This window comes from Rhopalosiphum padi, chromosome 2 (genome assembly GCF_020882245.1).
Source record: "Rhopalosiphum padi isolate XX-2018 chromosome 2, ASM2088224v1, whole genome shotgun sequence".
NCBI lineage: Eukaryota > Metazoa > Arthropoda > Insecta > Hemiptera > Aphididae > Rhopalosiphum > Rhopalosiphum padi.
In genome coordinates, this window is record NC_083598.1 from 428,012 (window position 1) to 485,000 (window position 56,989).

The 56,989-nt window shown below is 43.7% G+C and overlaps 1 long non-coding RNA gene across 1 annotated transcript; it reads right to left on the bottom strand.

The window, feature by feature from the left end:
- Nucleotides 1-15,068: 15,068 nt before the first annotated feature.
- On the bottom strand, nt 15,069-18,831 carry LOC132920727 (uncharacterized). The gene is made up of 3 exons (XR_009660774.1): nt 18,802-18,831; nt 18,147-18,185; nt 15,069-15,162 (listed from the first exon to the last, which is right to left on the bottom strand). It is a non-coding gene; the product is annotated as an uncharacterized LOC132920727 (long non-coding RNA).
- Between the last annotated feature and the right edge of the window lie 38,158 nt (nt 18,832-56,989).

A 56,989-nucleotide genomic window follows, 5' to 3' on the forward strand; every position in this document is an offset into this window, starting at 1 on the left:
ATGAGCCACCAATCGGCAGAACAAATCGCAGAAACATAGTGTGCAGTAGTATGTAGATAATAGAAATAGAACAGCAGAGAGTCGTGCACAAGAACCTCGAGAACTGCATTAGGAACGTCTGTGAAAACTAATGTCAAGAACAAGGGTAACCCGTGAACAGATGGATACATTTAGAGCACAAGAACGAGAGAGATTGCAATCGCACTACGAATTATCACGTGCGTCATTACTCATTTGTTCGTCTTGCGCTCGAATATGTAAAAGATATTGATTTAATAGTTTGAGGCATGTGAGTTAATAATCAATAAGCGATAAAAGAGTAAGAAACTGAATTTCTTCTTCTCCATTTTTTAGTAATTCTGCTGCTACGTTATTGTTTTCTCTGGGTGACTTTTTTATTTTTCGTATTTTGAATTTTATTATGATTTTATTAACTTATATGACGAGATAATGAGATACCAAAATATAAATCAATACATTCAAAAGGAGTTTCTAAATCCAATTCACTTCAAAACTGTTATTAAACGTTTTTAATAACTTATTAAAAAAAAAACAGCATTTAATTTTTTAAATAGTGTTACGAGCCATGGCTCTAACGTAGAAATTCTTATATAAAATACTGTAATAATTGGTGACACATATACCGTTTAACAAATTAATAATACAAACATGTGAAGGCCAGAACGCTATCGATTTCATTACTTAAACCTAGAGCTTGAAATTTTTTTCCACCAACTCTGGCCTAAATGGAATCAGCATCCTTTTAATTCGACAGATGGCCAAACAAATAATGCGGCCGAGTGAATTGCTTTTTCTAAATCAGCAAATAACATTTTCGGTAAAAAATTAATATTATTTTTTATACATTCTGAATTTAGATGAAGAAATGCTTTCTTGTAAGTTTCTACATTTTTGTCAATTAATAAAACAAAAACTAATAGTATGTAATTTCCATTTGATAAACCGTGAATTGTGAATAATTGTGTAAACAACTTAGGACAACTTTTAAAAGTTCCATCAACAAATATTGTGTCAATTTGACCTAAGAACTTCAAATTAGTTATTGTTGAAAAACTAGTATATTATTTTCATAGTCGTTAACTAATAGAAACTTTTCATCTTGGTTACTTTTAATGTTTTCTTCTTTCAATGAATTATGTAAATCTAATATATTATTTGGCAACTTGGGAATTACAGATGCTTGTGCGTGATGCATATTTTTGCGAATTAAAGTTAAATCATAACTGGTCAATGTCGATACGTCATTTGACAATTCCCTATGAATGAGTTTTGAGGGCTTATCATAGAGATCGTCGATTGCCTTTCTTTTAAATTATTGCTTAATTTTTGTCTGTTTAATATTTCTACAGAATCGTTTTCATGATTATGTTCAGTAGGACGTTCCAATATTTCATTTTTATCGTTTAATTTAGCATATATGACTTACATGTTTTTTGAAACATTTCCAACATTGTATATCATTTTTCAATAGTTTATGAAAACAAAATTTAAATTCGTTTATAAAAATCAATGTTTTACTTTTTTCACTAATCATAATGTCACTCACAATTAAACTCATATTTTTAAATATAAATAGAACAGCGCACAATTGTCAACGAAACGGAATCGAAAGACATACTAACCGATTACATTTATTTCAGAAATACTCATATAGTCGTATCGATTATTGATTTAGATTATAAAAGGTATATTCTGATATCAGATAATCGGGACGCAATTAGTATAGTCGTATAGAAAGCCCGAGACGCAATTAGTATGATACAAATCGCAATTTTTATATCAGGGACGCAATTCGTATGCAGCCGAATAAGAAGGTAAAGCAACCTATGCTCATCACATCAACAAGTTCCAAACCATTTGAAAAAATATTTTTAGACATTGTTGGCCCTTTGGTCACTACATTAACGGGAAATACATATATATTAACCCTACAAGACGATTTGACAAAATATTCTATGGGGGTACTTATACCAAATCATCAAGCGAATACAATTTCCGAAGCTTTTGTAATAAATTTTGTATGTACGCACGGTATACCACAAACTATATTAACTGATCAAGGAACCGATTTCTTAAGTAAAATATTCACAGAAGTGTGCAAACTATTACAGATAAATAAAATAATTACTAGCCCATTTCACCCACAAACAAACGGTAGCCTAGAAAGATCGCATAGGATTTTAACAGAATACCTAAGTCACTATGTAGACAAAAAATTAAACAATTGGGATGAATATATACCTTACGCATTTTTCGTTTATAATTCAACCGAACATACGTCGACAGGTTATCAACCATACGCACTATTATTCGGGAAACCATTAGAAATACCAGTAAATTTATCCCACGAACCCGAACCAAGGTATAATTACGATAATTATTATTATGACTTAAAACAAAAGATGCAGGAGGCACACAAAATAGCGAAGGAAAATTTAGTAAAAAGTAAAATAAAATCTAAAAGGATTTATGACAGTAATGAAAATCCAATTGAAATACATGTGAAAGATCAAATCTTATTGAGAGACAAAACACAGAAAAATAAATTAAATCCGTTATGGATAGGTCCATTCGAAGTAACAGACGTATTAGATAAAGAAAATATAGTAATATTAAGAGGCCGAAGGCATGTCACGGTCCATAAAAATAATGTTAAAAAAATATAATGAAAAATTAACTTAAAATATAAAATAGCATAAATAATGTAGAATAATTTTGATTAAATTATCAATTAATATAATAAAATAAGAGGAAAATTATAATTAGAGATGTTAAAAAAAGAGAAAAAATATAAAGTATAAAAAAACCAATAGATCATTGACAAGACTAAAAATTTATGTCAGCAAAAATAAAAATAATGTAAACTTAATTATATCATAATGTATTGTAATCAATAAATTGTTTGATGATTCATTTTCAAATTACTAACACTAGACAATAAGATAAAACAAAGATATTGTAAAACAAAAGGTTAATTAACGATGTAATTACTAACATAGCATAATAAAATTTAATTTTAAGATTTCTGTTTAAATGAAAACATAAATCTTTTTTTTGGAAAGGAGGTGTTATGAGCCATGGCTCTAACGTAGAAATTATTATATAAAATACTGTAATAATTGGTGACACATATACCGTTTAACAAATTAATAATACAAATATGTGAAGGCCAGAACGTCATCGACAGAACAATGTGTACTATTTAATTTAGACATTAAAGGATGATCACACGTCGCTCAAATTCGTAGAGTCGAAACTCATAAGACGGATATCAAAATCAGCGACGTGAATATTAAAATTAATACTAGGCTCTTGTGTAAACGGAGTGTCCACCACCATAACCACCACTCTATTGGGAACCGTCTGTATATAAGGGTGATCAAGACGAGGGGAGATGGTAAACTGCGGCAAAATTTACCTTTTTCTAAAAGTCGATATGTAAACTGCGATAAAAAAAAAATTAAGATTATACAATCTGCGGCAAAACCGATAATATACATTATACAAACTGCGGCAATTTATTTTATATACCTTCTATTATAATATACTATATACACATTTATTGTTTAAGTAGAGTATATAGTCTATTAGAGTATTAGGCGTAAAAATTAAGAAAAACCAATTTTTAAAATTGAAAAATATTATTATTATCAACAATTATTTTAAGAGATCGTAATGATAGTAATGATAGTATAATCAAAAAACCAATATTAAAATTGAAAAATATTATTATTATTAAAAATTATTTTAAAAGATTGTTATAGAGATCTTATAATCCAAAAAAAATTTTAGTTTAAAAAATAAAACAATAATACAATAGGTACCTAATTAACACTTTGTCGTTTATTTTTAAAACATACTTTTTTCAAAAATTCATATCTTGAAATTCGTCCTTCTTCTTTCATTTGTCGCTGTTCGTTTATAAATTTGTATTTTTGCGTTGTCGCTTTATTTCTTTTTTGTATTACCGCTTTTTCTGCACTTCTAATTTTTATATATGTGTCAACTTGAATATCCTGTATAGCATCTATAAATTTATATAGTGATGGGTATGATGATGATACAAATATGCGTTAAATTTTGAATGGAAAGATTCACATACATTATTTGTTATAACTTCTGATTTCGATGCCCACAAAGAAGAAGAGAATACGTCTTGCATATAAGTTTCTGTTAAATAATCACAAAATTGTACTATTTTATTATTAGATGGCATATCTGCTATTAAATCAAAAACAACGAATCTTCGACTTCATCAGGTTCAAGGAACGGGAGACCAAAAATATAATTTAAAAATTTTCTTTCATCTATGTCTCCTTCAATATAAAGTTTAGATAGACCCAAATTTTGTAATTTTCTAAACCACGCAAGACAAATTACGTACATGGTACCTACATATTAGGTACACATAGACAGGTATATATGATATAGTATATAATAGAAGGTACCTATATAAAATAAATTGCCGCAGTTTACATACAGCCAAGACGAGAACTCCGCAGACGGTTAAGGATATCCAAGACGCTCAGAGGCAGGTCGTAACACCGCTCATTGTTTTTTATATCAGTATTAGGCATAGGCGTGCGCACAGGGGGTTCCGGGTGTGCCTGGGCACCCCCCGACATGTAATTGGGGCCCTAAAATTTAAGTCCTATAGCATATATATGGGTCCGTATTTTAACTAATGTTACTAGAATAAAAATGTTATTTTTTCTAAAATATGTGGTAAAAAAAATTATGTTTCGGGATAAAAAAAATAATACAACGTAAAATATTTTAAATTTGCGTGGTAAAACTTATTATGATTATAACAGCTAAATGTTATTGACTACAAAAGTAAAAATAATAAATAAATAATGCAATTATCTTGAAAATTTTGTATTAGTAATACCACTGATAAATATGTGATATAATTATGTAAGTAATGTTTATTCGTACATAATAATTTATTAAAATATATGTACATGTATTGTTAAGAGAGGGCCTGAATTGAGAAAAGGGCCCGAAAAAATTACAGGCACCAGGCACCCCCTGAAATTCAGGTCTGCGCACGCCTATGGTATTAGGAGTCAGGTCGTAACACCGCTCACCAACACTTTTATATTTACTTACATTGTAATTGTGCGCCGCTCCGCTCCTACTTTAACTCTCGCGGTTAGCGGTAACGACTCGCGTAATGTTGTGAGCGGGAGGAGGATCACCTATGATATTAAATATTAGAACAATATATTATAATAGAACAAAGGGACGCTGGGCGCCAGATATAATATAATATTAACCACAGAAACAACGTGTACAAAACATTAATAATAATAATAAAAATAATAATAGTAACTATGCGGGCCCGTATTATTCCTAACAATAATAATAATTAATAATAAATAAAAAGATTTTTGTTTACATACAAATCATACAATATAAATATAATAACACAATAATGAAATAAACGATCACCTGTGCTGCTAATCGGCAAGACCACAAATCCAGGCTGGTAAGGCGACAGCCTTTTGACGTATGACACGTAGCCACGTAGGTATATGTATAATAATATAATTATAATGTCGCACGGAATTATAATATAAGCGACGAAGTGTGACGCACACGTCAAGCCCCGACTGTCCCTGAGCTTACGACAAAATTGCGCACACAAGGTAAAAGGTAAGTCAATTTTAACGGACTCCAACTCAAGTCGGTTGACCACGTGGTCAAAAGAACAAAAAAAACTAAGCGGAACGAACGGGCCGGCACTCGGACACGCCAGGTTCGGCCGTTGGCGAAAGACAGACGCGCGATGACCGTGCAAAAGTTGCAGTGGACATCGGACGGCCGAGATTACGTAGAGGGGGGATGACTGTCGCGGACATTCCGCACCGATCGCCTGAGACTTGTAAAGCCTTTGGCGATGACGTCAGGTAGACAATTCGGCGGGAAGTCAGCCGCGTTCGAACAGTAATTGTGTATCAAGTTTAAAACGTATAATAAAGATATATTTGTACACTTATACATCAGTATTTCCATTCCTACGTTGATGTATGAATCGACGTCAGTCGAGACGTAACAATAGTTATAAACGTCTTTATTAACCTACTGTGAAATATAGATTTACAACATAAAATAGCAAATATGGTTTAGGTAATATTAAGGAAAAACGGCATTCGACGGCCGATCGTCCGTGCACGAAACGTCGCACACCGCGGTTACCGAAAAACATGACGGGCAGCTGCGAAACACGGTCGCCTTCGTCATGCGTCCAGTGTTGCCACAGGTAGTGTTAACACAACTGAGCACGAGTACAAAATAATTTTTGATTTGTTATCTGGCTATTCCAAAAGAGGGATACTATTGTGGTGATTCCCGGGCGAGGTACGATAAGTTTCCCCCGCGATATCTCCAACGTTGATGTAACGACTCGGTCGCGCCGTATGGAGGACAAACATGCCCGACGTCGCTCTGACCTCCAACGATCACCAACACGTGATTTTCCGTATGGAGGTAGGAACTGCCAATGAGTGTACAATATCGTAGATATACTAAACGTTTATTAGTTTAACAAAGAGGCTAATTTTATATATAGAACACAAATCGCGTGCGAGACGTGATGACGGGTGGTCACGAGGTTTTTTGGGGAGCGCGTTAAAGGGAACAAAGATGGCGGTTGGTCGCGAGTCGCTCGTGCGGTGGGTCGGTAGGTACACTCAGATTGGCTAGAACTGAAGGGAGGACAGTATTATCAACCGCTACTAAGGTACCGGACTCTCTGGCTGAAATAGGCTGACACAGCGATTCTCTCTTTAATTTACTGTCGGGTATAGAGACCCATTTATCACAGGGGACAGATACGTCTATATTCTATAATATAGCATCATCTAGACAGATTTTCATTTATTTAGCAGACAATCTGTGAAATATTTTTCAGTAGTACTAAATATAATTCATTAATTAATAGTTTACGCATTATATAAACATGTATTTGATTCATTTAAACATTTTTTCTGCGTATTAGGTTCTTATAAATACGTAATAATTATCCAAACAACACGCTAATATACATCAAGAGAAATTAAGAATTTTACGTAAAAACAGTAAAATATCACAACTAATAGGTATAAAAAATACTCACCAACACTACCTAGAAAAAATATTAAGATAATATTATCGTAATATCTATACAATTTATTATAATATTATATGATAATAAATTTACAGTAACGTTAAACGTGAAAAATGTTTTCATTTTCTCTTTCCCGGTGTATTAATTTACAGTGATTTAAGTTTTAGTTATAAATGTACAAAGACTAAGGACTCTTTAATAATACAAAAACCTAACCTATACTTTTTGAGTAATACGTTATCTAATGTTTATAAATCCCGATGTTTATTTAAAAACAAACTAAAACTGTAACAAATAGACAAAATAGTAAATGTTACAAAACAATTTAAAACCTTAAATAGAATAAAATAATATATATCAATAAAATAAAAATAATAAAAAATACGTACGAAATTTGCCTGGTGATAAAAATAAAATTTTACAATATTATATATAATATATAACTAATTAAAAAAATTGATATAGTAATATTCATATTTTAGACAAATAAATAATAGTTTTTTTTTTGAAATTCTTGTAAAAAAAAAATTAATAGCATTAAAACATAAGATATACATAACAACTTTTAATACAAGTAAATACTAGTATACAAAAATATTTAAATATTTAAGAAATTTGAAAGCAGTGATGACCACTATTTAATTTCGACTTCCAACATAATAATATGATAACATTAAAGGCAACATATTCGATTTCTTTATAATTATATAATGTCTTGTTTTTAAACAAATATAATGGCAATAATTATAATAAAAATTGATGCAATATATTATGAAAAACATATAATATAAAATAACACTGCATAATACACAATACAATTAAAAATATTAAAATTACTTACTAATTGCTGACGCTAATAAAATAAAAACATAATGTTGATACTCATATGTTCATAGCATTTATATAGTTAAAATATTTAATTGAGATAAACGTTTTGAGATTATTAGAAAAATATTTTTGAAATTTAACTTACTCTTCATTTCTATTAAAAATTAATTATAACATAATATTATAAATACTGATTTTTATATTATCTTAAAAATGTAATTATTTATTTATTCATTTGTTTATTATAACAATACAAGCTGAGCCCAATTATACATACTATTATAATACTAATTAAAATGTTTACAATGAATAACAACAATAACAATTGTTTAAACCACCACAAATTCGCACCGTTCATGGCACAACCGGTTCGGTCAATTGTGCGTTGGGTGCGAGCTTTACGCACACGTCTCCACCCCGCTGCCGACCAAGGCTATCGCGACACCGGTGTACCATGCTCGCCGACGCCGCCGTCTGTGGCGACAACACACAGAAGAGCTCGTTTAAACACGTTGTTTTCTCGGACAGCACGTTACACGACGCGCACGAATATAATATAATAATTAATTTTGGTGTATGAACACCAGCACAGCAACACAACTATGCGTGATTTTATGGCAACAACGCACAAAAAATAAAAATCTCGTCGACCACGTGGCTCGAACAAGACGTGAAAAAGGCACAACAATATAGTGGTTTATTATTATTTCATGGGCGCCCACCTTTATTAGGACTGTTAAGCCGTTTGTATTGATTATTATTATTATTTGATTATTATATTTTTAGCGCCCGACAAACGCGGGACGCATAATATTAATTCCGGCGTTTTCTGTGATTTATGTTATAAGTTTATCCAGTTAGGAATATATTTATGGTCACCTTCTCCTATCCCCTACTCGAGTGCGTGATAAAAGTGTTGTTTGGGACTGCGCTTATTACATGCTAAAACAACAATAGTGACAATTATAATTAATTAATTTAGCTATATGTCCTAATAAGGAGATTTGAAAATAGTTGGCAACATTAGACTTATCCCCTAATTTATAAATAGGTTTAACAGTGTTACGTTTTAAAATACGAGGATAAATTCCTTCATCTAAGGATTTACGAAGTAAAAGTGACAATGGGTAGGATATTACTGATTGTAGCATTTACAAAAATTCACTAGAAAGTCCATCAAGACCAATTGACTTGTCACCGCTCAATTTAGATAAACCAGATTCAATAAGAGATACATCAAAAAAGCAATTACTAGGTAAATCATAAAATAAATGTGGGATGGTTGAATTATTATTAACACTGTGTTCAATGTAAATACAACTAAACTGCTTAGCGAATAAATCAAAAACTTTTTTATCATTAGAACTAGTTATACCATTAAAATGAACTGTTTTAGGTATGCCATTGCTTGATTTATTTTTCTTTATAAATTTCTAAAATACTTTGGGATTAGCACAAATTTGAGTTTCAGTACATTCAATAGACTTTTTATAACAGTTTTTAGACATCAGTTTATACTTAGAACGAAGCAAAGAAAATTCACGATAGTCGAAAGGGTTACGTGATGACTTGAAAATTGCATGGACCAAGAAGGAAAATTAGGAAAATTAGACTTAGTATAATTAACTTGATGAAGCATCATAAGAAGTAGACATAGCTAATTTAGTATCAAGATTTATACAATTTCTCTCCAATTAAAATAGCTTAAAAATTCTTTGATACGTAAGTAATCAGCTTTATGAAAATTAAAAAAAGATTTAGATACATTTTGTGAAGGTATAGATTAGAAGTTGAAATGATGTCAATAGACAAAGATAGGTGATATTTATCTTCAGGAACCAATGGATCAGAAAATGCATTAATTTAAATATGATTACTATTAACAAAAATTAAATCTAACAAAGTACTATGTGTATTAAAAACATTATTGACCTGAAAAAAATTTAAATATGCAAAGATTTGTGGGAAACATTGCACATAAGGACCAGGACGAGAAGTTTTAGAATATACTAGACCATGAGTGTCATTGGACCAATAAATATTAGGAGAATTAAAGTCTCCACAGAGGATGAAGTTTGCATTTACAAATGAGTTAACTAAATCTTCAACTGTTCTAATATAAGTCGGCAAGTCGCATAGGATATATCAGAAGAACTGAGAGGAAAATAAATACCACCAGCAATAAAAGGTTCATTGTTGATACTAAAGCTAATAAACATATGTTCAATATTATTACTGCTAATAGGAATAATTTTTGATTGCAAAATTACAAGATACAATCTCACATTAGATTCTCACTGTTTACAAAAATGTGTGTGAGATTTATTTGGTTAATGTGGAAAACGCTATTAACACGGGATAATAGCAGGTAGTCACTAAATTACTAACAATTAGCATACAAATATCATATATTATCTAAATTTTTCAGGACCACCCGCATCACAAATGGATACATACGAGAGGTGGAGGTGGTAACTTGTAGCGGGGCATCGTCCATTTGCGCCAAATGTACCTGATATAATTATAATCTCTCTTTCTATATATATATGAAACCTAAAACTATATAAAAAACCTCTCTTTTACTCCCATAAAGGTCAAATTTTGAAAAATCCTTTCTTAGTGCACCCCTACATTGCTTAAGGAACCTCTGTACAAAATTTCAAGTCCAGGGGTGGCTAAACTTGTTGATAAAGTAATACTGAGAAATAAGAATATATATTCTCAAAAACATATGTTTTCCCTTTGTGGAGTTATAATGATACATGAAACTATTGGATAGGGTCGACTGGAATTTTTTATTAAACTAAAAAATATAATTATTATATAATAGTACATTCTAAATAATAACGTCGCTGCCGTCTGACGTATTTCACTTCCATTGCATCTTGCGACTGTTAAACACGTATTTATTCGAATACACTTTGAAAACCGTTAGATCGATGTGAGATTCACACATTATTAGCGCATCTAATACTCGGGCAACGATGTGACGGAACAGCTAGTAAAGTAATATAATTTTTTCTCAAATAATAATCAATACAATTTTATTTAAATCATAGTGAATTGAAAGAATTGTTTTAAAATAATAAATTAATAACCAATAAAACTTATTTTTTTGAAACAATAATCAGGATTGGTATAAATTGTTTTTAAAAACTATAGAATATAGGTAATAATAGTTGATAATATGTTAAGCTTTAAAATCTAATAGACTTATAAAAATAACTTTATTATACGTTACAAACACGACGTATTTTAAATATATGAATTAACCAAGTTGTTAATGTAAAATGTTTACGCAGATAAATTTGGTGCAAATAGGCTATCAGAATAAACATACCTTTTTTATTTTGGCACAAATGGGTAACCCCCTTGTAATGTCCCATAACTCTCCGTAAGGATTAGTTTAGATAAAACTAATGTGTAACATATTCTATGATTTCCCAACACGGCCAAAACTATCCAAAGAAGTGAGTTATTGACTTTTCGAACGTAGTCAATGTAATTTCAGCTCGATCTACGTAAAATTTGATCGAAACTGGCATACCTAATTCAAATCCTAATCTTGAGTTAGCATAAACCAATCGTTGACATAAATTACAGTTTGAATTTGTTGACATTATTTCAACATTTTGTTACCCAAGACGTTGGTGATGATAACCAAAAATAGCGTGAAAAAGAAAAACTTAGTCACGGAAAGAAAAACGCTGACACTTTTAAATAGTACCAAGTATCTCGAAGATTGGTCAAGGTTCAAGAAACCGATAACAATTTGAGCAAAAACACCTAAATTAACAGTGACTTGCGTTGTTAAGTTAAAATTATTAGCCAAGCGAGGACTAAAGGAGAGTCTTAACGTCAAAGTTAACTCTTGTATGTGATTTTGGTATAGAATGCTAGCTTGGAGTATGAAAACACAATAGGAAATTTTGAGTAAATACAAAATCATGATAACTAAAGAGGTAGATAAGTGGGCTTGTCAACAGCAGCTGATGCAAGGTAACTAGGCAACTGATCTGAAGACGTAAATTACTAAAGATATAAGAGCAGGCTAGGAAAGCGGTATCTGATTAGCAATAACCAGAGCGGAGGGCTAGCTTGTTAAACGGAGACAGAACTCATTGGAGCAGTTAATGAAAAACTCTTAATGAAATAAAATTATAAAACTTAAATATTTACCTGAAGTTGCTATAAAAACAAATATATAAAGTTTTTAATTAAATGAATAATTCGAGTATACTTATCTGTCTTTATAAGTAAATTTGTTATGTTTTTAAAACTAAGTCGATGTTTTGACATTCTGTTTTACAAACTAGCTTATAGTTTTACGATGGTAACCAGTATTATTTAACGACGAGTATCTCTAATAGTTTTAAATATTTGTACTTACTTAACTATAGAAATAGATTACAATTTACAAGAACACTAACTGTGAGTTATAAGTATAATTATGATATAGTTTAAAACTATAATAATGAGCGAGATGAGCGACAACTTAAAATTAATTAAACGTATTGATTCTAAAATAACCTAAAATGTATTTTAAAAAAAATCAAGTACGTAGGTTCTTAATAAATCTATGAAATATACATTTATAATTGTACAATTAAAATTCTTTGACAATGTGGGAAAAAAAATTAGCCTTTTATATTTTGTTTACATCCCAATGTTACTACTACTGACTACCGCATCTCATAATGCTAGAATTTTGGAAACACAGAGTGAGTGCTCTCCCACTTGAACAGTTTTTTTTTATATTTAGTTTCTTTTTGTTTTTCGCATATTTTTGTTAAACGTGCTTGTCTATACAACAGCTCAGTAATTATCGTCGCGGATTTGTTTATTTATTATAACGATAGTGCAGTCACCAGTCACTAGATATATCGAGACAGATATCGATATTATTGTAGCCACATATATCGTGGTCGTCTACACAGTCACTCTACTAGGCCGCTGAAGCAGTTCGTATCAGGTTATGTTAGGTTAGGTCAGTCTTCGTCAGTTATAGTTAGCCTTTTTAGTATTTCCCTTTTTATTATTCTACAGTCTACAGTCTTGAAAAGTTTAACATTTATCTATACTTATACGTAAAAACCAGATTTATATGTATTTTAGATTTTAAAATATGCATTTAAAAAACACGAAGTACCTATACAAAATAATTTTCAATTATTATAGCTATATATTTATTGTAAAGTTATAAAATCAAAACATAAATGATGAAAAAAAATAAACTTCATTGTTATATGTAATATACAGTGTGATCACGATTTAAGGTACCACTAAATATCTCAGGTGGATGACCTTGTATTGAAGTAAAAATTTTAGAGGGCCTAGGGGGTACCTAAATACACATTTATTTATGATTTTCAAATTTTTTACACGTTTGGTGTGCGCATGCGCAATACAACTTACATTTTTTCAAATGGAAACACCATTTTTTTTTTACATATTCGGATAGATTATTTTTTTTAAACGTTTTTTGTATAAAAAGTTTTTTCCTATTTACAAAATTGACCAAGTTAGAGAAGTCACCATTTCAGATAATGCATAGTTCGTGTTTAACGAAATTTTCACTTATAACTACTGGAAATAATAAAATAATTGAGGTGGGTGGTATCGTTCGGCATATGTCCTAGCAGCTAGGCGTACATTACGTTGGCATTCGCCATAAATTAAAATCAATTCAACTTTTTCAGAGTTATTCATATTTAAAAAGTTATAGGAACACTTAATAACGCACAAACTTTGATACGGGTCTAGTTAAAGAATAAAAGCAAAGTGATCTTTTCATCAAACTAAATACCTTAATAGTTACATTATCTGATTATCTTATCGTTATTAAAACTATTGAAAAATATAATAGAATTCCACTATAATAATAGTTAAAATTGTAATTGTATTAAAGCAGTCAACGAAACAAAAATTATCACATACTAAAGATATCTATCTGGACAACATATGATATTATTAAATTATTATTTGTAAACAGATAAAGTAAATTTAACAATTATTTTATTATTTCCAGTAGTTATAAGTGAAAATTTCGTTAAACACGAACTATGCATTATCTGAAATGACTTCTCTAACTTGGTCAATTTTGTAAATAGAAAAAAACTTTTAATACAAAAAACGTTAAAAAAAAAATAATCTACCCGAATATGTAAAAAAAAAATGGTGTTTCCATTTGAAAAAATGTAAGTTGTATTGCGCATGCGCAGCACACCAAACGTGTAAAAAATTTGAAAATCATAAATAAATGTGTATTTAGGTACCCCCTAGGCCCTCTAAAATTTTTACTTCAATACAAGGTCATCCACCTGAGATATTTAGTGGTACCTTAAATCGTGATCACACTGTATATTTTATGATCGTGATGAAAAAATATACAATTTATTCGTTATTGGAAAAGCAATTAGTATTAAGTAACAATAATAATATGTTCCATATTAATCTCAGTTAAATTATGATGGTAGTTTGTAAAATTATGTTTGTAAGCAGTAGAACTTTGTTCTACATCAACATTTGTTATGGGTGCATATTTAAAGAATTTGTAACTTGTATAAAAATGTCTAAAGCATCTATGAGTAGACCCGAAGTATCAAGCTATTTAACACTAAACAATAATCGAAAAATTTGTTTTAATGTAAGTTAAATTGTTAATTATATTTGATTAATTATTTATGTATAATAATTGTATATAAAATTATAAAATTAAATTAAAACGTTTAAATTTATATGTTATATGCAAAAACACGCAAAATAAAAATTTGTAATATTATTATTCATTTAAGTATGATTGATGAAAATACATTTATTTCATGAAATTGCTTATAAAAATATGAACTTGCATTAAACATAAAGTCCTAGCTGCCTTTATTTTTATGTATGCATTGTTATTGACGTTAGTGTTATTTATTTGTATTAAAAAATTATTACTACACGATAGGACTGGCTACCTACTGGTAAGTTTCTAATATGTATAACTATTATAATGTAATAAATATTTAATGGTAAATATTATTAATTATAGCTATTATCCACTGTCGATGGGAGTTAAGATATGAAACCAATTTTATTGATAAATATTATAATTTTAATCTGTAATCCGTTATAAAACTATATTAATCTTATAGTGTGTGTTAATCAATATAACTTTTTTTTTTTAAATCACAAAAAATACATACCATCTTTTATGTTTTCTAAATTTATAGTTGAACAATTATTTAATATAATAAGTAACTATATACATTTTGTTTTCATATTATTTTTTAATATGCATATTTAAAACAGGTTTTTGGTAAATAATGTAATGAATGATTTAGCAATACTGGAAAGTCCATATACCGGCGCTATCCAAAGTCGAAGTCTTAAGACAAGACAATTCAAACAGAATACCGGCATTGTACTGATCTGTGACACAAAGTCTCCTTGATTCCAAAATGTTTTCTACGTACTAATTTTCGGGAAAAAACCAAACAAACCCACTACTTTCCTTAAAGAACCAGAGCCACTTTATAACTACGAAAATTACGTGCTAGACCTTAAACGGGTTATGCAGGAATCTGAATCCATATGCATATGTTAACATTACAATTTATGAACAACGATTTGGGAAAATTGACCAATTTATAAACGAAATGGAAGTGATGTGCGCCTCCGTTAAAAATAATATCGATAACCATTGTTGGATACGCTATTATCAGCGTCGGACAGATGTCACGGTGAACTTGTGATTCCGTAACGCAATGTTTTTTCTCCACAAACCGGACGCGTTTACGTCGTACCGCAAGTTGATCATTACCGTGCGCCCGACGTTGCCTCAGTGGTGATAATTGGTGTCGCCACACCTCCTTTAACTATTCTTATTTTTTTTTGAGATATCAGCGTTTCATTTTTTGTTTTTTTATTCGCATTCGTTGTTGCAAAAATATGAGTCATCTATCATTGTTGAGGGCTTCTATACTATTACGTTGTTTGTTTGTTTTTTTCCGTTATTTTTAAGTACGTCATCCCCGCCATCGTCATCGCGGTTCCGTCGCCGTTTTTGTTAAAAACGTCACGGCAATATCCCGCGCCACTTACGTGTCATCAGGGAAAGCCGCTGCCGCTCGACCATTATGGGGACTTTTTATCATTTACTTTAAAACTATTTAATGACATTAAGCGTAAGAAGGGTCTAGTCTTTTCATCTATAGGCTTTAGACTAGAGATAGGCGTGGTATTGTTGATAAAATAAGCAAAACAGCGCGACTATTATTCAGATTATGCAACCTGGAATTTATGAGTAAATTTAACGTGATTATTAATCGTTTTTCGGGAAATTATGACAGTATATTTAAGTTTACTGATGAGTAAATGAAAATTATTAGATTAAATAAAGATCAAGAGAATTTTCAAAAGAGTAGACTAACAGTGGCAGATCTATCTCCCTGCTTCAATCAACCAAACGGTGTTCCTCAAAGTTCTACAATATCAGTTACACTATTTCTCATCGCTATAAACTTTTAATATACAGTAAGAATATTAAATTCCCAGTCTAATCCACACTCTTCGTAGATGATTTAAATATCCTCTGCAGATGAAAAAACCTTAATTCCATCCAACAAGCACTACAAGATACAATTAACTCATTAATGGAATTGTCCTCTAAAACTGGTTTCACCTTCTCTGCTTCAAAATGTCGATGTACCGTCTTTACTAGGTTAAGAAATTACAAAAAGTTAGAAATACATATTTAAACAACTTTCCAATACCACATACTAAAAGGATAAAAATTCTCAGAGTTATCTTCAATAACAATAACATACTGGGAAGGCCCACCAAATGAAATGAAAAAAGGAACTTGAATACATTTTTTACATGCTTAGCTAATTACATTGTAATATCTTAAAATTCTATAGTGTATCATAATGTAATATTAATTTTGTAAATATTGTAAAACAATAACCTTAATAGTTTATGCTTTAATTAATAATAATAAAAAAAAAATTGAAGGCCACTCGATACTACTTAACATAGGGGACTCGGACAACTGCAAGATAATGACCGACAAGCTTCGAAACGTGAGAGAAATTAGAATAAACGCGTAGATGTCGTAAATTTTCAACATGGATAATAGAAAGATGTTCTCAATTGATTTTTAAATATTTACAAGAGTGCCGTTAAATCTTGAAGAGATTCCCGAGACGATGATGGAGCATTGAGTAATTTGCCGATTAACGCCGTAGCGACCAAGCGAAATCGGTAGAATCGCGCCGGTGATAGGTATGCTAACTTGTAACTATTTCCGGAGATAGGTATAACGTGGATTACATCTGATGCAGCACCCTCGAGGCAACCAGTTAAATAATACAATTTATTATCATTTGAGAGACTTTTTCAAACATCGACCTAACCTAAGGATTGCTCTACCTAATTGACGTTTCAGGCGCTCGATTTCTTCCTATCTCTGTGGTCGACCATCTTGAATTATTACGAAAAATAAATTAAAACTTCCACATGACACTTGGCAGGAATCCCTTTAGGTAACCAACCACGCTCTGCTAGAAAACAATTTTGAAGTATCGTCATGAAGCTAATATAATTATATTTCTAAATCGCCCATACGACGTGCAGGCTACCGTATACATGAGTCAATGTAGAGATAAATGATAAAATACAGATAACGATTATAACAAAGGAAAATTATGTTTTTATCTGATGCGGTAACGGCTGATACCCAGACTTCCGCAATGACATACACGAGAGGACAGCGAAGAAAAGAGACTCGCACGGACTCGTAAACGGAGATATTCGTGCAAAAAACGTGTAACCCACGTGGGCGTGGTAAAAAAACACGTAACGGTGATACATCGCAAAACAAACGATTGGCCCTTTTAAACGACGGAACCATGAACCAGGTCTAGAACCTAACCTCGGTCGCAAGAAAAACAATGTGCGTGACAACGGCCAGATACCCGTCATAATGGCAGCGTTTTGGCGAGTGGTGAGGGGGTCAAACGTTTTAACACCCACATAGACAATACAAACTCGTGCACAAATAAATTTAAAATCAATAGTTTCAAAATTGTTTCTCTTTATTGCAATTTATTTAGTGATATAAATCAACTAAAGAAATATATACTATACAAATATATAGGTAGCATTATAAATTGTATTTAGTTACTATAAAATAATTACTTACTTAAATGTAAATTGTATTTCTTATCCTCAAAATAGTTATCTGAAAATTAATTATAATAGTATATAAATATATAATACAAAGAATTAGTCGCATTAGTCATTTTAACTTAATTTACGTAAATTTTCCATAATACTATTTAAGACTAGAATTATATACACTTGGTATATATATATTATATATATGCACTATTGATAGAGGTAATTACAATTTATATTTACAAATTTAAATAATAATAAACTACTATAAGGAACATAATCACTCATATTATAAAGTAATTAGGGACTTTAACTACATCTGTTTGAAGAATAAAAAACAATAAAACATTACCTAATGGGTTTTTAGCTTGTTATATTTTAGCTTGCCGAACTTTTTAATTTTTATAGGTTATTTAGGTGCGTGGATTTATAGAATTAGATTTTATTTACAATTTAAATTGTTTTAATTATTTTAAAAATTAAAATGTACCTACAATAAATCACATTTTTAAATAAGAAATTAATTAATCTATATTTGTGTGTGTTAACCCAATATATAATTAATACATAAACCTAACCTTTGATTTAAAATTTTAAAATTAAATTCGTATAACTATATCTAATGTTTTCTAAAAAATATTTAAAGCACAATGACTAAAGTTACAAGTACATTTACTTACTTTGAAATCCAGAAAGTGTTATAAGTACATCTATTAATTATTAAAAAATGATTCAAATGTTATTATGTAAAACTATGATTGAGTTGTAGTATAATTGATTAATTAATTTATGTTTCACTTATATTCAGTAGATCAATCTTGTTTTAACGATAATTACGAAGTATCTAGCTTAGTCATGAGTAGGGCCCGGATTTATATGCAAATGCATGTTCTTCTACAATTCACCTAGAATAATTTTGATTATAAATGTCGACGTTTCGTAATGTGTAGATTCTATGGTTCAATTTTTTTTTTGCATATTTTTGCATATTTGAATGAAAATGCATATTTATTGCATATTTATTGATAGTTGCATAAATGTTGCATATTCTAAAATTCATAGAATTTACGTCTGTAAAGATACCTACTGTCGATTATAATTTATAAATAACACATTATACATCGATAAGTGATCGTCAATCGACATCATCGTTATCGACGGCCGACAAATAACGACAAATATTGGATTTTCTAGTGGTAAATTTATTATTACCCAAACATGTCCATATTAGATAACGGTATTGTATACTGTACAATACGTATTGGGTAACACAGAATTTAGTTTTAGTATGGTTTTTATCGTGCGTAGTGTATAGTGTACGGTATATTTTGTTTGAAAAATCTAACTTGCGACTTTTATTTTTATATAATGCCTAAAGTAAATAATGTTTCCCGGTACGTAAATGAATATCCAAACATATTTAAAACAGACGGAAATATTTTATTTTGCAATTTTTGTTGTGTAAATGTGTCATGTAACAGAAAGTTTCAAGTAGTACAACATTTAGAAACTGCAAAACATATATCGAATCGCAGATTGAAAGAAGAAAAGATCACTCAACCTTTCATAAAAAAAACATTTAATCAGGTCAGAACTAATAATCAAAATACAAATGAGTTTAACAAAGATTTATGTAATTTTATGGTGGCTAACGATATTTCACTTTTTAAATTAAACAATCCACAGTTTAAATTGTTTTTTGAAAAATATCTAAAACTCAAATTACCAGATGAATCTACCCTCCGAAAGAACTATTCACCTTTATGCTATGATGAAGTTTTATGTAAAATTAGGAATGAAATAGGGAAAAGTCCAATTTGGGTTTCCATCGATGAGACAATTGATGTACAGGGACGATATGTTGCTAGTGTCATAATTGGGAAATTATCATCTGAAGAATGTACAAAACCAATTGTTTTAACGGTTGAGCAATTACAAAAGGCAAATTTTCAAACAATTTCCCAATTATTTAATGACTTCATGAGCATTATATGGCCAGAAAAAATATTTCATGAAAAAGTATTGTTGTATGTAACAGATGCTGCTCCGTACATGGTTAAATCTGGCGAAGCTCTTAAAGTATTTTACCCTAAATTAATTCATGTAACGTGCATGGCTCATGGACTACACAGAGTAGCTGAAGCCATAAGAGAAAAATATCAAAATGTCGATCGATTAATTTCAAATACTAAAAAGATATTTTTAAAAGCACCTTCACGTGTAAATACTTTCAAAGAAATGTATCCCAATTTGAGTTTACCTCCACAACCAATTTTAACTCGTTGGGGTACATGGCTTGAAGCAGCAATTTATTATGGGAAATATTTCAATGAGGTAAAATGTGTTATTAACGCTTTAAACCAAAATGAAGCGAAGTGTATTGAAAACGCACGTAGTTTATTTCATAATAAAGAGTTAAAAAATGAGCTCGCAGTTATTACAACACACTTTCAGTGTTTAATAGATACAATAACAAAACTAGAGAAATCGAATGTTACTTTAAGACAGTGGTTCCCAACCGGGGGGGAATTCCCCCCTAGGGGGGAATTTCTGTACTGCTTGGGGGGAATTTAGTGATGACGAAATAACAAGAAATATTTAATTTATAAAATTAAAAACAATAAATTAGTTTTTGGACGGTCGCCTATTGATAACAATTTTACGAGTATTTTATAATGATTGAAAAATCTTTAACGGAATTTTGGCCATTAATGATCAACTCTTATCCAAAAGTGACAGAAAAAGCTCTCCGTGCATTAATCCCATTTGTATCTACGTATCTTTGTGAATCTGGGTTTTCCACACTTTTGCAAATAAAAAGCAAACAAAGAAATCGATTGGATGTGGAAAATGATATGCGTTGCGCGTTGTCAAAAATATCTCTAAGGATTATGGACTTGGTGAGGAAAAAACAATCCCAAATTTCTCATTAAATTTTTTCTAGCTTTCTCCAAAATTGTATTCAAAAATATAAAAATAATATTATTAAGACATTAAGATTAAGTTGATTTATATTTTTATTTTTAGAATTATGAAAAAATATATGTCATTAGTTAATAAAAAATAATTATTTCGTATCATTAAAACAAAAAAAGGTCTTTTTAATTCTAATTTAAGGGGGGCATAGGATTTTTGAAAATTTACAAGGGGTGCATAGAATAAAAAAGGTTGGGAACCACTGCTTTAAGAAATAGTGTATTGCTCATAGAAAATATTAAAATTAAATTCGAAGAAGGAGGGCCAGGAATAGATTTTGCTAGATCTAAATTTACAAATGTGTTGTCAAAAAATCGTGGATATTCTACATTGAAAAAAATCGATGGTATAATCAACGGCGAGGTAACTGAATGTGATGAAGACGAGGAACTGTCAGTTGAAGATTTATCGAGTTTTAAATATGCACCAATTGTATCTTGTGACGTGGAAAGAAGTTTTTCCAAGTACAAAAGTATGCTTCGAGATAATCGTAGGAGTTTTCAATTCGAAAACTTGAAATCCATATTTATTACTTCATGCTGGTACTCGTCCAATAATAATAATTAATAATTTAATATAAATAGTAATACTTTAATTAATTTATAACACTTTTATACTTACACAATGTTATTAATAAACAATTTTTATACATAATATATTGTTAATTTGTAAAAAAAAAATCATTTTGCATATTTTTTGCATATTTATGATATGAATCTGCATATTTTATAGATTTTTATTGCATATAAATTCGGGCCCTAGTCATGACTATTGACTAACATTGATTCATCAAATAATTTGTGGTTGTTTATTGAATCAAACTGGTACTTCCATATAATATTTTCAAATATAAAATAAACAACTATATTCATTGTACATTTAATAATTACTTTATTAACTTCAAATAAAATACAATTTATTATTTGTTATATTATGTTAGATTATCAACTAACCTATTGTAAATAACTTACATGAGAATGTATAAACTGTTTAATTGATGCAGCGGTTCCCAAACTTTCTTAGCCTCGGAGCCTTTTTTTAAGTAGAAATTTGTCATGGAGCACCCAAGAAATATTTAACATTAATTGTTATCTGTCTGGGTTCTGTGTAAATGTATTGTGGTATTACGAACGAAGCCCTTGATAAGCTACTGCGGAGCATCAAGGGCTCAGCGGAGCACAGTTTGGGAACCGCTGAATTAAAACATTTACCACTAGTTAGTCTAAATTATTTTGTTAAAAGTATTATTATAATTCTTTTTTTTTTTTTATAAGCTGCAAACAATTAGAAATTTATATAAAGTAATTAGGGCATTAATCTGAAAATTACACACAGCACTTGCAAAAGTTTATGATTTTAAAAAGTTGACTACAAACTAGATAACCATGAGTATCAATAAAAAATTAATGATTTTGATGTTGTGAAATGTTTTTTTGGATAATGGTTAGTACATTCCACCATAATATACGAATAAGAAATAATTATAATAAAACCTTTTAATATTTAATATTGAAAATATTTTATATACCATATTATAAAGTTTAAAAAAAAAAAAAGATAAAAATATTACATTTACAACAATCTGAAAAAAAAAGTACACTATTAAAAATTAATATAATAATTTTCAAATAAGACCTAATAGCTATTCTAAAATCAATTATCGTTTTGATTATTTTGTATAAATTTTTCCAACTTTTTTGTCTAAACCACGATAAATTTTCAATGTTTCAAAAAATGTTATGTATTACACAATTTTTTATAACTCATTAATAACCTACAGCTGTATTTACAAAGATTAGTTGTTGTAAACATTTGATATAACTTCAGGCTTATCACTTATATAACCTATTTACTGTTATGAACTACTGAATAATAATAATATTAATAACTTTTTTTTTCAAATATTGTGCACACCATAACAATAGCATATTAAATTAAAAACAAAAATCCAGGGAAGGTAGAAATTGTATATAAAAAATATAAGTAAAATATCAATAAATACTTTAGTCTTCTAAATTAATTTAAAAAAAACTCTACAAATAGTTATGTATGCATATCAATAAAAAAAAAAAAAAACAACATACTAATACATTATAACCTTACCATAACCATCATTTGAATAAGCTGGGATAATCAAAACTGCAAGAATTGTAATCGTAAAAATTTTTGAATTAAAATTAGAAAATATCATTTTGGTTATTCGGAATAAACGAGAATCAAAATTGTATGTGACAGTAAATAATCAATAAAGAATTGAAAATAATACTACTAAGCAAATTAATCCTTTTATAGTGAAACAGTTTAAAAGACTTAGAAACTTCGCTCAAGAAAAAATAGTTATCGTATACTCATAAAACGTTGTTTGAACTGTAGCTAGAAAAACACCATAGAAAATATGGATAAACATTAAATATTTGTATAATTGTATTATATCATGATATATCATCTTAATCTAGTTTTGAAGAATACATAGCTAAATAAACATAACATTGTTAGCACATGTGTTACAGGAACATACAACGCAAATCGTTGTACGTACGATGTGTCGGTAACCGATCGAATTACGCGTTCCACGTATTAGCACGAAATTACGCAACGGAATCCACAAACGAAATTTAAGGAAATAAAATGTTATCACCCCCGAATAGAGCTCTGTACGGTCCGGACCGGACAATGGTCTTTGTGCATAGTAATTTAATGTGGTTCGGTCCGGCTCGGTCCCTTCGTCTAAAAAAAAAAATTGGTCTGGTTCGGTCCGGTCCCGTGATCTTAATTTTATATAATTTCTAAATTTATATGACGTGGTAAAATAAATAACTTCATAATATCATATTATTTTAATTTCAATCATAACGTTTTGGGACATAAAAATAGCTCGTCACGTATTTATAATTTAGTCTTGTTGTTGACATAATATTTACCCATTGTACTCGTAGATCCATAAATATAATGCGAGGACCCGAAATAATGAAATTACCCTCATTGTGTTCAGTATTATATTATTTCAAAATATATACATTATGATTAGTGATTAAAATATTATTTTATATAACACTTTGATTATTATACGTCAATATAATAATAGATATCTACTACCTAGATCGTTTACACTAGTCACTACTTACTGCACGATGATTATCCACACAGCAAACTCTACATAACATACTATTCAGTAAAAATTATTTAATCATCTAATAAATTCTATACGGTATAATAATTATCTCAAGTGCTTTTAAATTATACTTAAATGATAGGTACGTCGTACGCGTTATAAAATTAGTAATGAATAATAGTCAGTGGCGCAACCGGAGGGGAGGGACCCCGAGTTTCAATTTTATTTTATTGGTCCGGTCCGGTCTGGTCCAAGTCTTGGTTAAAATGTATCGGTCCAGTCCGGTCTGGATTTTTTTTTATTTTATCGGTCGGGTCCGGTCCTGGTCTTTGTTGAAATGTATCGGTCCAGTCCGGTCTAGAAAAAATCGGACCGTGCAGAGCTCTACCCCCGAACAAAGACCAAAGACGAAACGTAGCGTGACTCATAACTCCGATGCGATTCAATACAGACGATCCGATTGACCGCCATCCGTCTTCGTCATGGCACCGTCGACGTGTACACCTGGGTCGGATGCGACATAAATCACAAATCTTCAAAATCGCAAGTGTACACATTGGTGATCTGCCGGGCGAAAAATGGCCACGTGCCGAACACGTGGGAATCGCGGGAAAAGAAAAATCCTTTGTCGCATGGGATCAACGGCATAGACGAAAGGCGTACCCTTTAGGTTAAAAAACGAAACAGTTTATCGAATACTTATCGTGTACACGGGCGTAAAGAAACACGCATCATTGTAAAGTCGTAACGTTCATTCGCTACGGTGGTAACCTCAAACCCGCGAGGAGAATTGGGCTAATGGGAACTCTTGTGATCTTGTTAAAGAAATTAAAAATTAATACTGCACCCAAGTTGTTATAGCTCTACTGCACGGTATATGTATCAAGTGGATTAAATGTGTAAGACATGAACTCGATGGTGTGACATATTATATCTGTTAATACCCTAAAAGCGATTCTCAGCAGAGACGGTTTATCAGTCTATATCGTTAAGTATACACATCCCGTGTAGTGTTTATCATATCACTGTTGAAAGAAATGATTTTTTCTACTATTATTTCACTGGATGAAATTTTATCGAAACCATCGGTTTTGCACATATTATCATTGTACGTTGTTGGTTTCATATATTTCGGTCTAGATAAAAAAAATTATTTTTATGATTTCATTGAAATATGACTTTACGAGAGGACACATAAGCCACTACATTTTGAATACTATTTAAACCAATTAAACCACGATAGAACAAAATCAAATTAACAAACGATGTTATATATTTTTTTATCGTGTGAAAAGTTTTCAACAAAACACGTTATTACCATAAATTGTATTCGTGCAAGACGTATTGATAAACATTGCATTTAAGTACAAATATTGACACATTATTTACAGTAAACGGCTTGGGTTTATAATATAGAAAAATGTCCTGATATTGCGACCGTTAAGGTTAGGCCTAGGCCTAGGTTTAGGTTATGTTAGGTTGGCTTCAGTAGCCAAAACTGGCTTCAGCAGCCACAGCAAATGCTGCTGCCATCAGCGCTAAGCTCGGGGATTCTGTTGGGAAAGTGTCCCAACTTGGCGTCCAGACTGAGGTAGAGATCCTCGACTTGGACGCTGTTTCCACCGCAGTAGAAGTTTTGGAGGCACTGCGCTCTGCCATCCCTGAACAAGATGACTCTGCAGCTCAGGCGGCGAGAGAGAGCATTTGCGACGTCCGGATCTGGCCGACACGCTCGGGCCTGCAGATCGCTACAGCGAAAATGTCGCGACACGCTGCATCTCTTATAACGAGAGTGGCGGTGGGATGGACGTTGTGTCGGGTCCGCGCCAGGACGTTGCCTCCGGAGAGGTGTTACCGGTGCCAGGGCTTTGGTCACAACTCCAGGAGCTGCACGGACACGGACAGGACCGGGGCGTGTTGGAAGTTTGGCCTCACCGACCACCTCATGAAAGATTGTAAAGCGTCCGAAGACCGTTGTCTGGCTTGCGAGCTTGTGGGTTTACCCAAGACCAGTTACAAGCCTGGTTCGGGTGCCAGCGCCGCCAGGAAACGTGCTGCTGGAGCGAAATCAACCATCAATGGTTAATTTCCTTCAAATCAATTTGAACGGGAACTGGGCCGCTGAACAGCTTATGTTCCAGACGGCCGTAGAAACGGAGGCCGATATCCTGATAGTGAGCGAACCATTTACCAAGTGCGGGTACGACGATAAATGGTGCTTCAGCACGGACCGAAAGGCCGCCGTGGCATCCACACAAGGGTCATCACACTTCCGTAACAGGCAAGGTGCGGGCGAAGGATTTGCGTGGGCGACATACGGTGACAAGACAGTGTTCAGCTGCTACTGGAGGCCCGGCACGACGCTTCAGGAGTCCGCCTCCTTCCTGGCCGACCTCGATTACGCGATCCGTGCGAATGACAGCGCTAAACTCGTTGTAGCAGGTGATTTTAATGCGTGGAACACTGAATGGGGATCCAGGACCAACAACCCCAGGGGATGCCTGCTGTCCGACCTCGCAGCCAGCCTGGGTTTGCTGCTGGCCAACATTGGATCAGTCCCCACTTTTGTGAGAGGCACGGCCACGTCCGTGATCGACGTAACTTTGCACAAAGGACTGACCCTGTCCGACTGGAGGGTTCTCGAGTCTGATTCCTTGAGCGACCATAGGTATCGGATCACCCGTGGAGCAACAGCCACCTCCGCGTCACGAACCCGCGGCAGTTCACCGCGGATGGTCGGTCAGAAACAGAGATGTCGAAGCACTCGCCCAGTATTTCCGGTCCGGACGCCCGGAAACCGTCGAGGGACCGATATGGGCAGATAGGGCTTTAGCCTCGGCGAAAAGTCTCGACGACTTTCTCGTCGGCGCGTGCGAGGCGTCCATGCCGAGACGGAGGTCGGGCCCCCCGGGTAAACGCCCGGTCCACTGGTGGACGGAGGAGGTCGCGGAGCTACGGCGGCATTGTCTGGCCCTCCGTCGGGTATACCAAAATCAGCTGAGATGCGCGGGACAACCCGGTACGCAGGAGGCACGCTTCGCCTTCATCAACGCCAGGTGAAATCTTCGGTCGGCGATTCGCGAAGCCAAAAGAAAGTGTTGGTCGGACCTTTGTGACCAGGTGGACAACGATCCATGGGGCAAGCCCTACAAAATCGTCAAGGGCAAACTCGGCTCCCGCAACCACGGCGCGGATTCGAGAGGCAGAGATAGCCGACTTCCTGTTTCCAGCTGCCCCACCGACGAACTGGGACGAGGCACCTTCTCCGGCGGTCATCAACTTGTTCGAGGCATTCGACCCCGCGCTTAACACCCTCGTATTTACCAGGGTGATCCCGCAGTTCACAGTCGACGAGCTGTCTAGCGCCGCCAAGAGGCTATCGTCGGGAAATCCCCAGGACCTTCGGGAATCCCTAACGAGGTTCTCAAGCGTTACGCGGCGGTCAGCTCCCGGGCTGCACTGAAGGTGTATAATGACTGTTTAAGTGCCAGAATACCTCGTGGAGATGTTCCGTTCGTGGCTCACGGACAGAGAGCTTCTGACCGGCGAAGATATGACTCCGTGGCCCGTGACGTGCGGGGTGCCGCAGGGATCGGTCTTGGGCCCGGCGTTATGGAACGTCGCGTATGATTCGCTGCTTGAAATGAATGTCCCGAGGGGTGTCCATCTAATCGGTTTCGCTGACGATCTCGCCGTGGTCGGCGTGGCTGGGACGGGTAAGCTATTGGAAGACGCTGTCAATCCGGTCCTCCGGTCAATTGATGCTTGGATGAGGAGCAGAGGCTTGGAGCTCGCTCACCACAAGACAGAAGCAGTGATCCTGTCTAGGAGGCAGGCCTTCGTTCCCCCTCGACTGGTGGTCGGTGGGAACGACATCGGTTTGGTCAAGGACCTGAGGTACCTCGGTGTGAGATTGGACACGAGGCTCACCTTCAACGATCACATACAATTTGTAGCAAAAAAGGCGACGGTTTCGGCGACGGCGGTGGCAAGGCTAATGCCAAACATCAACGGGCCGGGTCAATGGAAGAGGCGCCTACTAGCATCAGTTGTGGAGAGCCAGCTCTTGTACGCCGCCCCCATCTGGTCAGCCACAGTCTCGGCGTCGAGCAGAACTACCCGAGGTCTGATACGACCGCAGAGGGCAGTAGCGCTGAGGGTTATAAGAGCGTATCGAACGGTGTCGGATGAGGCCGCCCTGTTACTGGCCTACATGCCGCCAGCGGACCTGCTCGCTCAAGAAAGGGTGAGGTTGAAGAGGTGTCGTGAACTGCCGGCACTCCCAGGCGCCCCGCCGATGTCTTTGAACGCGATGAAGTCCGCGGAGAGTGAAGCTACTCTGGGGTTGTGGCAGCGACGGTGGGCGTTCTCGCCTAAGGGACAGTGGACAAGGCGACTGATCCCGGACGTCAGACGGTGGGTGCGTAGACCACTGCCGAGAATACCGTTGACTTTCCGGATGACGCAGGCGCTCTCCGGTCACGGTTGTTTTCAGTATTACCTGCATCGAATAGGAAAGGTCAACAACCCCCTTTGTGTGCAGTGTGGTAACGGCGCGGACACGGCGGAGCACACGTTGCTGTCTTGCCCTTACTGGGATCCGTTCAGATTGGAGCTGGTAGCCCGTCTGGGGCACAGGTTGTGTGTGTCAACTCTATCGGGCATTATCTGCGCCCCCCCCCCCCCCCCGAAGAAGATCTGTCCCCAGACCCAGATTTGCGCGGGCCGGTCATTGAAGAGGCCACAGAGTCTCTAAGGCTACTATACAGGATGGTGGAAGGCATTATGTCGGCCAAAGAGGACGAGGAACGAGCACGTGAAGCCGCTGCAGCGGTCGGGCAGAATGAGCGTCCAGGGCGGCTGGCGTAGCCGGCCCTAGAAGAGGATAAGCTGGACGAGTTTTACAGGGTGGCGGGCATAGCCGGCCCGAGAAGTTATATCGAGGAAGAACAGTTTTCTGTTGCAGTTTTTTCTAGTTGATAGTATATTTAGTTATTATATGGATTTGTAATATTGTATTGTTATTGTATATAAATATTGTACCGTTATTGTTGGCGCTGTTACTTATATTGATTGTATTTATATTATTAAGTTTAATATTGTATGAAATATTGTATGTATTGTTTTTCGTATAATAAACGAGTATGGTAAACAGCTAGAAGATTTCTTGAGAAATATGGAAGCTTAGGTTAGGTTAGGTTGTCTGGGCTGACACCGTCTGTCTGGGCTGACACCGTCTGTCTGGGCTGACACCGTCCGTCTGGGCTGACACCGTCTCTGCCTCGGCGCGATCGGTCAGGCTGCTTGTAAGGCCTCAAAGAGTCATCGCCCTACGTGTCATAAGAGCATACAGGACGGTCTCGAATGACGCAGCGCTCCTACTTGCGTACATGCCCCCGGCCAACCTGTTGGCAGAGGAAAGAGCCAGGATAAGATCTAGGCGCAAACAGCAACCGCTGCCAGACGCTCCCCCGATATCGTTGGAGAAACTTAAGTCGCTGGAGAGGAAGACAACGCTGGAGATATGGCAAAGGAGCTGGGCCCATTCGAGGAAGGGCCAATGGACCAGGATGCTGATCCCTGACGTGAGGAGGTGGCATGACAAGCTTTTGCCGAAAGTGCCGACCACGTTCAGGGTGACGCAAGCGTTGACGGGCCACGGGGGCTTCCAGTACTACCTGAACAGGATGGGCAGAGCAGCAAGCCCGATTTACGTGCAGTGTGAAAGTGCAGTAGACACGGTGCAGCACACGCTACTGTCGTGTGAGTACTGGGAGCCCTATAGGGTTGCGCTCGCGGAGCGGTTGGGCAAAAGACTCACGGTCGAAGACTTGTCTGCCATTCTTCTGGGCCCATCCGAGCAAGAACTCCCTAGCAATCAGCCGGAGCGAGGAGAGGCACTCGAATTCGCCTTGGAATCACTGAGAATGCTGTACATCCTAATAGAGGACATTATCACTGTTAAGGAGGAGGAAGAACGTGCGCGGCAGAGTGGGCAGGATAACGCAGAGTGAGGAAGGATCCAGAACGAGACTCGAGAGCGAGGGGCTCTAGCCGGCTCGCTAAGAAGTAGACACGAACGAGAAATCTAGGGCGGCGGGCATAGCCGGCCCGTGAAGTATTATCGAGGAAGAAGAGTTCCTATCGTAGTTTATAGTTGATAGTATAGTTATGTATTATATATATACATAAAATTGTAAAGATTTATGTATGTATTATTTTGTTTCGCTATTGTTGGCGCTGTTACGTATATTGATTGTATCTATATTATTAAGTTTTGATATTGTATGAAACATTGTATCTTTTGTTTTTTGTATAATAAACGATGGCGGCGTCGTGGAAGTAAGGCGCGAGCGGTCCTATCTCTCGCGGTTTTCCCGTAAAACACTTCGTAAGCGAGAATTTTCATTTTTCGAATTTTCAATTTTCATTCGCGTTTCCTAGGTCACCCGGTGGTCCAACGACAATTTATCACAGAAGTTAAAATGTTCTACATGTAATTCTACACCAGAATCAGTTTTTCATTTTTCCAAAAACTCGTTATTTCAAATTTTGGGTTTTCAAAAATCGTTCGACTTAAGTACGACGTTTAAAAAACCGAGAAGAAAGAATAGTTATCGTATACTCATAAAACGTTGTTTGAACTGTAGCTAGAAAAACACCATAGAAAATATGGATAAACATTAAATATTTGTATAATTGTATTATATCATGATATATCATCTTAATCTAGTTTTGAAGAATACATAGCTAAATAAACATAACATTGTTAGCACATGTGTTACAGGAACATACAACGCAAATCGTTGTACGTACGATGTGTCGGTAACCGATCGAATTACGCGTTCCACGTATTAGCACGAAATTACGCAACGGAATCCACAAACGAAATTTAAGGAAATAAAATGTTATCACCCCCGAATAGAGCTCTGTACGGTCCGGACCGGACAATGGTCTTTGTGCATAGTAATTTAATGTGGTTCGGTCCGGCTCGGTCCCTTCGTCTAAAAAAAAAAATTGGTCTGGTTCGGTCCGGTCCCGTGATCTTAATTTTATATAATTTCTAAATTTATATGACGTGGTAAAATAAATAACTTCATAACATCATATTATTTTAATTTCAATCATAACGTTTTGGGACATAAAAATAGCTCGTCACGTATTTATAATTTAGTCTTGTTGTTGACATAATATTTACCCATTGTACTCGTAGATCCATAAATATAATGCGAGGACCCGAAATAATGAAATTACCCTCATTGTGTTCAGTATTATATTATTTCAAAATATATACATTATGATTAGTGATTAAAATATTATTTTATATAACACTTTGATTATTATACGTCAATATAATAATAGATATCTACTACCTAGATCGTTTACACTAGTCACTACTTACTGCACGATGATTATCCACACAGCAAACTCTACATAACATACTATTCAGTAAAAATTATTTAATCATCTAATAAATTCTATACGGTATAATAATTATCTCAAGTGCTTTTAAATTATACTTAAATGATAGGTACGTCGTACGCGTTATAAAATTAGTAATGAATAATAGTCAGTGGCGCAACCGGAGGGGAGGGACCCCGAGTTTCAATTTTATTTTATTGGTCCGGTCCGGTCTGGTCCAAGTCTTGGTTAAAATGTATCGGTCCAGTCCGGTCTGGATTTTTTTTTATTTTATCGGTCGGGTCCGGTCCTGGTCTTTGTTGAAATGTATCGGTCCAGTCCGGTCTAGAAAAAATCGGACCGTGCAGAGCTCTACCCCCGAACAAAGACCAAAGACGAAACGTAGCGTGACTCATAACTCCGATGTGATTCAATACAGACGATCCGATTGACCGCCATCCGTCTTCGTCATGGCACCGTCGACGTGTACACCTGGGTCGGATGCGACATAAATCACAAATCTTCAAAATCGCAAGTGTACACATTGGTGATCTGCCGGGCGAAAAATGGCCACGTGCCGAACACGTGGGAATCGCGGGAAAAGAAAAATCCTTTGTCGCATGGGATCAACGGCATAGACGAAAGGCGGGTACGTAGTAGGGTACGGGTAGGTTAAAAAACGAAACAGTTTATCGAATACTTATCGTGTACACGGGTTAGGTTAGGTTAGGTTAGGTTAGGTTAGGTTCTCCCCCGACGGGACCCACCTTGACGCGGTGGGGGAGCTTTCGGTCCTTAATTGGTCCTACCAAGCGGTCCCATACCCGGCTGTGACCTTAACCGGTTGGAGTCGGAGCAAAGAGAGCCCGTCCTTACCTTCATTGGTAGGGACCGGCAGGCCTGGAGTCAGCCTGCACACACCTGCAAAGACTCTGAACCGGCCTTGACCTTAACCAGTTGGGGCCGGCAAGGTCGGAGGTAGCCTGCTCCCGGACGAGCAAAGCCCTAAGGGAAGGAGTCCCCCGACAGAAAAACCAGGTTAGAACTGTCCTCAACAGTCTCTCTGGAACGCGATCAACTCTAGGGAAGCGGCAAGATCAGGACTCAACGGACTGGACAGGACGCAACGGGGGCCCGGAAAACCCCCGCCAAGGCATCGGCTATCTGTGGGGAGCGGCGAACCCACAGATTAACAGCTGTTTGAGAAATGGAAACAAAACAGAAAGAAATTAGTACCCCAGGTGGTGAACCGGCTATGCCGGGGAATCCACTCTCCGCGGAGACAGGCCCCACGGATTCTGGGGGGGGCCATCCATTTATCAATCCAGAGAAGCAGAAGCAGACTGCAGGGAATCTGGCGATGAAGTTGTTGGCCTCGTCAACTTCAAGTCAAACTAGCCTGAACGACGTAAATATGGATGAGGCAAATGCACGTTTTTTCAAGCACCTCCAGCAAACATACTCGACATCTAAGAGCCTGGATGATGAAGTTGCGGTTGCAACCAACACCAAGAGAGAGATAAAAACTCTCATAGCCCAGCTATCGGCCAACGTCAAAGGGCTGATACAGTGGGGAAGGTTCACGGGTAAAATTAACGTCAGTACCTCGAGTAGAGGAAACCAAACTGACCTTGGACCCTCTGTATTCCCCCCCACAAAAGAAGTGCCTCCTGAGTCGAAGACGGCAGGAGTAATATCAGATTCCCCTCCAGGGCCGGCCCCGGTAAGCAAGATCCCCTCTCCGGATCGCACACGCTTCGAGCTCTTTGCTGCCATAGAGGAACTCCGACAACAGCTAAAAACTCAGGGGGAAGCTGTTGGGAAGCTGACAGAGCAGGTAGAGAGGTTGCAGAACCAAAATCAACTAGCCCGGGAGGGTATGCCAACGGACAGTGCATCCATACTGAACGGCATCAACATGAAGCTTGATGCCCAGCAAAAGGCTATCGACGCGATAGCAAAGGTAAAGCAGTGTTCGCCAGCTGCGGAGGCACGTGCCCCGGAAAGGAAGCCTAATGCCCCTAACAGGAGGCAAAACGCTGCCACCAAGATGTCAAGAGCTACCAGCAACAGACCATCTGTCGCACCTGTGACCCACCCAGGTCCTCCACAGCCACCGTCCCCTAACGGGGGCGCAACCGGAGCGCAAACGGCACAAGAAGGGAATTCTGGCAACCTAGGCCCTGATGATAACCGCCACAAGGCCAACACCCAAGAAAGGTTGACCGAAGTTGCGAGGAAGGAAAGGAAGCGAAAAACCCAGCCTTCCAGCCAAACTCAGCCACAATGGACAGAGTTTCGGAGAAAGAGTCCCAAGCCCAAGGTGGCTAACAAGGAGGCAACGCGGGTAACGTCCACCAAGAAAACTGACGTGGAGGCAACAGTGAGGAGGCGTATCCCCAAGACTGAAGCGGTGACAATTGCCGAACCCGCAGAGGGGGAAACATATGCCAGCGTAATGAGGCTCGTAACCAGCTGCATCGACCCCCAAGAGCTCGGGATTCAAATTGGGAAGGTGCGCCGCACCAAAGCCGGAGCGATCCTTATGGAGGTCAACGGAAAGGAAGCGGCCGACAAGCTAGCCTCCCACCTAAGGGAAACCATTGGCCAGAGAGCCAAAGTTAACAGATCCAGGAGAATGACCCCGGTCCTGATCATTAACATCCCGGACTGGGTGGACGATGATAAGGTGAAGAACGCGGTTGCGGCGGCAGACCCTAGCCTCGAAACTGCAGGAATCAGCATAAGGGAGAATGCTGGGGGTGGCAAGGTTGCCAAACTCATGGTCGACATGGAGGCAGCCCTGAAACTATCAGCTCTAAAAGGCATCAGCATCGGATGGAACTTATGCCGCGTCAAGCTCCTGGAAGCGAAGGCACCCACCTGCTATAAGTGCCAGGCGAGAGGCCATGTCGCGGTAGCATGCCAAGCTGCAGAAGCGCAACCGAAAAAGTGCTACCGATGCCAAGGAACAGGCCACCTTGCAGCAGCGTGCCAGGGAGTAAAGCCCCTGCAGAAGGGGAGCGGGGCTTCGGGACCCGCAGAAAGAGTCGGAGATGATTAAGTTCATCCAAGTCAACCTGAACCACTGCAAGGCGGCTCAGGACCTGCTTCGGCAACACGTGGCCGAGCAGTGCGTGGAGGTCGCGGTAATAACCGACCCACATTCTATTCCCGAAGGATCTTCTTCATGGCTTTCCAGTGCCGGAACCAAGAGAGCAGCGATTTGGCTCTCAGGCAGAGGAGTCACCGCAGCGGAAGTCTACAGAGACCCAGAATTTGTGTCTGCCCGCCTCAATGGTGTCCAGACGTTCAGCTGCTATGCATCGCCTAATAAGTCGCGGGCTGATTTCGAAGACCTCCTCCAGAGGCTGGAGAACAAGGTCAGGGCCGTTGAGCCTGGGGTCCCAATACTCATCACAGGAGACTTCAACGCCCGATCAACAGGCACCTCGACATTACCGGACAGAGGTCCGAAAACCAATACGGGTTCCGTCACGGCCTATCCACGGAGGACGCCATCGATCGGGTAATTCGCGCAGCCCGTGGAGCCGCAGTGGGCGCGGTACAGCATCGAGACCTGTGCGTGGTCGTCTCCCTGGATGTACGTAATGCCTTCAACACCGCTCCATGGCGACGCATAGACAACGCACTTCGCTCTAAGCTGGTCCCTCCGCGACTAAACGGCATGATTAGGTCATATCTCGAAGACAGGACCCTCCTCGTCGGGGAGTCCCAAACCAGGAGGAGCGTAACGTGCGGCGTGCCCCAGGGCTCAGTCCTGGGCCCCGCTCTCTGGAACGTCTTCTACGAGGACCTGCTGGAGATCGACGTGCCTCCAGGTGTCCAGCTAGTGGCTTTTGCTGATGACGTTGCGGTAATCGGCGTTTCCCGCACCGGCCCGTCCGCCGCAGCTCTCCTTAACCCAGTGCTCGACGTCGTAGCGAACTGGATGCGTGATAACGGCCTACAAATAGCACCTCAGAAATCTGAGGCTGTGGTACTTACGAGGAAGCACCTTTACGACAACCCGTTGCTGTACGTGGAGGATCACGCCATCCCGGTAAAGTCGGCAATTAGGTATCTGGGAGTAGAACTGGACTCTCGCCTTTCTTTCACTACGCACATCTCCACCGCATCCAAGAAGGCCTCCGACTCGGCCAAGGCAATAGGGCGTCTGATGCCCAACGTAGGTGGCCCTGCACAGGCAAAACGGGCTCTGCTGGGGACTGTCACGAACAGCAAGCTGCTGTACGCATCCCCGACCTGGGCCACAACAGGCGTTAAGTCCGCCAAAAATCGACAAGCAATGGCCAGGGTACAGAGGACCACGGCCCTTAGGACCATCAGATCCTACCGAACGGTATCCGCCGAAGCGTCCTCTGTACTCGCTACAATGATCCCAGCCGACCTACTCGCTCACGAACGAGCTAGAGTAAAATCCCGGAGAGACGACGTAGAACCCCTAACACCGATTGCAGCAATCAAAAGAGAAGAGAGGACAATCACCATATGCGCATGGCAATCCAGATGGGATCGAATCGCAACCACACCGGACGCCATCGGCCGAAAATGGACCCATAGACTGATTCCAAACCTCTCACGATGGCTAACTAAGCCAACGCTAGTAATGACGTATCATTTGACCCAGGTGATGTCAGGACATGGTTGCTTCCGCAGCTACCTCACAAAAAGGGATCGGGCTGACGACAGCTACTGCGGTTATTGCATGGACCCAGACGACACGGCCGAACACACCGTGTTTGCCTGTCCAAGGTGGCTGGACGAACGTGCCCCACTAACAGAAATACTAAGGAGACCTCCAAACGCGGGCGACGTGGAAGACTTACTGTGCGATCCCCCTCCGAATGACCTGCCCGACGAATCTGCAGCCAGGGAAAGACTGATCCAGCAAGCTAAAACGAACCGTCACCTTCTCACCAGTATGATCGAATTCATCATGACCACCAAGGAGGAAGACGAAAGGGAAGACCAGATTCATCACAGAGCTGCAGCAAATATGAGAAGAGCTCAATAAAAGGTCGCTCGCGCTACCAACTACGGTATCCGGCCTTTCGCTGATATCTCGGCAGGGATTGCCCGGAGCGGTTCGGGGACAAAAATTCCCAAATCTCCCCGACTACCCACGGCCGCCACCGACAGACCACATAAAACTTCAAACCTCTAGCCCCCTTAGGGCCGAAGATAGGGCCGACTGAAATAACGCCCCAACCGGGGTCGAGACAGAGCTCACAAAATCGGCTAGATCTGATCCAATCCAGATGCTGCAGTAATTTAGACCTAAGATGAACAACGGGACACTCACACCACTCCCAATGCGAGTCGTCGGAGGTGTCACCGACCACGTTGTTCATCCCCCACATGTGACACCACGGGCGGGACGGCGATCACGGCATCGCAGCAACCCAACACGGACTGTACGCGACTACCAGGGCGGCGGACTTTGGTCGGCCCGCCAACACGGACACGCACGCGACTACCAGGGCGGCGGACTCCGGTCGGCTCGTGAAGACCACGCTAAGCCGACGAAATTAATAATGTAAAATGTAAATTGAATTCTTTATGTATAACTCAGGAAAATGATCGGGGGTAATTCGGGTATTGTCCGGATTACCCCCACGTATGTATAATATTTGTTGTCAAATAAACGATGGCGGCGTCGCGGAAGTAATGCGCAAGCAGTCCCCGCGGCGTCGTCGGTTGAAACATGAAAAAAAAAAAAAAAAAAAAGGTTAGGTTAGGTTAGGTTAGGTTAGGTTAGGTTCCCCCCCAACGGTACCCACCTTGACGTGGTGGGGGGGCTCACTGACTCCGGTCGGTGCCAAGAGGTACCTAAAAATCCCGGTACTGACTTTAATTAGTTGGTGCTGGAGCCTTCAGCGCCGCTCTTGACCTTAACCGGTTGAGGGTGGCAGGGATCGTAACCACCTGCTCACACCAGCAAAAGGGCGGAGAAGGAAAACTGCAAACCCCCTGCCAGCAGGGTGAAAATGGCACAGCACACTGTAAAGCCAATATGAGTTCGACGAAAACAAATATTGCTACTTCTCCAGGAGGTTCGGATTAGGTTAGGTTAGGTTAGGTTAGTTAGGTTAGGTTAGGTTAGGTTAGGTTAGGTTAGGTTAGGTTAGGTTAGGTTAGGTTAGGTTAGGTTAGGTTAGGTTCCCCCCCAACGGTACCCACCTTGACGTGGTGGGGGGGCTCACCGACTCCGGTCGGTGCCAAGAGGTACCAAAAATCCCGGTACTGACTTTAATTAGTTGGTGCTGGATCCTTCAGCGCCGCTCTTGACCTTAACCGGTTGAGGGTGGCAGGGATCGTAACCACCTGCTCACACCAGCAAAAGGGCGGAGAAGGAAAACTGCAAACCCCCTGCCAGCAGGGTGAAAATGGCAGAGCACACTGTAAAGCCAATATGAGTTCGACGACAACAAATATTGCTACTTCTCCAGGAGGTTCGGATATCCTCCAGGAGACTACTTCATTGGGTGAGCAAGGGAGCTCAGTGGGGTCGAGAGACAATTCCAAGACCGCCGGCGTTCCTTCACAGGCGCTGGTGGGTACTCACGTGAGTGCCATGAGATGTGACACAACTGCCTTGGAAACTGGAAAAAAAATGGATTCAACGGAACGGACTGGAACTGAATCGGAATGTGAACACAGGAGGACGATTGACATAGCGGTCCTCAACGAATCGGAACTGTTAACTATGATAAAAGGATATGTGAACTCCATGAATGATTTTGCAAAAAGAACACGAAATGTCCATAAAGAACTTAAGGATACACTTGCAAACACTGGATTAGTTCTTAACCAATACCTGAAGATCAAGAGTTCAACATCAACTGGGAAAAAGGCCAATGATAGTAGTACCCAGACAGAGGACATTCCCATTGACAATGTACAGCCAGAGACTATTCAGAGCAAGAAGACGAGTTCTAGAGAAGCCGCCAGGCGAGAGTGCAAGGATGCGGCCACGAATACTGCTTCCCCGCAAGCGGTTCCGGAGAAGCAGCGAAAGCAACAGCAACAGCAGCAGAAGCAACAGCAACAGCAACAGCAACAACGGCGGAAGGGCAAAACGACGCAGCCTTCCGAGGCAAACTCCCAACCGGAAAAAACTCAACCCGAGCCCGAAGCGGCCTTCACGCTGGTGACGAACCCGAAGAAGAACACAAACGGATCCAGACCTCAGTCGACCAGGAAAACGACACAGAGACCCGCAGCCGTCCTTATTAAGGTCGGCGAAGGCCGGACATACGCGGACACGCTGCGACAAGTCAGGGGTACACCGATAGACTTCGAAGGCCTCGGCACCCATGTCACCTCCATGAGGAAAACCATGAAAGGCGATCTACTGGTCGAACTGACAAAGGGCACCAAGGCAATAGCAGCCACCTCAAAAATCCGAGACCGGCTCGCCGAAGCGATCACAGGATCCGTGGTTACTAGGCTCCGGCACTCCGCAGAAGTGGAGATAACGGACCTCGACGAGGTTGCCACCAAGGAGGAAGTCCTTGCCGCGATCCGAAAGGCCATGATCAATGACGATCCCCTCTCCGAAGAGGAAATCAAGGTCACCGGCTTGTGGGCCACTCGGGAAGGCCGACAAATGGCCACCGCCACCGTCCCGATCAAGTTCAGCCAAAGCTTAACCTCCGTCCGCGTGGGCTGGACCCAGTGCCGCGTCCGCCCGCGGAGACCCGAACCGGCGCGCTGCTACAGGTGCCACGGGTTCGGCCACTCGACCCGCCAGTGCACCGGCCCGGACCTCACTGCAGCCTGCAGGCGATGCGGCGCCCACGGCCACATGCAGTCTAGCTGCACCGAGGGCGATGACAAATGCGTGGCGTGCGATCGACTCAAGGCCACACGAGTCCCGCACAAGCCTGGCTCCGGGGCTTGCGCCGCACGAAGAAATGCCATCTCTGAGATGAACGCTACTAGACAAAAATGATTAGGTTTCTTCAGATAAACCTCCACCGGAGCTCCACGGCGCAGAGCTTGCTCCAGCAGACCGCCGCCGTTACCGGCGCTCAAGTACTACTCGTATCAGAATATAACTGGCGTCCACACAGCGACAGATGGGTAGTTAGCGATGACCTCTCCTGCGCAGTCGCTCTCACGGCATCGGCTGACTTTACCCCCGGGTCGACGGGGTCCGGTCGAGGCTATGCGTGGATCCAGACCCAAGGCCTCAGGATATATAGCTGTTATACCTCTCGAAACGACTCCGAACAAAACTTCCGAGCCTTCCTCTTGGATATCCAAGATTCCGTCCGCTCGGCCGACCCACTGCTCACCGTAGTGGTAGGGGGCGACTTCAACGCCTGGTCCCAAGAGTGGGGGTCGGCTCGAAACGATGACAGAGGCGACCGATTGGCAGACCTGGCAGCCAGCCTGGATCTCCTCGTCGCTAACGTGGGCACAACTCCCACCTACTGCAGAGTAAATGCCGAATCGATAATCGACGTCACATTCTCCCGCCTCATCGCACCGGGTGCCATTCGCGACTGGAAGGTGCTCGACGAGGTTTATTCCGCCAGCGACCACCGCTACGTCGCTTTCATCCTAGATAGGGTGACGGAAGGCGAAGAAATCGTTGGCCCCGCTTCCAGAGGCTGGTCTTACCGCCAGTTAAACCCCGGCGCCCTGGCTGCATACCTGGCCAATACCGCTGAACCCATCGTAAGCGTCGAAACCTCCGCATCAGATGCAGCCGACTCGCTGATCAAGTACCTCGAGGGTGCCTGCGACTCCTGCATGCCCCCAAGAAAACTCCACAGATCGGGCAGAAGCGAAGTCCACTGGTGGTCGAACGAATTGACCGCGCTCCGAAACTCGACCATCAAGCTGCGCAGAGCGCACCAACGGTCCTCGCGCAGACACGATCCCCAACATACCATAGACGCTCATCGCGAGGCCTACAAATCGAAACGGAAGGAGCTCCGCAACGCCATCCGGGACGCTCAGTCAAACAGTTGGGCAGAACTCTGCAAAGCCGTCGACGAAGACCCTTGGGGACTACCATACAAGGTGGTCACCAAGAAGGTAGGCCGAAGCCGACCAGGGATTGAAGCTCGCGGGAGAGAAGAGGCCATAGCCGATCACCTGTTCCCGGACCCCCCGCCAACAACCTGGTCCCTCGAGCCTCCATTGACTGACGACGAACAACAACAACAACGCCAAGAGTTCACCATGGTCGAAATCCTCATGGCCTGTAAAAGACTACCGGCTGGCAAGGCAACGGGGCCCGACGGCATACCCAACGAGGTCCTGCTACACGTATCGCGACTCCGTCCACAGGTCTTACTAAACACCTTTAACGCGTGCCTGGCCCGCAGAGAGTTTCCTGCACGTTGGAAGACGGCCAGACTGGTGCTCCTCCACAAAGGATCCGGCAAGCCAATTGACGAACCATCGAGTTTCAGGCCGCTGTGCATGCTCGACTCGGCCGGCAAGTTACTAGAGCGCCTGCTGCTCGGCAGGCTCAATCAGCATCTCGACGAAACAGGTCAGCGGTCCGAAAACCAGTTTGGCTTCCGCAATGGCAGGTCGACCGTCGACGCGATTGAGCGAGTGCTCCAAGCCGCTCACGGCGCGGCCACGGGCGCCGTTCAGCATCGGGACATTTGCGTGGCCGTCTCGTTGGACGTTAAAAACGCATTTAATACCGCGCCATGGAGGAAAATCGATGCCGCGTTACGAGCAAGTCATACCCCCCCATATCTGAACAACTTCATACGATCGTACTTGGACGGCAGAAAACTCCAGGTCGGCCAGCTGCTGCTAAGCAGGAATGTCACGTGCGGCGTCCCCCAGGGCTCGGTTCTCGGACCAGCCCTTTGGAACGTCTTCTACGACAAACTGCTGGACCTGGAGATGCCGTCGGGCGTCCAACTAGTGGCATTCGCCGACGACGTGTGCGTCCTAGGCATCGCCCGCAACGGAGAGGCAGCAGCAACCCTGCTCAATCCAGTGCTGGAAAAGGTTTCAGACTGGATGACAGACAACGGATTGAAGCTAGCCCCTGCTAAAACCGAGGCCGTCGTCCTAACCAGGAAGAACTTATACGCCAACCCCGAGCTGTTCGTCGAAGGCCACGCGATCCCAATCAAACCGTCCATGCGGTATCTCGGCGTCGAGCTCGACACACGGTTGTCGTTCACGAAGCACGTGCATCAAGCCTCCCTGAAGGCTTGCCAATCGGCGCTCGCCATAGGCAGACTAATGCCCAACATCGGCGGGCCGTCTCACAGCAAGAGAGCGTTACTCGGGTCAGTGACAAACAGCAAGATGCTATACGCCTCCCCTGCCTGGGCCGTCCGAGGGACGAAAACCGCCAAAAACCGCCTGGCAATGGCTAGGGCGCAGAGGACAGTCGCACTCCGCACTATACGCGCGTATTGCACCGTCTCCGCAGAAGCCTCGTCCATCCTCGCCTCGATGCTACCAGCCGATCTGCTAGCCACCGAAAGGACTAGGATCAGATCACGAATGGACGATCAGACGGACGAAACGCCTACCAACACCCTTAAGAACCAGGAAAGATTACTGAGCATCGCAGCTTGGCAAGCTCGGTGGGATCGGTCGAAGAACGCGAGGTGGACGCACAGGCTCATTCCTGACGTCAGTCGATGGCTAGCCAAGCCAACGCTGAACCTCACATACCGACTGACTCAGGCGCTCTCCGGTCATGGTTGCTTTAAAAGCTATCTGCTTAGGATGAACCGGGCAGATGATAGCAACTGTGTCTACTGCGGGTACCCCGACGACACCGCAGAACACACCCTCTTCGAATGTCCAAGGTGGACTGACGACCGCTCACGGGTTGCAGAGATCCTCAGGCGTCCTCCCAACGCTAGCGACGTCGAGGAAATCCTATGCGGACCTCCGACAGACGGCATGCCTGAAGACGCTGATGCACGACACAGACTCATAACACAGGCGGCCGTCAACCGGCGTGAGCTAATCGGCATGGTTGAGTCGATATTGTCAAGAAAGGAAATCGACGAAAGGGAAACAGAGGCTGGAATCAGGCTCGAAGCAATCTGAAGACAGAGCGCGACGAGTCCTTTCTTAAAACTACGGGCAAAGATGAAGAACGGCGGTCATTGACGAAGGAAGGCAACATGCATACCATTGTCAACCGTTGAACGTCGGAGGCGTCACCGACCACCGCTCTTCTTCATCTCCAACGATGACACCACGGGAGGGAAGGACGATCACTGCATACGTGGAAGGACGGACAGGGCGGCAGACGCCCACAGGACGACAGGAACAATACTTATACTAGCATCATAATTATTATTTTATTGTAAGGGGGTTAGTTGGGGAAGTGTCCCATCAACCCCCATTGTACGATGTTTTGTTTTATCAATAAACGATGGCGGCCGGGAGGAAGTAATGCGCAAGCAGTCCCCTCCCGGTCGTCGGTTCAAACTGAAAAAAAAAAAAAAAAAAAAAAAAAAAAAAAAAAAAAAAAAGGTTAGGTTAGGTTAGGTTAGGTTAGGTTAGGTTAGGTTAGGTTAGGTTAGCGCCGCTCTTGACCTTAACCGGTTGAGGGTGGCAGGGATCGTAACCACCTGCTCACACCAGCAAAAGGGCGGAGAAGGAAAACTGCAAACCCCCTGCCAGTAGGGTGAAAATGGCAGAGCACACTGTAAAGCCAATATGAGTTCGACGACAACAAATATTGCTACTTCTCCAGGAGGTTCGGATATCCTCCAGGAGACTACTTCACTGGGTGAGCAAGGGAGCTCAGTGGGGTCGAGAGACAATTCCAAGACCGCCGGCGTTCCTTCACAGGCGCTGGTGGGTACTCACGTGAGTGCCATGAGATGTGACACAACTGCCTTGGAAACTGGAAAAAAAATGGATTCAACAGAACGGACTGGAACTGAATCGGAACGTGAACACAGGAGGACGATTGACATAGCGGTCCTCAACGAATCGGAACTGTTAACTATGATAAAAGGATATGTGAACTCCATGAATGATTTTGCAAAAAGAACACGAAATGTCCATAAAGAACTTAAGGATACACTTGCAAACACTGGATTAGTTCTCAACCAATACCTGAAGATCAAGAGTTCAACATCAACTGGGGAAAAGGCCAATGATAGTAGTACCCAGACAGAGGACATTCCCATTGACAATGTACAGTCAGAGACTATTCAGAGCAAGAAGACGAGTTCTAGAGAAGCCGCCAGGCGAGAGTGCAAGGATGCGGCCACGAATACTGCTTCCCCGCAAGCGGTTCCGGAGAAGCAGCGAAAGCAACAGCAACAGCAGCAGAAGCAACAGCAACAGCAACAGCAACAACGGCGGAAGGGCAAAACGACACAGCCTTCCGAGGCAAACTCCCAACCGGAAAAAACTCAACCCGAGCCCGAAGCGGCCTTCACGCTGGTGACGAACCCGAAGAAGAACACAAACGGATCCAGACCTCAGTCGACCAGGAAAACGACACAGAGACCCGCAGCCGTCCTTATCAAGGTCGGCGAAGGCCGGACATACGCGGACACGCTGCGACAAGTCAGGGGTACACCGATAGACTTCGAAGGCCTCGGCACCCATGTCACCTCCATGAGGAAAACCATGAAAGGCGATCTACTGGTCGAACTGACAAAGGGCACCAAGGCAATAGCAGCCACCTCAAAAATCCGAGACCGGCTCGCCGAAGCGATCACAGGATCCGTGGTTACTAGGCTCCGGCACTCCGCAGAAGTGGAGATAACGGACCTCGACGAGGTTGCCACCAAGGAGGAAGTCCTTGCCGCGATCCGAAAGGCCATGATCAATGACGATCCCCTCTCCGAAGAGGAAATCAAGGTCACCGGCTTGTGGGCCACTCGGGAAGGCCGACAAATGGCCACCGCCACCGTCCCGATCAAGTTCAGCCAAAGCTTAACCTCCGTCCGCGTGGGCTGGACCCAGTGCCGCGTCCGCCCGCGGAGACCTGAACCGGCGCGCTGCTACAGGTGCCATGGGTTCGGCCACTCGACCCGCCAGTGCACCGGCCCGGACCTCACTGCAGCCTGCAGGCGATGCGGCGCCCACGGCCACATGCAGTCTAGCTGCACCGAGGGCGATGACAAATGCGTGGCGTGCGATCGACTCAAGGCCACACGAGTCCCGCACAAGCCTGGCTCCGGGGCTTGCGCCGCACGAAGAAATGCCATCTCTGAGATGAACGCTACTAGACAAAAATGATTAGGTTTCTTCAGATAAACCTCCACCGGAGCTCCACGGCGCAGAGCTTGCTCCAGCAGACCGCCGCCGTTACCGGCGCTCAAGTACTACTCGTATCAGAATATAACTGGCGTCCACACAGCGACAGATGGGTAGTTAGCGATGACCTCTCCTGCGCAGTCGCTCTCACGGCATCGGCTGACTTTACCCCCGGGTCGACGGGGTCCGGTCGAGGCTATGCGTGGATCCAGACCCAAGGCCTCAGGATATATAGCTGTTATACCTCTCGAAACGACTCCGAACAAAACTTCCGAGCCTTCCTCTTGGACATCCAAGATTCCGTCCGCTCGGCCGACCCACTGCTCACCGTAGTGGTAGGGGGCGACTTCAACGCCTGGTCCCAAGAGTGGGGGTCGGCTCGAAACGATGACAGAGGCGACCGATTGGCAGACCTGGCAGCCAGCCTGGATCTCCTCGTCGCTAACGTGGGCACAACTCCCACCTACTGCAGAGTAAATGCCGAATCGATAATCGACGTCACATTCTCCCGCCTCATCGCACCGGGTGCCATTCGCGACTGGAAGGTGCTCGACGAGGTTTATTCCGCCAGCGACCACCGCTACGTCGCTTTCATCCTAGATAGGGTGACGGAAGGCGAAGAAATCGTTGGCCCCGCTTCCAGAGGCTGGTCTTACCGCCAGCTAAACCCCGGCGCCCTGGCTGCATACCTGGCCAATACCGCTGAACCCATCGTAAGCGTCGAAACCACCGCATCAGATGCAGCCGACTCGCTGATCAAGTACCTCGAGGGTGCCTGCGACTCCTGCATGCCCCCAAGAAAACTCCACAGATCGGGCAGAAGCGAAGTCCACTGGTGGTCGAACGAATTGACCGCGCTCCGAAACTCGACCATCAAGCTGCGCAGAGCGCACCAACGGTCCTCGCGCAGACACGATCCCCAACATACCATAGACGCTCATCGCGAGGCCTACAAATCGAAACGGAAGGAGCTCCGCAACGCCATCCGGGACGCTCAGTCAAACAGTTGGGCAGAACTCTGCAAAGCCGTCGACGAAGACCCTTGGGGACTACCATACAAGGTGGTCACCAAGAAGGTAGGCCGAAGCCGACCAGGGATTGAAGCTCGCGGGAGAGAAGAGGCCATAGCCGATCACCTGTTCCCGGACCCCCCGCCAACAACCTGGTCCCTCGAGCCTCCATTGACTGACGACGAACAACAACAACAACGCCAAGAGTTCACCATGGTCGAAATCCTCATGGCCTGTAAAAGACTACCGGCTGGCAAGGCAACGGGGCCCGACGGCATACCCAACGAGGTCCTGCTACACGTATCGCGACTCCGTCCACAGGTCTTACTAAACACCTTTAACGCGTGCCTGGCCCGCAGAGAGTTTCCTGCACGTTGGAAGACGGCCAGACTGGTGCTCCTCCACAAAGGATCCGGCAAGCCAATTGACGAACCATCGAGTTTCAGGCCGCTGTGCATGCTCGACTCGGCCGGCAAGTTACTAGAGCGCCTGCTGCTCGGCAGGCTCAATCAGCATCTCGACGAAACAGGTCAGCGGTCCGAAAACCAGTTTGGCTTCCGCAATGGCAGGTCGACCGTCGACGCGATTGAGCGAGTGCTCCAAGCCGCTCACGGCGCGGCCACGGGCGCCGTTCAGCATCGGGACATTTGCGTGGCCGTCTCGTTGGACGTTAAAAACGCATTTAATACCGCGCCATGGAGGAAAATCGATGCCGCGTTACGAGCAAGTCATACCCCCCCATATCTGAACAACTTCATACGATCGTACTTGGACGGCAGAAAACTCCAGGTCGGCCAGCTGCTGCTAAGCAGGAATGTCACGTGCGGCGTCCCCCAGGGCTCGGTTCTCGGACCAGCCCTTTGGAACGTCTTCTACGACAAACTGCTGGACCTGGAGATGCCGTCGGGCGTCCAACTAGTGGCATTCGCCGACGACGTGTGCGTCCTAGGCATCGCCCGCAACGGAGAGGCAGCAGCAACCCTGCTCAATCCAGTGCTGGAAAAGGTTTCAGACTGGATGACAGACAACGGATTGAAGCTAGCCCCTGCTAAAACCGAGGCCGTCGTCCTAACCAGGAAGAACTTATACGCCAACCCCGAGCTGTTCGTCGAAGGCCACGCGATCCCAATCAAACCGTCCATGCGGTATCTCGGCGTCGAGCTCGACACACGGTTGTCGTTCACGAAGCACGTGCATCAAGCCTCCCTGAAGGCTTGCCAATCGGCGCTCGCCATAGGCAGACTAATGCCCAACATCGGCGGGCCGTCTCACAGCAAGAGAGCGTTACTCGGGTCAGTGACAAACAGCAAGATGCTATACGCCTCCCCTGCCTGGGCCGTCCGAGGGACGAAAACCGCCAAAAACCGCCTGGCAATGGCTAGGGCTCAGAGGACAGTCGCACTCCGCACTATACGCGCGTATTGCACCGTCTCCGCAGAAGCCTCGTCCATCCTCGCCTCGATGCTACCAGCCGATCTGCTAGCCACCGAAAGGACTAGGATCAGATCACGAATGGACGATCAGACGGACGAAACGCCTACCAACACCCTTAAGAACCAGGAAAGATTACTGAGCATCGCAGCTTGGCAAGCTCGGTGGGATCGGTCGAAGAACGCGAGGTGGACGCACAGGCTCATTCCTGACGTCAGTCGATGGCTAGCCAAGCCAACGCTGAACCTCACATACCGACTGACTCAGGCGCTCTCCGGTCATGGTTGCTTTAAAAGCTATCTGCTTAGGATGAACCGGGCAGATGATAGCAACTGTGTCTACTGCGGGTACCCCGACGACACCGCAGAACACACCCTCTTCGAATGTCCAAGGTGGACTGACGATCGCTCACGGGTTGCAGAGATCCTCAGGCGTCCTCCCAACGCTAGCGACGTCGAGGAAATCCTATGCGGACCTCCGACAGACGGCATGCCTGAAGACGCTGATGCACGACACAGACTCATAACACAGGCGGCCGTCAACCGGCGTGAGCTAATCGGCATGGTTGAGTCGATATTGTCAAGAAAGGAAATCGACGAAAGGGAAACAGAGGCTGGAATCAGGCTCGAAGCAATCTGAAGACAGAGCGCGACGAGTCCTTTCTTAAAACTACGGGCAAAGATGAAGAACGGCGGTCATTGACGAAGGAAGGCAACACGCATACCATTGTCAACCGTTGAACGTCGGAGGCGTCACCGACCACCGCTCTTCTTCATCTCCAACGATGACACCACGGGAGGGAAGGACGATCACTGCATACGTGGAAGGACGGACAGGGCGGCAGACGCCCACAGGACGACAGGAACAATACTTATACTAGCATCATAATTATTATTTTATTGTAAGGGGGTTAGTTGGGGAAGTGTCCCATCAACCCCCATTGTACGATGTTTTGTTTTATCAATAAACGATGGCGGCCGGGAGGAAGTAATGCGCAAGCAGTCCCCTCCCGGTCGTCGGTTCAAACTGAAAAAAAAAAAAAAAAAAAAAAGGTTAGGTTAGGTTAGGTTAGGTTAGTCCGGTGCCGGTTAGGTTAGGTTAGGTTAGGTTCTGGAAGGTGCTCGACGAGGTTTATTCCGCCAGCGACCACCGCTACGTCGCTTTCATCCTAGATAGGGTGACGGAAGGCGAAGAAATCGTTGGCCCCGCTTCCAGAGGCTGGTCTTACCGCCAGCTAAACCCCGGCGCCCTGGCTGCATACCTGGCCAATACCGCTGAACCCATCGTAAGCGTCGAAACCACCGCATCAGATGCAGCCGACTCGCTGATCAAGTACCTCGAGGGTGCCTGCGACTCCTGCATGCCCCCAAGAAAACTCCACAGATCGGGCAGAAGCGAAGTCCACTGGTGGTCGAACGAACTGACCGCGCTCCGAAACTCGACCATCAAGCTGCGCAGAGCGCACCAACGGTCCTCGCGCAGACACGATCCCCAACATACCATAGACGCTCATCGCGAGGCCTACAAATCGAAACGGAAGGAGCTCCGCAACGCCATCCGGGACGCTCAGTCAAACAGTTGGGCAGAACTCTGCAAAGCCGTCGACGAAGACCCTTGGGGACTACCATACAAGGTGGTCACCAAGAAGGTAGGCCGAAGCCGACCAGGGATTGAAGCTCGCGGGAGAGAAGAGGCCATAGCCGATCACCTGTTCCCGGACCCCCCGCCAACAACCTGGTCCCTCGAGCCTCCATTGACTGACGACGAACAACAACAACAACGCCAAGAGTTCACCATGGTCGAAATCCTCATGGCCTGTAAAAGACTACCGGCTGGCAAGGCAACGGGGCCCGACGGCATACCCAACGAGGTCCTGCTACACGTATCGCGACTCCGTCCACAGGTCTTACTAAACACCTTTAACGCGTGCCTGGCCCGCAGAGAGTTTCCTGCACGTTGGAAGACGGCCAGACTGGTGCTCCTCCACAAAGGATCCGGCAAGCCAATTGACGAACCATCGAGTTTCAGGCCGCTGTGCATGCTCGACTCGGCCGGCAAGTTACTAGAGCGCCTGCTGCTCGGCAGGCTCAATCAGCATCTCGACGAAACAGGTCAGCGGTCCGAAAACCAGTTTGGCTTCCGCAATGGCAGGTCGACCGTCGACGCGATTGAGCGAGTGCTCCAAGCCGCTCACGGCGCGGCCACGGGCGCCGTTCAGCATCGGGACATTTGCGTGGCCGTCTCGTTGGACGTTAAAAACGCATTTAATACCGCGCCATGGAGGAAAATCGATGCCGCGTTACGAGCAAGTCATACCCCCCCATATCTGAACAACTTCATACGATCGTACTTGGACGGCAGAAAACTCCAGGTCGGCCAGCTGCTGCTAAGCAGGAATGTCACGTGCGGCGTCCCCCAGGGCTCGGTTCTCGGACCAGCCCTTTGGAACGTCTTCTACGACAAACTGCTGGACCTGGAGATGCCGTCGGGCGTCCAACTAGTGGCATTCGCCGACGACGTGTGCGTCCTAGGCATCGCCCGCAACGGAGAGGCAGCAGCAACCCTGCTCAATCCAGTGCTGGAAAAGGTTTCAGACTGGATGACAGACAACGGATTGAAGCTAGCCCCTGCTAAAACCGAGGCCGTCGTCCTAACCAGGAAGAACTTATACGCCAACCCCGAGCTGTTCGTCGAAGGCCACGCGATCCCAATCAAACCGTCCATGCGGTATCTCGGCGTCGAGCTCGACACACGGTTGTCGTTCACGAAGCACGTGCATCAAGCCTCCCTGAAGGCTTGCCAATCGGCGCTCGCCATAGGCAGACTAATGCCCAACATCGGCGGGCCGTCTCACAGCAAGAGAGCGTTACTCGGGTCAGTGACAAACAGCAAGATGCTATACGCCTCCCCTGCCTGGGCCGTCCGAGGGACGAAAACCGCCAAAAACCGCCTGGCAATGGCTAGGGCGCAGAGGACAGTCGCACTCCGCACTATACGCGCGTATTGCACCGTCTCCGCAGAAGCCTCGTCCATCCTCGCCTCGATGCTACCAGCCGATCTGCTAGCCACCGAAAGGACTAGGATCAGATCACGAATGGACGATCAGACGGACGAAACGCCTACCAACACCCTTAAGAACCAGGAAAGATTACTGAGCATCGCAGCTTGGCAAGCTCGGTGGGATCGGTCGAAGAACGCGAGGTGGACGCACAGGCTCATTCCTGACGTCAGTCGATGGCTAGCCAAGCCAACGCTGAACCTCACATACCGACTGACTCAGGCGCTCTCCGGTCATGGTTGCTTTAAAAGCTATCTGCTTAGGATGAACCGGGCAGATGATAGCAACTGTGTCTACTGCGGGTACCCCGACGACACCGCAGAACACACCCTCTTCGAATGTCCAAGGTGGACTGACGACCGCTCACGGGTTGCAGAGATCCTCAGGCGTCCTCCCAACGCTAGCGACGTCGAGGAAATCCTATGCGGACCTCCGACAGACGGCATGCCTGAAGACGCTGATGCACGACACAGACTCATAACACAGGCGGCCGTCAACCGGCGTGAGCTAATCGGCATGGTTGAGTCGATATTGTCAAGAAAGGAAATCGACGAAAGGGAAACAGAGGCTGGAATCAGGCTCGAAGCAATCTGAAGACAGAGCGCGACGAGTCCTTTCTTAAAACTACGGGCAAAGATGAAGAACGGCGGTCATTGACGAAGGAAGGCAACATGCATACCATTGTCAACCGTTGAACGTCGGAGGCGTCACCGACCACCGCTCTTCTTCATCTCCAACGATGACACCACGGGAGGGAAGGACGATCACTGCATACGTGGAAGGACGGACAGGGCGGCAGACGCCCACAGGACGACAGGAACAATACTTATACTAGCATCATAATTATTATTTTATTGTAAGGGGGTTAGTTGGGGAAGTGTCCCATCAACCCCCATTGTACGATGTTTTGTTTTATCAATAAACGATGGCGGCCGGGAGGAAGTAATGCGCAAGCAGTCCCCTCCCGGTCGTCGGTTCAAACTGAAAAAAAAAAAAAAAAAAAAAAAAAAAAAAAAAAAAGGTTAGGTTAGGTTAGGTTAGGTTAGGTTAGGTTAGGTTAGGTTAGGTTAGGTTAGGTTAGTCCGGTGCCGGTTAGGTTAGGTTAGGTTAGGTTAGGTTAGGTTAGGTTAGGTTAGGTTAGGTTAGGTTAGGTTAGGTTCCACCCCTATCGGGTCGGTCGAATCTCGGATTTTGCCACCGCGATCGCGTCGGTTCCGCCGAATTTCTGAAATTTGAAAACGCCGGTGCGCGAGAACCAGCGCTCGGAGAGCGCTGCGGAAAACAGACGCAAGGTCGGGGCACCCGCCCCCACCCACACGCGAAAGTTTTCCCCTCACCCCGTTTTCAAAATCACCCGCAACTCCGGCCCCGAAGGTCCCACGACCCCGGGACTCGGGCACAAGCCCTCCAGACACTTCCCGGATAAGGTCCCCCCCAACAGATTTTTTTTTTTTTTTTTTTTTTTTTTTTTTTTTTTCTCTCCCCGTCCTCGACCCCGTTTTTTCAGACTAGGTAGCCATGCCGTCAAGCGTCCCAGACAGCTGGGACATGGAAAACGACCCGACCAACAATCCACAGTTCAAGAGGAAAGGAGACGACACTCCTACATCTAATAAAGCTGGGAAAAAAAGGGCACTCAAAATCCCGGAAGTACCAACTACAACAGACACCGATGTCGCGCTCAGCACGGCTACCAGGGCGACCGAATATGCCTGCCAACTCGTCGAAGCCCTCGCATACGATTACGTCACAGAAGACCACATTGGGCCTGCTCTGTCAAAGGTTGCGAAGGCACTCGAAAACGTGTGCAAAGCCCTCTCCCTCCTCGCAACGGATCGATCTGACAAACCTGCAGCTCAGCAGCGCAAGAAAACAGACGCTACCACCAACACAGAGGACGACCTACCTCCCAACTCGAAGTCTGATAACCGTTCCAAAGCCCAGGAACCAACTAACGGCAACGGTCGTCGTCGAAGGAGGAATAAAAAATCCAAGCTGGACACAAGGACCCCCACGGCCAACCCCCTCGCGCAGGCCAAAACGACGCAGCCTTCCGAGGCAAACTCCCAACCGGAAAAAACTCAACCCGAGCCCGAAGCGGCCTTCACGCTGGTGACGAACCCGAAGAAGAACACAAACGGATCCAGACCTCAGTCGACCAGGAAAACGACACAGAGACCCGCAGCCGTCCTTATCAAGGTCGGCGAAGGCCGGACATACGCGGACACGCTGCGACAAGTCAGGGGTACACCGATAGACTTCGAAGGCCTCGGCACCCATGTCACCTCCATGAGGAAAACCATGAAAGGCGATCTACTGGTCGAACTGACAAAGGGCACCAAGGCAATAGCAGCCACCTCAAAAATCCGAGACCGGCTCGCCGAAGCGATCACAGGATCCGTGGTTACTAGGCTCCGGCACTCCGCAGAAGTGGAGATAACGGACCTCGACGAGGTTGCCACCAAGGAGGAAGTCCTTGCCGCGATCCGAAAGGCCATGATCAATGACGATCCCCTCTCCGAAGAGGAAATCAAGGTCACCGGCTTGTGGGCCACTCGGGAAGGCCGACAAATGGCCACCGCCACCGTCCCGATCAAGTTCAGCCAAAGCTTAACCTCCGTCCGCGTGGGCTGGACCCAGTGCCGCGTCCGCCCGCGGAGACCCGAACCGGCGCGCTGCTACAGGTGCCACGGGTTCGGCCACTCGACCCGCCAGTGCACCGGCCCGGACCTCACTGCAGCCTGCAGGCGATGCGGCGCCCACGGCCACATGCAGTCTAGCTGCACCGAGGGCGATGACAAATGCGTGGCGTGCGATCGACTCAAGGCCACACGAGTCCCGCACAAGCCTGGCTCCGGGGCTTGCGCCGCACGAAGAAATGCCATCTCTGAGATGAACGCTACTAGACAAAAATGATTAGGTTTCTTCAGATAAACCTCCACCGGAGCTCCACGGCGCAGAGCTTGCTCCAGCAGACCGCCGCCGTTACCGGCGCTCAAGTACTACTCGTATCAGAATATAACTGGCGTCCACACAGCGACAGATGGGTAGTTAGCGATGACCTCTCCTGCGCAGTCGCTCTCACGGCATCGGCTGACTTTACCCCCGGGTCGACGGGGTCCGGTCGAGGCTATGCGTGGATCCAGACCCAAGGCCTCAGGATATATAGCTGTTATACCTCTCGAAACGACTCCGAACAAAACTTCCGAGCCTTCCTCTTGGACATCCAAGATTCCGTCCGCTCGGCCGACCCACTGCTCACCGTAGTGGTAGGGGGCGACTTCAACGCCTGGTCCCAAGAGTGGGGGTCGGCTCGAAACGATGACAGAGGCGACCGATTGGCAGACCTGGCAGCCAGCCTGGATCTCCTCGTCGCTAACGTGGGCACAACTCCCACCTACTGCAGAGTAAATGCCGAATCGATAATCGACGTCACATTCTCCCGCCTCATCGCACCGGGTGCCATTCGCGACTGGAAGGTGCTCGACGAGGTTTATTCCGCCAGCGACCACCGCTACGTCGCTTTCATCCTAGATAGGGTGACGGAAGGCGAAGAAATCGTTGGCCCCGCTTCCAGAGGCTGGTCTTACCGCCAGCTAAACCCCGGCGCCCTGGCTGCATACCTGGCCAATACCGCTGAACCCATCGTAAGCGTCGAAACCACCGCATCAGATGCAGCCGACTCGCTGATCAAGTACCTCGAGGGTGCCTGCGACTCCTGCATGCCCCCAAGAAAACTCCACAGATCGGGCAGAAGCGAAGTCCACTGGTGGTCGAACGAATTGACCGCGCTCCGAAACTCGACCATCAAGCTGCGCAGAGCGCACCAACGGTCCTCGCGCAGACACGATCCCCAACATACCATAGACGCTCATCGCGAGGCCTACAAATCGAAACGGAAGGAGCTCCGCAACGCCATCCGGGACGCTCAGTCAAACAGTTGGGCAGAACTCTGCAAAGCTGTCGACGAAGACCCTTGGGGACTACCATACAAGGTGGTCACCAAGAAGGTAGGCCGAAGCCGACCAGGGATTGAAGCTCGCGGGAGAGAAGAGGCCATAGCCGATCACCTGTTCCCGGACCCCCCGCCAACAACCTGGTCCCTCGAGCCTCCATTGACTGACGACGAACAACAACAACAACGCCAAGAGTTCACCATGGTCGAAATCCTCATGGCCTGTAAAAGACTACCGGCTGGCAAGGCAACGGGGCCCGACGGCATACCCAACGAGGTCCTGCTACACGTATCGCGACTCCGTCCACAGGTCTTACTAAACACCTTTAACGCGTGCCTGGCCCGCAGAGAGTTTCCTGCACGTTGGAAGACGGCCAGACTGGTGCTCCTCCACAAAGGATCCGGCAAGCCAATTGACGAACCATCGAGTTTCAGGCCGCTGTGCATGCTCGACTCGGCCGGCAAGTTACTAGAGCGCCTGCTGCTCGGCAGGCTCAATCAGCATCTCGACGAAACAGGTCAGCGGTCCGAAAATCAGTTTGGCTTCCGCAATGGCAGGTCGACCGTCGACGCGATTGAGCGAGTGCTCCAAGCCGCTCACGGCGCGGCCACGGGCGCCGTTCAGCATCGGGACATTTGCGTGGCCGTCTCGTTGGACGTTAAAAACGCATTTAATACCGCGCCATGGAGGAAAATCGATGCCGCGTTACGAGCAAGTCATACCCCCCCATATCTGAACAACTTCATACGATCGTACTTGGACGGCAGAAAACTCCAGGTCGGCCAGCTGCTGCTAAGCAGGAATGTCACGTGCGGCGTCCCCCAGGGCTCGGTTCTCGGACCAGCCCTTTGGAACGTCTTCTACGACAAACTGCTGGACCTGGAGATGCCGTCGGGCGTCCAACTAGTGGCATTCGCCGACGACGTGTGCGTCCTAGGCATCGCCCGCAACGGAGAGGCAGCAGCAACCCTGCTCAATCCAGTGCTGGAAAAGGTTTCAGACTGGATGACAGACAACGGATTGAAGCTAGCCCCTGCTAAAACCGAGGCCGTCGTCCTAACCAGGAAGAACTTATACGCCAACCCCGAGCTGTTCGTCGAAGGCCACGCGATCCCAATCAAACCGTCCATGCGGTATCTCGGCGTCGAGCTCGACACACGGTTGTCGTTCACGAAGCACGTGCATCAAGCCTCCCTGAAGGCTTGCCAATCGGCGCTCGCCATAGGCAGACTAATGCCCAACATCGGCGGGCCGTCTCACAGCAAGAGAGCGTTACTCGGGTCAGTGACAAACAGCAAGATGCTATACGCCTCCCCTGCCTGGGCCGTCCGAGGGACGAAAACCGCCAAAAACCGCCTGGCAATGGCTAGGGCGCAGAGGACAGTCGCACTCCGCACTATACGCGCGTATTGCACCGTCTCCGCAGAAGCCTCGTCCATCCTCGCCTCGATGCTACCAGCCGATCTGCTAGCCACCGAAAGGACTAGGATCAGATCACGAATGGACGATCAGACGGACGAAACGCCTACCAACACCCTTAAGAACCAGGAAAGATTACTGAGCATCGCAGCTTGGCAAGCTCGGTGGGATCGGTCGAAGAACGCGAGGTGGACGCACAGGCTCATTCCTGACGTCAGTCGATGGCTAGCCAAGCCAACGCTGAACCTCACATACCGACTGACTCAGGCGCTCTCCGGTCATGGTTGCTTTAAAAGCTATCTGCTTAGGATGAACCGGGCAGATGATAGCAACTGTGTCTACTGCGGGTACCCCGACGACACCGCAGAACACACCCTCTTCGAATGTCCAAGGTGGACTGACGACCGCTCACGAGTTGCAGAGATCCTCAGGCGTCCTCCCAACGCTAGCGACGTTGAGGAAATCCTATGCGGACCTCCGACAGACGGCATGCCTGAAGACGCTGATGCACGACACAGACTCATAACACAGGCGGCCGTCAACCGGCGTGAGCTAATCGGCATGGTTGAGTCGATATTGTCAAGAAAGGAAATCGACGAAAGGGAAACAGAGGCTGGAATCAGGCTCGAAGCAATCTGAAGACAGAGCGCGACGAGTCCTTTCTTAAAACTACGGGCAAAGATGAAGAACGGCGGTCATTGACGAAGGAAGGCAACATGCATACCATTGTCAACCGTTGAACGTCGGAGGTGTCACCGACCACCGCTCTTCTTCATCTCCAACGATGACACCACGGGAGGGAAGGACGATCACCGCATACGAGGAAGGACGGACAGGGCGGCAGACGCCCACAGGACGACAGGAACAATACTTATACTAGCATCATAATTATTATTTTATTGTAAGGGGGTTAGTTGGGGAAGTGTCCCATCAACCCCCATTGTACGATGTTTTGTTTTATCAATAAACGATGGCGGCCGGGAGGAAGTAATGCGCAAGCAGTCCCCTCCCGGTCGTCGGTTCAAACTGAAAAAAAAAAAAAAAAAAAAAAAAAAGGTTAGGTTAGGTTAGGTTAGGTTAGTTAGGTTAGGTTAGGTTAGGTTAGGTTAGGTTAGGTTAGGTTAGGTTAGGTTAGGTTAGGTTAGGTTAGGTTAGGTTAGGTTAGGTTAGGTTAGGTTAGGTTAGGTTAGGTTAGGTTAGGTTAGGTTAGGTTAGGTTAGGTTAGGTTAGGTTAGGTTAGGTTAGGTTAGG